Consider the following 61,207-nt stretch of genomic DNA (forward strand, 5'->3'; position numbering starts at 1 on the left):
ATCTTAAGCCATAGCATTCAAGGAGTTAATGTATCCTTAGTTTATCTACAGAAATAGCAGATTTGGTCATTAACAGACCTTGCTCACTTCTGGCGGATGTTTTTTTAGGAAATGTGCCATCACCCTGTGACTTCCTGTTTATAGATCGTTAGAAGGAATCATTATCTGACGTGAAAACTAGGGCAAGGTGAAGATAATTGAATAAAAGTCATGATGTTCTCGCTATTTGACACTAGAAGGTCGGGGAAATAATAAAGAAATGGGTCCCCATTTAATAGATATGTCTTTTTAAAACATATGCACACATGTCTGAGGATCTGTACTGCTTTAATATTCATGCACATTCAGAGGCTTAATATTGAAAATGCCTTGAAAGTATGGTTGAATATTCACCAATCATAACAGAAAATTGTGTGCATTTTTCCCCCTTGAATTTACAACACATTATCTTCCCTATACCCTCCAGTAGGGTTTTTTAATATTTTAAAGTATTAAATTGTTTGCGTTAGGAAGGATATAAATTTAACTTTTATGTATTTTAATTTATTTAGTGATATACAGATAAAAGATAAGATCCAGTCAAGTACATTTGTCAATTAGATTTATTCTCCATCTTTGTGAACAACATATCTACATTAGGAAAACTGCAGACTTGTTGACTCTAAAAATGAAACTCTATCTCCTAAATCCTGCCTCTGTTTAGCAATGTAAAGCATCATTGTTTCTCTGCTGAGGGAGGTAGAAAGCACACTATCTTTGTAAACAATCTTGAAAGACGAACCGTAGAGCGGGCTGAACCTTGAGGCAAGCGTTACCTGCAACGAAAGGACATACTAAAATCATTACACAATTTCAGAAGTGCTATGAGCCAAGTGTGTATCAGTGCTCGGTATCTAGGAGTCGCTGCCAGCCAACACGAGCCTGGCCGTGTTTGCATCATGGACTGACTGACTGTATTCCAAGAATTTTTTTTAAAACACTGCAGAAAATATCGGCATTTTTGGTAAAATAGCAAACCCAGAGAATATGAAAAATGATTCAAATGAATAAAATAAAAATGATAATAAAATAAAAGTGAAAAATAAATAAATAAATAAGTAAAATACATGGAATATCATAGATCAAGAAGTATTAAGTGTTCATAATAATAAAAATAATAATTCTGTACTTATATGGCGCTCAAAACTGCCTATAAGTGCCTGAAAGGTTAACTGTACAGAGTTAACTAGGTATAGTTAAACCTGTTGACTACCAAATACTCTCATTCCCATAGGTTAACACAGGGGCCACCCACTTCCAGTAGGCAATGGATTAACTTCCTTCCTAGCTCTTAGCAGACAATTTCAACTTAATTTGCCCACGCCCTGCAAGAAAGTTGTTACTGCCATTGAGAAGACATAGCTCTGAGCTAGGGCCTCTTGCAGACAGCCGACATTCATTCTCCCTATTGTATCATCTAGAACATATCTTTTCAGAAGAAAATTTCTAGTGCCAATGGGATTGCCCTAATACCCGGACGAAGTTTCCTTTTCCTTCCGTTGAATATGTTTATCTGATTGCATGGCAGGGTATATTGTATTGAATTCTAGGGTGAAACTAAGTTAATACAATGATGGAAGAACATGAAGACAAAAACAAAATTTGGGTGGAAGGGTTCTAGCGTTGGGAAGTGTGTACCCGTAGCCATTATCTAGCATCCTTTGCAGATATTTATTACAATATATATTACAATTCCCTGAAGACCAAAAATAAAATACAAAATTATCGTGTCCATGTATTTTTTTGTACAAGGAGAATAACAGACTATGTTTAAGACATTTCTTTTGAATTTCTTTTGAATTTCCTTTTTTGCTACCAAAACTACATGCGCTTTAAGCACCCTATGTTAGCAGCTCAACTAAAGCTGGAGATGATACTTATATTCAGGGCCGTGTATTCTTGTGAAAAGGTCGCTCTTCTTTGTCCTGTCTGTCATTATCATGATTATATCATTATTCAAGTTCATGAATAATAGAATTAGATAATAAAGGAAGCAAACATTTTGGAACCCGCAACAAAGGCAGATGCTTTAGAATTGCATTACTTGCATTTGACTGGCTTTTGTGTCGTTGAGAATTAATTGCTTTAGCTCCGTGCTTCAACAGATTCAAGTTCACTACTCGTTTAATGATGGCTTTAAGAAAAATCCATGAGTGGGCTTTATGAGCTGTCGGTTTTGACACGCTTTTATGTAAGTCATGGCTACACTACAGCTACAGTTGAGAAAACAAAGTTCTTGAAAGTACATTTCCAAACATTTCTTTTGTGATGGTTAAAATTTTCATTAAAATATTCTAAATATATTTGTAGGAATACAATGAAGGTGGTATTTTTTTGAACACCTCAAAAGCATTTATATTACGCTTGAAATTACTTTGCTTATTATTACTCCAGCGGAAATAGGTATCCAAGTTGCCCACCATGTAAGACCAACACACCCTAGTTACATAAATTTAAGCCTGCAGCAATTTTTGAGCTTGCATTACAATTTTATGCTTGCAAACTTGCTTGCAATCTTACAACAAACTTGCTGCAAGCTTGCAGGCAAACAAGACATGCCCTTCAAGCTTGCATGAGTGCAATATAAAGCCCTTACAATATGCACCTAAAGATCTATGTCAGGCATGCTCAGTATCCCAGTGATTATGGGATCTTCATGTGATATTCTGTTGTGTAAAAGGGCGCCATTTAAAAAAATTGAAATAGTAATTGAAATCATGCTACGTAACATGAAAACATGGATGTGTCAAATTGAAACTACTTTTACAGAAATGTAAAATGTAATTGAATGTTAGATTTTATTTATGTAAAAGGTTTATTTGTGCTGGCATGGTCACATATGAAGGAATTGGGTGAGAGGTTTATCAGCCGTTGCTGGAGCAATAAATGTTCAAAGAGCTTTTTCAACTACAGGGGGCTTTTCTCATTGGCATTACAATGGCAATTATGAAATAGATAGGTAAGTAACGCTCACTCATATAGATAAAATGTTGAATCATGAACATACCTTTTAAAAACTATTGGATCATTTGTAGGTTTAATGCAAAGAGTTGGTGTATCAAGAAGTTAGACAGCAAAGATCTATAACAGATCAATGTTAGCTTCATAGGCAGAGTGAAGAAGCAACAAGAGGCTGTCTTTGAATAGAATTGAAAGAGGGGTCAACATTTTGCGAAAAGTGATTATGCTAAGCTTAAACTCCAGATTCAATGTTCCTTAATCACCTCAGTACCAAGCTTGTGTTGAAATGATGGTTAACTCTTTTAGTACTGCCAACAAAAACATTGTAAATAAAAAATAAAAAATGGCAGTTTGGGATTTTTCACATTCATAGGGTTAAAGATAAAGTTGAGTTCTGGTCATGCGATTGCATTGTAAAAGAAACTTTGTGGAATCGATCAGAAAAGGTTGACCATCTAGCATATAAGTATGGGTGTGTACTGCAAGGTTCTGGAATCATCTAAATGATAAGAAATTTGGCCCAGTCTTGGTAAAGTTACAAGCACTGTACACAGAAATATGTATATGGGACTACACGAACATGTGGCATAAAAATCTGTCCTGATCTTTTATGCTGTTACATGCCGTATTTAGAATATTAAGGCATTTGAAGAGCCATGCTTTTCAGGGAATATTTTTGATCTGATGTTCTTCCACACTTGCATAATACAATGATAACGCTCACAAATTATTTTTCACCTCTTCCCAGAACTCAACCTTCTCGTTAAGTGCTATGAACTATGTTCAGCATGAGATGTATATAGATCAAGTCTCATTATGTGCTTTTTGAAGTCTACTCCATGTTTGGTTCCAATGTAGATCAAGGGGTATGGGTTCTGCTCCAGATCAACATGAATTACTCTCTGACTTGAGCTTTCAACAATGCTTCCTCAGGTAGTGCCCCTTTTGAGTTGCCCTAGTGAGACGAGAAACACTGTTTTTTTAAGCGTTGAACGTCATCTACCGCTTCAGAATGTTGGGAAATGCTCAACTTGCAAAAGCAGAAAGAGCAAAGTAAATCACTGCACTACCCTCTATGTAGCTTTTAAAACATTTAAGTAGCTGATATGGTTTGGAATGGAATATTTATAGAAAAACAAGCATTAGCATCTTCAAATTGCATCTAAAAATGCAATGTCATTGTCATTAAATTTCACTTATGTGGTAAGGTAAGCCAGGCAATAGCATTAGCTGAGAACTAGAATGGTATTACTTGTATGTAGACAGTTTTCTTCTCCTTTAGCATGTATGTCCCATTGGTTTAATATCATGTTATCTCAGGCTAAGTATTCAGCTGGTAAAAGAGAGTGTGAAGTTCTGGTAACAGTGAAAAAATTTGATTAGAAAAAAATACATTGTAAAGAATATTGTAGAAGCACTGAATGTCCCATAAAATAGATTGCTCTTTAATGTTGTAATGTTTCAAATATGCCTAGAAATAGTTCAAAACTTTGTATCAGATTCTGATGTAACGTGTTTGTCAATTCTCATGTAATTAACCAATATCTTTGTCCACTGATTGTGATTTTGGCCAGATTCAATAGATACAAAAAATGATTATTTAAAAAAACTTCATTAAGCACAATATTACTTTATCTTCAGCATAAGGTATACCGGTAGACATTTTCTCTCACAATGAATTTGCATGACCAGGGCTCGTCTTATAAAGAGTTGCGATTGATTCCAATCAATTGCAAGTTTGCCGTCTCCTATCTCTTATGCACATACTTGCGATTGATATGAAGCACAAACAAGTTGCGATTAATGTCAACTCTTTTAAGAAGGGGCCCAGGCCTAAACATGATCTTTAAAGAGTTTGATTTAACACCTCTCTCGCTCAGGGCAGGTAACATCATTTCAACTTTATTTCTCTTGTGTGGGAGGGTCCTTAGTGTGCTTTATTCTAGGTAATATGGCAGCCATTTGGCAAGAGTTAAGAGGGGATGTATAGTTAGGGTGAGAGTACTTCTAACGACTCTTCAGAGACACAACTTGATTTTATGATCAGGACTCTCTAGTCTTACAGCTTCAGACTTGCAAGTACCTACATGCCACATTATTAGCTTTGTCACAGAGAAGTAACTCCAACCCTTGTACGCAAGTCCTTGAAGCGATTGGAAACGATTGTCAAACCGTAAAAAAGATTCATGAATTTTGATTTAATGAAAAGGACGGCCATTTTCACGTCAAGAAACTTTGGCAAAAAGAATGCAAAATTTGTGTGTTGTATCAGTTGTGAGTCAATTTTTTGTGGCTTTAAATTTTTTGTAAAACTGAACAACTTGTAAAATTCTTGAATTTTGTCATGCTGGTGACAGTTCTTGTTTGATTGGAAGCCTTAGATAAAACTAGATAAAATCCATGTAAAATGTGTGTTGAATAATAATGAAATACTCCTCGAATTTATTACTTACCTTAATCTGCGGTACCAATGTTAACCGTAGGGTTTTCATACAAGTTTGTAAGACAGTAACTTGCAAATGAAGATTTGAACGATTTGAAAGATGGAGTTGTAACTATGATTATAGGATGGGGTATTTGTAATATGAGGTGGTTGAGTTGAATGAAATGTCACTTACCTTTTGTATAATCAAAAAGACATTGAAAATAGACTTGTATAAAAAGGCCATTATACTATTACAATATATAAAAAGTGAATTAGCTTGGTGTAGCCAGCGATCAAATTCTATTTTAATGTCTTTATTATTCTCTAAACGGACCATGTAATGGGGCTTGTAATCCTGTAGACCGTAAAAATACTCTCTGGAGAAATACATATTTGTGAAAATGTAAACCGAATGTGTTGTATGAACTCTGTAAGAGTCATACTTCAGTTTGATACAGTTGCATAATGTGCTGTGCAAGGGGGGGGGGGGGGAATGTAAAACTTAATTTTTTCACAAATTACCATAAATTCTTAAAATATGATTTTTCTTCACAATTATTCAATCTTCTTTAGTGTAGCTAGCCTTTCCTTTCAAGTCAACGATATGTTGTCAGATTCAAGATATTTTTCATTTTATTTTACTTTAGCTTTTGCAAAGAAGATGTATGTATTTTCCCCGTCAAATTGAAATTTCCTCCTAACATTAATGAATGCCGCTTTTTCAATAATAATACATACTCTTCATTGGCTGTTTGGTCACTTTGTAGCGAGTATGAAGGTTAAGTGTGGATGCAGCGAGACAAATTTGCACTTCAATTGAGGTAATCAGACCCCCTAACAAATGCAGATTATGGAATTGGAATTGAGCCTTGTTTGTGCAACTAGAGCTGACAACACTTTCAAACTTCATCAAAACTCATTCCATCTATATTACCCCAGACTCAAATTATATCGAGGAAGGTGTTAATACGAGGGATTCACCCAGGCACGGGGGTGATGTTATGGTACTTATGTTTGATCTATTTTCCTGAAGGAGAGGTGGCAACATGATGTGATTTTGGCCGTGATGGGCTGTCTTTCCAGACGATCATGTCGATGCCGTGAGCGGTAAATCTCAGCCATGATTTTAAGCTAATGTGAAACGTGTTTGGAGTAACAATAACCAGTTTTCGAGGCCCAAAAGCACAGAGAGGGGAGGAATAGCCAGCCTTGAAATCTAATACTATTGCAGATATCATGTGTTCTGTTTTAGAATAATATTTTAAGAAGAATATTTTAACATTTTAAGGGTGGATCTTATACATTAGTAGAAAATAATTTGGAAATGTGTTTTAAGAGGAATAACAAAAGTTGTAATAACATTTACTGTGTTAGAAGAGGGTTTTTCTTTTTTGTCCATTTGGCAACCTTACATTGTAAATTATAATTTCAAATACTTCTTTCTACACAAGTCAAGGATATACTATCAGACTTAAAGCCCCACTGTCCTACTTGTAACTACTTGCTTCCTCTATGTAGAAAACTTCCCCAATTGGCCTGTTGGTCCCCCATGATCCTCTTTTTCTTATGTTAGTTGAGAGCTGAGTTAATGAGATAGCCACCTGTCAGTGACCTCGCTATGTGGTCTAATCCCTTCTGGCCCAGTAGTATTGACGGTCTTTAAGATATTTTTTGTTTTTTACTTTAACTTTCTACACAAGTGTTTGCTTTTTGTGGCTGCCCTAACACTGCATTAAGTTTCACCATGCTATCTTCTTTTGCTGTAGGAAAGGAACGAAAATTGACAAATATGTCCAGGCAAATGCCAATAGTTTTGCATAATATATTTTGAAACATTAATGATGTACTCTGACCTTACAGTAAAACCCATTCACAACTTGATAGGTAGCTACATAATCTAGTTAATATGCAGTGAGCACACAAATTGCTGTGTCTTCTTAACTATTTTTTATTTGTTTTGCAATGAAAGAATGTCAAAGAAGGTTAACTTAAAATGATTTTCCTTCATTTTTCTTTGTTATCTCCATGTAGGAGGGCATGTCATAACTCTTTGTAAGTTTTTATCTTCAATTAAAATGCTTCCATTTTCCAGGATATTCAGTTGTTAAATTTCCTGTATTGGTTCCACTCCTTAATTAGGAATGTAATTTCTGGAGTTAACATGCATGGTTCATCTTCTCCTTGCATGATAAATGGCATATTGTTTCGTTGTTTGCTTGATAATGGTATGCCATGTGACTAATTTGAGTTTAGAATTCACTAATGGGAGTTTCATTCAATTTAACCAACTAGCTGAAAAAGTGCTAATTAATTTCCTAAAGAGAGAATACTGTTGAATAAAGGAAAATAATGTATGTGGGGCTGGATAATAGAGACTCATTTTTTTTTAATGTAGAATGTGTTAAAGGCCTTTGGAAGACTGATATTTTTGTTTTTTCTTCAAAATAAAAGCTTTAGCTTCGTGGTCCTACATCAAGCAGTAACCATAGATCAAAGTCATATATATCTTGCTCATCAAACTCACGACCAACATTGCATTTTACCTTTAATTTACATCTTTATGCTATGACATGTAATGTGTGTTTGGCATGAAAGCACACCAGAGAGCAATCCAAATTGGCAATGCATCCAAAGTGTTTTTGATGTAGGGATCAGAGTGATCCATGCGAACATGACATCACATACAAATAAGAAAGTCGTTGTGTGCTTGAAGCATCTTGTCACATTCTAGTATACTCAAGTCGGTCGTTGTTGATCCGAGTTGTCTAGCTCCATCATAAGAGTCAAGGAGACCTTCTATTTTCCCATCATTTGGATGTAGAGTCACGTCTATATACGCCTCACGTATTCGATGCGAGGGGCAGGCTTAGTGAAAGCACCCTCCAGATAAGAATTAGTCCTCAAATGTTTCGTAAAATGTGTTGATGCGGAATTTCCCACGGGGGTGAGAGCGGTGGTCGTCAAGTGACATGGCGGGCCTTGATGGGTTGTGGCGTCCTGCGACGTTTGGAATACCAACAGGATATGGAGTGAGGAGAAGTCAAAGTGACGGAAAGACCTTTCAGGGGCTTAAGATTCTTTTTTGTCGAGAGAAGAAACCTTTTATCATTTCTCTCTTTGAATGATATTATTTATTCTCAACCTGACAGGGTGTTTAGCTTTCATGGGTTGTTTTATACATTACCATTGTGTGTTTAGTTGGACAACAACCCTACAGATGGCATTCATGTATGTTTGTTGAGATGTAATCAATCTTAAGGATAAAAAGACATTCTATTTTTAGGGATACGGAAAAGCCACATGTATACTAAATACCCAAAGGTTTAAAAGACCATTGAAATATGGCTTTTTGTATGTGAATGACAGGTATTGATTTTTACCTGACCAACTAAAAACATTCTTAGTATGACATTGATTTTATGCCTCCTCTCTTGCTCTCTCTCTCTCTATTTCTCTCTCTTTCTCTCACTGTCTCTCTCTTACTCTCTTTCTTCTCCTCTCTGATGTCTTCTTCCTCTCCCAAATTTCTGAAAATATTTTTCTTTAATCTAGTCGTCAAGGAAATATGATCACCTGCTATTTTGTAATTTTTTCTTGATACATGGCACAGTTATTAATTTGAGCAGCTGAACAGAAATTGCTTAAGTAAGATATTATTACCCTTTGATCTTTAATAAAGGTAATGTTTAAGACTTGCAATTCAAGTATTTCTTGAGAAGTTGTTATAAATTCTTGATGTTTAACCATGTAAATGACATACCTCATGCATTGTATCGTTATGTAAATGTGAATCCATCATACATCTTTGAAATGTTCTTCTTGGTCAAGTGAAGAGTTCTCTCATTTACCTTGACAAGAAATAAAGAATATTTTTGCATCATCTGAGGAAAATCTTCAGTTCTTAAGCTAAACAAGTTTAAAGCAGAGATATAATATATTGCAATCTTTCAAGAAATTTCTCAAAAGTCTCACCAATAGGTATTATTCTTATATAGATCTTTTAACCATACAAGGAAATCAGGGGCAGCTAGGCATTGATTCTTAAACTCATTCAGATATGACGCAGCAAAAAAGCACCTGTTTTTTCTAATGATGACGTAAAGTCTAATACGCGTCACATTTCTGTATCTTAGAACACACTGAGAGCTCAGTTAATACCTGCAGGACCTTTGCTCTGCACAGTTGCCATCCATTTACACTGGAAAAAGCCTGACGTTTTTTCTTCATCTTCCTTTTCGACGGTTTTCCGCATCATATCATAACAAGGCCTTTAGTAGGCCTTGTGATTACAATTCTATCTTCACGTATATATATATATATATATAATAATCTGCTTCTTGTTCATCAAATGATGTTAACTTTCCCTTTCTCTCTCTCTGTCTCTTTCTGTTTTCATACAGGTCTGCTAAACAAACATACAATTGAGCAAACACACGGACGGACACATCGTATAACTACTATTACTCTTCAAGGATCTATAACAACCAAGTAAGGTACAGCTAGCTAGGGCCCTGTTTCATGAAACTTGTTATTAATAACAAATGCTACATTTCTATGACCAATGTGCTCTCAGCCAATCAGATACCACAATTTCAGTAGCTTATAACAGATATCATTGATAAAATCGTTGATAAAAAGTTTTACGAAACTGGGCCCAGGTTGCACATGTGGTGACATCAATTTTATCTTTTCAAAACGAGAAGGGCATTACTTAATTAATACCATGTTCATTTAGACTTATATTGTCTTTCTGACTCTCAGTAGATTACCTTATACTTCCATATTCCATAAATTTAACTTATTGGTAAACAATTTAAAATTAATTCATCAGATTCTAAAAATATCTTGCTCAACAAAGTTACTCCTCTATTTAAAAAGCAAACTGAAGAAAGAAAAAACATGTTTATAAAGTTCATAGCTGATAACATAATGATAACTGTTCATTTTTCAATTTCAGATCTTAGATTGCAAGAAGTGAAGACTGACCAATTCAGTGTGGAATTAAATGAGTGAATTTGAAACTTAAGGATGATAAGGAATACTATGTGAGGTGATCTGCTGGAACAATAACTTTTGACAATGAGAACTTTGAATAGATAATTGAGCTTATTGTCAAACCTAGAAACTGATATTTGGATCTGTTGTCAGAGCAAGGAGAGTGGAGGAGTACTTTTTAAAGCAGTTTTCTCTTCCTACTTTTGCCGAGGAATTGAGCCATTTTCTGCATCAGATGTGGAGGGTAACCAGATTAAACTGGCACCCAACAGGACCCCGGACCGTGCGTTGTCAAAATGTCTGCCGATAGCGGTGTCGACGAAACCGAAATGCAACCCCTTCACCCGGGCGGCAGTAGCGACACCCAAGCGGACTATGACGCCCCTACCGACACGACGACGACAACCGCCAAGAAGCCGGCCAAGTCCGCGCTGTCCAGCCGGCCCCAGCGGGCCAAGGTGGGCTTCTTGGGAGTGGCGGACGAGGACGAAGACGAGTTTGACGATGACGAACATTCGGAGATGCGTAAGAAAGTCAAACAGGAGTTTAATAAGATGAACGGGCGGTCGTCGAGTACCCATGCCCGGCTGGCCCAGCAGCGTATGAGCTTGCTGGGTAAGCCGCTCAATTACAGGGTTTCCAAGAGAGATGCAAGATTTAGGAAAGTTCAAACTCGGATTTATAACTTTCTGGAGAGGCCCGCAGGATGGATGGCAGTCTTGTATCATGTTTTAGTGTAAGTATTACCTTACTTTTACATCATTTATGGTTTTTGTGGTATTTGTGATTTAAATCATGCAATAGAAAAGAGTGATTTAAATCACTGATTTTTATATGACATCATTATGATCAGTGATTTAAATCAGCATTGATGCTTTCTTTGTGTCCAGCTCTAGCTGTACATTCGTTCAAGAAATACCTTCCTGAAAACTCACTTTGTTAACAACTGCTTCTGGGTAGTGGGTATTGTGTTTGAACAGATATTATAAATAAAATAATGCAAAACTTTGCATGAATATTTTTTTTGTGGAATGGTACTTTTAAGTAACAATTCATGCATATAAATAAGAAAATGTCTCTCAGATACCTTTTTTGAGGTAGTGGCAGAAAAGCATGCATTAACCCTTTTACATAATGTCATGTAAATCATGTTCTCGAAACAGCGCTGACATATGGCAATTACCCAGTAGCTTTACATAGCGCAGAAGATAATTATGCTGTATGCGACCATCTATTTCTGAAAGTAATGAAAATGAATCATCAACAAGTCTTTAGAAGTATGATAAACTTCTAGGTTTTCTGGTGATTGTTAAGAATCTTTCTCCTGTTTTTTTATAATTATCACTACGACCAGGCCTAATAATTATCCGATTTAAATTGATTTTCAGATTATTTTTTTTCTTCCAGATTTTGTTTTATTTCTTTTTTTTTCTTCCCGATTTTTCCCTTATTTTCTCTATTCTTCCCTATTTTCCAGATATTTCCCCAATTTTCTTATTCAAAAGGGGGTGGGGAATGTTGTTAGATGCCATTCCCCCACCCCAAATCCTCTTTTTGTTTTTGTTTTACTCAAGGGGGGCATGATTAAGGGGGAAAAAGTGCTCATTATCACCCCTGTATTACTTAATGATAGGAAGTTTTGTCCCACATTTTTTTTTTTTTTTTTTTTTTGATGAGTTATCCTTCTCAGTCCATTAGAAAGCTGTCCTGTCAGATTTTCTTTCTATTTTGCCTTTATCAAGTTTCCTGCATGCTTTATAGTGATAACTTAGCAATATTAGTGACCTTGGACTGCTGGAGTGGTGAACTCTCCAAGAGTATTTTCACGACTCTGTAAAGGCCATGCCTTAAAGCGTCTGTGTTTATAATACCTTTGATTGCCTTACAACTCTCAAGTGCTTAGCCATCACAAGTTGAGAGGGATTTTCCCGTATTATCCTTTCTCGCACTCCTTGTATGTGATATGCATGTTTAATAACTCCCTTGCAGCTTCTGTGCAAACAGGATTACAGGTAAACATTTAGAGGACGCAGAAGGGGGCATCTGGGACTAAGCACTTTTTTTATTGAGATGGAAAATGGCATGAAAGGCCAACACAAGTTGTTTTTGTGTGGTTAGATAGCTAGTGGGTGGTTAATACTTAGCTCAAAGTTTTTGTAGGGTCATATGGAAATATGAGAAGATAGGCCACTTATGAATATCCCTCAAATACTAATAAAAAAGCACTTGTTTACCTTACATTTCAATAACAACATACTTGTAACAAATGTAAGCAGTTTTAATTTGCAGTGTTTTTGAAGATGACTCCCTGCAAGTAATGATAAACCTAGCCAATTATGGAACTGAGAAGTATAACACATACTTAACTCCATAACATCAATAGATTGATGATGCCTCATGTTCCATTATCCTTGTGCAATATGCTTTGAAAAGAGTGACTGTATCATTCATGTTTGGTTGATTTTTCCCCACATACTATTTTATCCTCATTTGAAAGTCGATCGAAACTGCCATTGTAAGGATTTGTTCACATTTATATTGATGGTATTATTGGCCAGTGAAGATGTGTGATCTAGAAATAAATACATCTAAAAGCCAATCATCTTGTTTTCCCATCCTCTCAACTAGCATCAGTCAAGGCTGGCAAAGAGAGTCAGGGATGTTTTCTCATTTTTACCTTTTTTTTTTAACAGAATGGCAAAATGGAAGTGAGAAAGATCAATCTGAATTATCAAATAAAAAAGAAATAAAAGGTTATTAATTTAGATGTCCTTTGTTGTAAATGTACATGTCAATATATATATATATATATATATTTCAAATTAAAGCTATTTCTTCTTGTAATTATCATTTCAAATCTGCATTTAGGAATGTGTAATAAGATGAATAAATGTCATAAATAAAGACAACAAATCTTTAAAATTAGGTCAACTTCCTTCAAAGGCTGTTGAGATGACGACTCGTGACCCAGAGTGACCTGTCAGTGAAAGTCAATCCACGGGTCTCTCAGTCCACCAAACCAACGCCAGTTTAATGTCTCAAGGGAGGCTTGTCAAGAAAAAGAATATCGATTCTGCTTTTCCTCTTTTTGAGATGGTTCAGAGACCATGCCAATCACTTGTCCTCCCGAACCTCAAACTCTTCATTTTTTTCTTCTTTACATTGGAGGTTGGGACTTGTGAGTGGTTTCGCTTTACATCATGAAGTGTCCCCTAATCCTGAGCATGCTCTTTAGAATTAGTCGACTCTCAAATTACGAGCCATTATGGGCGATATCTTGTGTCTTGCTTTATCCCTCTTAAAAGCTCCTGGCTAGCAAGCAGACAATGGATCTATTCCTGTCTTTGAGAAATGAAGAGCTTTCAAAGAAATTGTCTTGGTTCATGCATGTACGTACCTATGAAAAGCTGCAAATACTTCATAGTTCAGTGGTGAATTATTGAAATGTGCACCAGAGTCATGCATTCATTTCTAACAAAAATTAACTTCTCTTGATATGAGCATGGACTTATGGTGTAGATATCATATTGATTCTTTTAATAGACCCCATAGTTTGCTTTGTATCTTATGAAGAGGCACTTTATACATGTATTGTTATTATTATCATTTTTTTATTTATTAATTACAGTATTCTATTCAAAGGATTATTACTACTGTCATAATTCACATAGATTGTATTTGTAGTAATAAATTCTTTTTCTTAAAAATAATATCGTAAATGTGAAACCAAAGCACAATTAGATTTGCAAAAAATAATATCTAGATTTTACAGCAGTATCTTTTAATGGCAGTGCAATGTAACAAAGGTTAAGTTTATAGGGATAATGCTTCATATGAATAATTTCCTCTCTGTTGGTCTGTTTTGATCAAAGTAGACAGATTCATTTTAATTACAAAATGCATGTGAAGTGAATGTGATTTTCATAATAATATTTGGATTTTGGTAGAGTTTATAGAAATGTCTTTAGATGTTTTTGAAATGGTTAAAATTCCGGAAGAATATTACACTTAGACCTTAAGGTTAGATTTGGATTCTCAAATATGATCAAAAATCAAATCTTTTCCATAGAATATAATAAAATGAAATTGCAATGCAGGCAACTAACCCTTTTTTTATAGGAGGTGAAGACAACTACAGCTCAAATAAATAGTGCACTATGTAAATTCTTAAGTGGCATTTGCCAGGATTTATGATGCTTTTGTTTCAAATTAAGGGTTTATTTTCCAAGTAAAAGGTCAAATTGAATGCCTAGAAAATGTCAACATGCACCTTTGTTCTGCAGGCTAAATCTCTTGTAACATTACTTGCTTTCCTACCTCACTTCAAAGCCTTTTGTTTTTGCTTCAAATTCTAACATTCCTGTGAACTCTGCCTATTTATGATCAGTTTAGGTCAGTCATTGAGAATTAACAGTTTCCCTATTGGCTACCAACTATTAATCATTCCGAGATTTTATACTTTTTATACCAATTCATGTTGTCTTTAGGTAGCTATTAAGCGAAAGATGTAGTGGCACGAACAGATCCTTGTGGAACACCAAAATGCTAATAGTTTATGATGTTTGTTAATTAAAAGTTCTTTCTTTACATATCGGAAAGAAGGTTTAGCTAACATTAAGCATGTACCAGCTCCATATCGTACTGTTGAGGTTCTACTTTTGTGTGGTAGAATCATGATTTTCAACAATTATGCATTTTGCATTCCAAACGCTTCTTTTCATGCCGCTACATCTCACTAAGCTACCTCAAAAGCTTTGGTGGAACAAACTAAAACATAAATAAATTGAGTAATTCATTACCTACAACACAACTTGTGATGACAATCGGGTTAAAAGCTTGACTGTGAAGAAACCCCTTTCCGTTGCCCTCCCTCATAAAATAGAAGTCACAATGTGCTACTAGTATGCAATGCCTGTGCAGGTATACACCCTAATGGCTGATGTAGTACCCAACCCATTTTAGCCGACATGAACTTAAGGTGCCATCACACATTTGTAAAGAGACGATCGCTCATCGCCTTTATGCCCGCTGTGGTGCAAGAGGGAGCCCCGTAGCTGCTCTCTTTTACATACGTGTGTGCTCTAAGTCAAATCAGTTCTACTGGCATCAAATATTCATCTGTTGTCTCAAGTTATTCATGGTTTTTCGCAGCTTGGTGTCCCCCACGTACGTCAATGCAATTCAATACCGGTTTTGTTTCTAACATTTTTAATCATAAAAAAAAAGACAATAGACTTAGACAATAGAAGTAATTTACAATTTCACAGTTCAAGATACTCGTGATAAGAATAAGATTGGTTTGCAGCAATTACATTATACATTCAACAACGACAAATTATGATATCCAGGGTTAAATATCAAAGGTCAGTATTGTCATACTAAAGAGAAAAGCAGCATGCTCGCATCTTAAATAATTTCTAAAATTTGTTCATTTGTGTCTAATTTATATGTAGGAAAATAGGAAGGGGTATATTTGTCAAAATCCTTTGGATGATATTAATCATTATTTTGAGGGCCCTGTTTTATTAAACTTGTTATCAATATCAGATGCTCAACTGATGTGTTCATATCTCCATTAGATGACTTTAGCATATTGTTCCCGTCAACTGTAATATCATCTGTTAAGACCCTGATTTACATTCACTTTTGTCATGGTAATTGAGTGCCCTCCTAGCTGTCTGCTGATGATGTAATGAATGAAAAAATTAGCTTCCCTCAAAGAGATAATAATTTTACAAAACATGAAAGATGTCTATGCCTCAGGACCTTCTCATTACTGAGTCATACAGTTATTGGTACTTTGATTACAGATCATGTGAAATTATCTTTCTACCTTTTTTTCTTAGATACAGAAGGGCAATCAGTCTATACAAACCATCCTTAAAGATAAACTTGAGTTCTGGTAAAAAAAAGAAAATGAATTCTCACAGAATCTAACAAAACTTACACTGAATGTTCAAAATTACAAATAAATGACATGTGCCAAACAATTTTGGAAGAAAAGGTATACTGGCTGAGTAGTGAGCATAGAAAGACAAGGAAATCAAGGTAGTACTAGCCCCGACACCATGTGTGTTGTCCCATATATAGCTTTCTATGTACAGTGCTTGTTACTTTACCAAGACTCAGTCAAATTTATTATGATTTTGACAACTCCAGAACCTTGCAGTGCACACCAATACTTACATGCTACATGATCAACTTTTTCTGATCCTTTCCACACCTTTTCTTTCACAATGCAATCGCATTACCAGTACTAAAGTTTATCTTTAACCTACATCCTTTTTGTACTCAAGCTAATAACATGTTCATATCTGTGTGAGATAGGTCTCGTGTATAATACTATGTCTTTACTGGAAACTGGTAAATTCAGCAGTCAATGGATTAATTTGGGTATAATATGCATTTTCCATAGACTCCAACCTATATAGTTATTTTGGGCTTTGTTCCTTTGTTGTAGTTAAAAAACCTATGCTGAAATTTACCATCATAAATTCGTCCCTATTTTCACAAAGTGACGGTAGTGAGGAAAATCGTCATGCAAATTGTATGCGATTTTCCTCACTACCGTCACTTTGTGAAAATATGGACAAATTATAATGAAAGCGAGGTACTTTGGGAATTGTGGAGTAGTCATGCAATCTTTGTTATCAACCTGTTGATTTTTTCTATGTTACAAATCTAGATATTGAATATCAAATGATTCGGAACAAAAAAAAGAACCTCGTCTTCTCCAGGTAATTCTATATGATTTTTCATGAAATAAGATGGTATGAAACACTTAAAGGATTTACAAGAAATGAAAATGAGAACCCCCCCCCAAAAAAAAAAGACAACAACCTTGAATTACAAAATCTCATTTGATTACAACTTTGTGAATTTATTGGTGGAGTAAGGGCTAAGATGAAAGATTTGTAAAAAAAAATTGCACTCTTTACTCTTTGTGTTTTTGTTGGCTCATAATTACGAGTTCAGTAAAATACTTTTAACAGAGATAAAATTGAAACATTGTATCTGGGAGAGCAGAAATATGTGCTATATAAGAGTCCCTTTTTGTTTAACGACAGAACAGGGACCACTGCATGGAATATTCTTAGAAATAAAAAGTATAACATCTTCTACTTGATGACACCTTATCATATACAGACATTATTTACCTGACCATTTTGTATTTCTGTCTGAAATGTCATGATTTTCACCTCCATCCGATTCCATCTAGATAATGGATTAGATTAGAGTGCACAAGGTAAAGTAGCTATAAGATTAAACAAATGAATAAAGACAAAAACAAAAACCTGACTACTCCGCAATTTTGTAAAGTACCTTCATGGCATCATAATTTATGATGATGAATTTCAACATTATTTTTCAACTACAACAAAAGGAGCAAAGGCCCATTTTTCAAACTGGTACCTGTTTAGACTCAGTGAATTTGGAAAAGGTCAAAAATGATTAATCCTACATTCATTATTCAAGTAAATGACAAAGTCATCTATTTTATTTCAAGAGTAAAGTCAGTTGATTAGGGTTGCACTATGATATCAATAGATAATTCATCATGTTAGAGTTAAGAGCTTCCATTTTTTGAAGTGCAAATGACCTTTAGAAGAGAAAGAGTTAGAGAGAGAGAGAGAGAGAGAGAGAGAGAGAGAGAGAGAGAGAGAGAGAGGGAGAGGGAAAGGGATGGGAGAGAGAGAAAGAAAGTAACAGGAAGATGTGATGAAAGAGAAAGATGGAGGGAGGCTAAAAGAAAGATAAATAGAACATTTTAAGATGTGATTACTACTACTACAGAAAAGAGAGAGAGAGGGGGGAGGAGGGAGAGATAATGAGAGAGAGAGGGGGAGGGAGGGAGGGAGCAAGAAAAGGAATAAGGAGGCATGCAAGTTGCAAATAATGCATGATTAATAGTGACGGAGAGAAAAACAAGAGAGAAAGAGAGAGAGAGAGAGAGACCAACCTATTTTGAAGCAGTATGCTTTATTAGATTGATTGACATATTTAGGTCAGTATTTCATCTAATCTTTGATATGCTACCTCATAGACCTTTGAATTGGTCTTTTCTGTAGTAGTATTAGTAGTGACATTTCAAAATATTCAAATAACAAAACCGCCATTTTTCTGGACAGTATTAAAATAGTCTGTTTGACATTAAAATAGGGCAATAGCAGTAACACAGTGTTTTCAGTACATAATAAACATTTGAGAGATTGCACTGAAGTCCAGATGAAAGATTCCATTGCACCATGAGACTGGATTTTATTTTCTTTATTCCTCTATTTCATGTCTTTACAAAACATATCATATTACTAAAATGGCCATGAACATCATTATTTGAACTTTCCATATTTACACCAAAAAACATAACTGTGATTAAGTCTAACCAAAAAGCACTTTAGATAATTTGTAGAGAGAGTGATACTCAAACATGATCTTTTCACCCTAGCTGTTATCCTATAAATTTAATCTTTGTTTGTAGTTTGGGGACACCTTCACAGCTCAGAGCTGCATTCATACATGTATTTCCTAATCCAATGCAGGACCTGATTCCTCGTGTATCAATGTTCCAATTGCCAATTTTAAACTCATTTACTACTGAGTTCTCTTATTTACATTGGCTTTATACAGGGGCAACACAGTTCCCATTTGAACTGGGTTAACTGTAAACCTCTTAACTTTTTCACATGATGTGGTTCAAAATAAAATGGTGCCGCAGCAAAATTGAATGACAGACATGTAAAGTGTAGCATGCTTCACAAATCTGTATCTTGTAACACAGATAAGTGTTAATGCTAAGGGCCTTTTGATATTATGTAGCCTACTTTGCTCTCTGCTAGACATTCACTTACACATAAAAACAGTTCTTAGTTTGCAGCAGTGGTTTTAGGAAAGTGGTTTTAGGAAAGTGATTTACAGTATCGTATGTGACTGAATGTTTTAAAGGCAAAGCATCAATAAATGATACCTTGACACAAACTTCATTTTTATTATGCCTCCGTTACGAAGTAGCCGGAGGCATTATGTTTTCGGGTTGTCCGTCCGTCCGTCCGTCCGTACGTCCGTACGTCCGTACGTCCGTCCGTCCGTCCGTACGTCCCGTTCTCGTGATCGCGTTATCTGAAGAACCGATTGATGGATTCCTGCCAAACTTTGGTCATGTATGTTACTTGCAGAGCCGATGAACTGATTAGATTTTGGGGTCACGAGGTCAAAGGTCAAAGGTCACATGGCTCATTATGTATGCAAAAACAGCTCGTGATCGCGTTATCTGAAGAACCGATTGATGGATTCCTGCACAACTTTGGTCTTGTATGTATCTTGCAGAGCCGATGAACTGATTAGATTTTGGGGTCACAAGGTCAAAGGTCACAGGTCACAGGGCTCATTAGGTATGCAAAAAGAGCTCGTGATCGCATTATCTCAAGAACCGATCGATGGATTCCTGCCAAACTTTGGTCATGTATGTATCTTGCAGAGCCGATGAACTGAATAGATTTTGGGGTCACGAGGTCAAAGATCAAAGGTCACAGGGCTCATTATGTATGCAAAAATAACTTGTGAACGCATTCTCATTAGAACTGACAGATGGATTACTATTTAACTCAGGACATCTTGCAGAGCCAATGAACTGAGTAGATTTTAGGGTCATCAGGTCAAAGATCAAAGGGTCATATATGTATATGAGAAATTGCTTGTAATCACAATATTCTGAGAACCTCTTAATGGATTACAATTGAACTTGAATTTGAAAAATTTCTTCTGTTTTGGTTTTTAAAATTGCTCTATGACGGAGGCATCATTTTCGACTGCGCGCAGTCGAAGTTCCATCTAGTTTAAATGTTTAAGATATATAGTTAGAAAAATTGACTGAGAATTACTGCTAAAAATAGATTTGACGAGTGGTTACAGCAAATGTCATGCTGTTTCTATCCATTATTGTTTGTCATAAAGTGCAGAATTAGACAAGTGGTATAAATATGGTATTTGTAGCTTTCTATTCTAATCCAATCTAAAAATTCTGACTGTTGTTGAACAAACATAATTTGTGTTATCTTATTTACAAAATGGCAACCCATAAAAACTGTTTCACAACATAAAATCACTTTTCACAATGGAGTAATATTTTTCTTTAAAGCTTATCTGCCGTAGTTTACAGGAGGGATTAGACCACCTTGCAGGGTCACTGGACAGGTGGTTATCTCATCAACTCAGCTCTCAGTTAACATAAGAAAAAGAGGATCATGGGGGACCAATGGTCACCGATTAGGCATTGTTTCTTATATAGAGGGCGCAAGTAGCTACAAGTAGTGCAGTGGGCCTTTAAACTTCAAATCACTACTTGATTAAATTATTTATCATTATGAATTTGCCAAGTATTTGAATTAAAGCCCTTATGGCTCCAAACAGATGATATTTTTATGCCAAATTTCTGTTCACTGCTACCATAGGGTTAGACTTTAAGCATGTTGTTTAGGATACCTTGAAGGGAAGGTATAGGGTATGGTTTATAATGCTAGCAAGCTTTCAAAGCAGGCCACCACCTGGAGGAATGATGGCATCAGATTCAAACTGTCTCTAAGTGGGCTAGAGTGGCGAAGATCAAATATATCTGGGTTATCTTATAAACTATCTTCTTCAGCTATCAACTCTCTCTCTCTCATGCACCTCAGCATAGCCCATATGGACTGCCTACATGTAGTTTAGGGGTAGGCAGTTGCTCATTCAGAGATGGATGTCTTTCCTACGTCTGGAAGGGGGAGGGGGGAGGGGGTGTACATTTCAATGTTAGTAGTTCAATGTTGGATAATTATCCAATGGCCCCATTTCATTTAAATTGTCCAATCTGTATCTGCAAGTGGGTTACATTAAAGAAAAACTACACTGGTGTTTATAGTCTGAATTGTTCATTATCATATAAATTGGATTTCCCACGTTATGAGTTGGATCAGATCAGATGAGCAGCACAAAAGAATTTCAAATTATCTCTGGAATTAACCCGTATAAATAGCCTGATGCTGATCGATGCATACAACCATTACAAATGAAAGCTACTTGCTATTTAATGGAAAAAACTATTTGATATTTGTCATTTAAATCATATTTTATTTTCCAAAAGGCCATATGGGCACATCAATCAAAAGGAATAAATTATTATTTTTTGTTATGCCTCCGCCACCGAAGGTGGTGCCGGAGGCATCATGTTTTCGGGTTGTCCGTCCATACGTCCGTACGTCCGTCCCGTTTGACCGTTATCACAATATCTCAAGAACCATTTAAGATTTAAACTTAAGACTCAGGAATAGTATTTATCACCATAAGAAGACGATCTGATTAGATTTTGGAGTACGTAGGTCAAAGGTCACAGGTCACAGAGGTCAACTTATGAAATTCCTTGTATTGAGTTTGTTAGCGCGATATCTCAAGAACCATTTGAGATTTAAACTTCAAACTGAAGGATAGTATGTATCACCATAGGAAGACGATCTGATTAGATTTCGGAGCACGTATGTCAAAGGTCAAGGGTCACAGAGGTCAACTTATGAAATTCCATACATTGAGAGTGTTATCATGATATCTCAAGAACCACTGGAGATGTAAAAACTTCAAACTTAAGGATAGTATGTATCACCATAGGAAGACGATCTGATTAGATTTTGGAGCACGTAGGTCAAAGGTCAAGGGTCACAGAGGTCAACTTATGAAATTCCATACATTGAGATTGTTATCATAATATCTCAAGAACCACAGGAGATTTAAACTTCAAACTTAATGATAGTGTGTATCACCATAGGAAGACAATCTGATTAGATTTTGGAGCACATAGGTCAAAGGTCAAGGGTCACAGAGGTCAACTTATGAAATTCCATACATTGAGATCGTTATCGCGATATCTCAAGAACCATTGGAGAATTTTCACTTCAAACTTAATGATAGTATGTATCACCATATCATAATATCTCAAGAACCACTGGAGATTTAAACTTCAAACTTAATGATAGTGTGTATCACCATAGGAAGACAATCTGATTAGATTTTGGAGCACGTAGGTCAAAGGTCAAGGGTCACAGAGATCAACTTATGAAATTCCATACATTGAGATTGTTATCATGATATCTCAAGAACCACTGGAGATTTAAACTCCAAACTTGTTTAAATTGCTCTATGGCGGAGGCATCATTTTCGACTGCGCGCAGTCAAAATTCCATCTAGTTTTTTTGAGCACTAGGGAGCATTTAGATTTTTATTAAGTGTCTCATAGATATTCAGTCGTTTACTTCATTAGTGCTCTGAATTTGGCTTAATGTGAAAATATAATATATGTAGTGCAATTCAACATGACACAGAAGTCCATATAAGCCATGATGAGCCATATACAGTATATCTTAACGACATGCCAAGACTTGTTTGATAGCAAGGAACGTTCCTGGAACTTGAAAGTTAAACGTGTCTGGATGGCAAGACTAGTATTCGTGTAGGAGGTATCCTTTTCTTCCCCTAAATCCTGAAGATTAGATGAGGCATGGATCTCGGGATTAGAATCATAAGGTCACTAGATCAAAATCTCATTTTCCTTGATACCTGCCTGGTGCTGTTGATCACGCAAGCAAACAAGGCCATGTACAGTGATTGCAAGTGTATCAGCTATCAGTCCCCTCTCCCATGCTATACCAAGTTTGTGAACCGTTACATCAATCTACTATCTATAGTTAAAAGTATTACAAAGTGTTGGTATGGGGTCATGAATTTGGTTCAAATGAACTTATTGGAAGCCTATGCGATTCTACAATATTCAGTGATAGTTGTCGTAGTTGAAATCAAGTCTTAAGTTATGAAATTATGAATAATAAACTCTTTATGTTGTATAGCTCCCTCTCAAGGTCAAGATATGAATTAAGCTATAAAACAATGGTTGGTTCTTCGTTTAGATGGCGCTCTTCAATCTCAAAGATTATTTGCGCCAGTCAATTTCGTGTATAGCTTTGGCGTGGGCTTCGGAAATCAAGCCCACGAGCGACTTTCCTTGGTGAAATGAAATTAATAGTGATATGGTTTTATATAAAAATAAAAAAAAAATAAATAAAAAAAAGCTGCAATATTAAAATTGCATAAAATTGCATAAAATTGCATAAAATTGTATAAAACAATGTTTATTGACTATAATCGACTGATTAACTATTCCTGTTTGAAAATTATATATCACAACTACATATTGTGAGATTTTCTTGGTCGTAGCTACCATTGAATAGCCGTAGGCGCTATTTGAAATTTATAAAAATTTACCGGGAGCATGGGTAAATTTTTATATTCAATTTTTCTCGAAAGTAGGTTTGTTTTAGGGGCTAAATTTTCTAGTGCTTATAATACATCTACAGGTGCATCCAAATATATCAAAATTGTAAAGAATCACTATCCACCCAATTTTAAAAATTTCCCAAAACTTTGTATTACCTTTAAATGTTAATTTATTTTGCTTTGTTTCATTGTTAACTTGTACCTCGTTCAACTGTCTTCCATAGAAATAAGATGCAAAATAAAGGTACCAGTGTTCTTTCCCCCTTTTTTTCTCTTCTTTTTTTTACGGAAGAGGATAGAGTTATAAATACTTAGTTTTCAACACATTATTGATTGCTCAATTCCTGGAAAGGATATGTGGCCCATGGCATGAAGCGGGATAGAAGTACAATTTAGCATTTTGGCACGGCCATGAAAGTAGTTTAATTGTTGGATCAATTTTCCTAAAAATGTAACCAACACTGCATTAAATTTTCTAGAAAAATGAAGAGTGGTGGATAAGGAGAGAAAATATCCGATGATGATAAGAATTGGTCATTTAGCTTAGTATTATGTCCCTTAATATTCTTTTTTATTCCATCTCTCAGGATATTTTAACTATATTAACAACTAATTATTTTCTGTTTGCATGCTATACATTTGTTCAACACTGATAATTTACCCCTCCCCCCCCAAAAAAAATAATCCCCCCCCCCTAAAGCTACTTCAATATCTTAACACAGTATACCTGTGTACCTTTGGGAATTGCTTTCATATCCTGCTACAAGTGTATTCTTGATTCCTTTGACCAACAAAAACTTTGCCTGAAGGGGTCCATGGGGAATCCTTCTCCTCTAGAAGAGGATCAAATTTTACCAGGTACTTATTGGTAAATCTTTGTTGAAGTTGCATGAAATACCCATTTTGCCATCTTGCATAAGGTTTGGTAATTTATCTGTGTAGCTTTTTCGGGTTTTGTTCGTTCTTTCATAAGCATTATTTACTTTATTTAGTTATGTTCCTCCGTATTTCTGAAATTCATTTTGTGATGTTCAGCATTATTTCTGATGATAATTGTTAGATAATGGCTATGGATATGTTCTTCAAAAACTTCACTGGCTTCCTATTACTTCTCACATTACCTACAAAATCCTCCTCCTTACTTTCAAGACTTATCATGGTTTTGCTCCTTCATATCTTTCTGAACTCCTTCCTCGATACACTCCTGTCCAGACTTTGCGATCTGCTTCTCAATCTCTCCTCTCTCGGTCTCACACTATTTCATACAAACAATACGGTCAACGTTCTTTCGTTTATGCAGCTGCATTTCTTTGGAACAATCTTCCCCTTCAAATTCGCAATGCTAGCTCTGTAAATTCATTTAAAACAATGCTAAAAACACATCTCTTTAAGTCTTGTTCCTGAATAGCTCTTTTGACCTTTTGCCTTTTAATATATTTTGTGTAGATTACTGTAGGATACTATTAATTTATGAACTATTTGTATTTTGGTTGTAAGTGATTTGTAATTATGTACATGTATTATTTTCATTTGCAAAGTTTTAATGGTAATTTAAATTGATATAATTTTTAATGCAAATTCTGTTTCCTTTACTTATCAGCTATTTTCTTTTAAACCGCTTAGAGGCAATTTGCAATTTGCGGTATACAAATATCTTATTATTATTATTATTATTATTATTATCATTATTATGGCCAGGATACAGAATTCAGTAAAGCAACCCGACCTAGTTCCATCTCTTCCTATCCATTTCATCTGGTAATTTGAAACTCAGTGTTTGATGCAGCTCAAGTGAAGTTGTCAAAAAAAAGAGGGATTTTCCCTTACCATTTAAATAAGTCAGTTGTAGATGTAATAATAAAGTGAAGTGCTATTAATCATGTTATTGTTAACAGTGTCTCGTTAGGGGGTTTAGAAGAAGGGCTCTTTATGCTGATTGCTTATCACTCGTATTATAATATATGATGTTTTTTATCTGCTGACTTTGTTCTGCACGTTAAAGGCTAAACCATACTGCGCTACTGTTTTTTAATTATTTTTTTTTATTGATGTCTTCATCCAGTATGCAGAATGATAAACATCACTCAATGAATTCAAAAGAAAAGAATATAAACATCCATGATATATCAATTTGTTACTACGACTTCTGCGAAACATGAAGTGGTGCACAGACTTTCTAACAAAAAGTTGAACATGAAATCTTCAAGTTGATTACACACATCAAGTTATAAATATGTACCACAAATACAATCATGAAGGATATGTGTCTGTTTCATTGTTTATTTCGAGATGACAATTTTATGAATTCACAACTCATGAATTTGTTTTGAACTTTTGAGTACTAAGTTTTTGCTTTAACAAAAATGGGATGAGCAATATTACAATATGGGCAATGTAGGCTGCAAATACACATCATTAAACCTGTATACTTCAGAAGAACTTCACAATTTTGTGAATTAAAATAACCAATCTGTTTGGAGCTAGAAGGGCATTATACTCTTATCATTTCATACAGATGTAAGGCCCTTCTCAAGAGATGAGCCATTGAAAGAAAGAATCACTGTACATTGACTACATTTATGAACTAGTCTGTTCCAGGGCTTGTGCCTCCGTCATGTAAAGAGATGTGAAGCTAGTTGAGATTCACTGAGGAGAAGAAATAGCATAAGTGAGCATGTCCCACTGGGTTGAAATTGCTCCTAACTAGCGCCACCCGCTAGCTCCACTTGTGGGCATTCCTATCTTCATAGGTGGTATGCCGGGGCTGCAGTCCCCGACTTACGCAACATGTAGCAGATCTTACCAACTCAAGCTAGCATAGATAAACGCATGTTGAACGCTAAGCCTTGTTGATTGACTTGGATTTTATGAAAATGCTAGAGTATTTTGAAATTGTAACATCAGAAGGGCATTTACTCATGTAATACTATATTCATTGTTGACCAAATTAGCTGTGACAGCAGAGTGTCATGAGGGAGAACCACTAATAAAAGTACAGTGATAATATGTAAAAGTGTGTTGTGAAAGAGAAAGTGTCACACATTTTGAAGAGGGATATTCATTTATTTACAGTTTTATTTACGCAGGGTTGCCCCTTCAATTAACAAACTGCTTTCCCGAAGATCCCTGCACAGTAAAAATAGTGTATATCAAACATTTACAGACTTGATAAGTACAATCTGAACACACAAATAACATAAAAAACGAAGGGTATGGAAATGAAGATAAAAGACATCAGAAGAAATATTATAAATGCTAATTATAAACATATATGATCTACAGTAAACATCCAATTTATAAGTTATTAAATTGTCAAAGACAACAGACAACTTGACTCCCTGACTAAAGCCACTAAGCTGACAGAATATAGGAAGGCGTGGCAAGCCATAGTGAAACACAAGCCATCATACATCCCAGTGATAGTGCGGATGGCTTAAAGCCCCACTGTCCTACTTATAGCTACTTGCTCCCTCTATAAAGAAAACTTCCCCAATCGGTGTCTCTTTTTCTTATGTTAGTTGAGAGCTGAGTTAATGAGGTAGCCACCTGTCAGTGACCTTGCTGTGTGGTCTAATCCCTTCTGGCCCTGTAGTATTAACACTCTTTAAGTCAAGTTGTCAAAGTACTGCTTACTGCCATTGATTCCCTAATGTGCAAATAAATATAAGGTAAAAAAAAATATATATATATATATGTTTGGCTATGTTACTTTTTGACAAGAGTTGAGATTAACTTTTGGAGTAGGTGATTATGATACAAAACTTTCTCCAATACCATGAATGGTACTTAAAAAGGGTGATGACTCAATTTACGAACAAATAATTTCCTGCTACACCATATTACATCAAGCAACTGTAGGGCAAGGCCATGTTTCGATTACAAAAGGAATGATGACTCAAATTCATCTTTATCCTTCAACATGTAAATTTCTGCTCTTGAAAGCATGGCCATGTTTGAGTAGTAGATCGATATTGATTAATTATGATTAATATTGCCCTGATCAATAGGCCCCCAGCCTTGGCTGTCTTTACCTAACAAACAATGCCATGACAAATGATTACTCATGTATGTGAAAGAAACATGACTTCAGCAAATATATTGATGTAACCTCGATGAACTGTTTTTGAAAGAGCGGAAGGTGTGCTACTGGTTTGTTAGTTGTACCGGTACTCTGCCTTGTGCACCCAGATGATGGGTCTTTCTGCTGAGAGCCAGAAGGGAGTTGAGACTTTCTTTGCTTTCTTTGCCTCTTTGCACGGGTACTTATTTGCCATGCATGCAGTTTTGCACAAAACAGTAGGCATCGATCGACGACGGAAGAATAGCTTTTTGCAACACAATTGCTTTGTGAAATTCATCATGTCCAGTCTTGATTAGCTTCATAACAACCCTTTTAACACCGGTATAGATCAATATTGCACTGGAAACACTTTAATAATCTTGACATCTTTGGTATATCTATCCCAAGATGATTACCTTGTGGCACAGGGAGGTTATTTGTGTACTTTAGCATAAACCTTTAAGGCTTTGTCTATAGCAAAAGAAGTTGTGTTTTAAAAGATGTTACAATTGTATGATCATCGACTTAAAGTCATTCAGACAAAATTATATCAGTAGCAGTTGATATTTATTGACGTAACTTGTCATGTAGATTTTTGAAAAACTTTACTGAAAAAATCACTGAAAACCGATATGAAGATGTACAGGTCAAACACTTCACTTGACTGGTTCTAAGACTCTGGTGAGACGAAAATCTGTGGTGAGTAATCTAGCCTGTAGTCTGGACCAAACAGTATTCCTAAACCTAGTCCGATATCTTTGACAAAGTGAAGCCTGGGGTACTTGTCACTTTGAATGCCATTGCTCCATGGTTGATTTCCAGCCAAATTTGAATACTCAGTCCTGCACCAAACATCAAACCTTAAACCTTAGAGCTAACCTTAAAGGGATAGTCCACCCCAGAAATTTCTTTATACTGTCGAAATCTCCATAAAATTTCATGTAAGATGATTTCATTTATTTTTTAGAAAAGACAGGATTTAGCTGTAGAATCACAGTTGAAACATACGCATTCTCCCTGTGATCGTCGTCACTGGGGATCGCCATTTTGTGAATTGACCCGCCGTGGTGTGACGTATCTTGCGAGCTGGCCGTTATTGTATTCTGATTGGTCGGTGAATTTGTACAGGAATATTGATCTGTAAGATGCTTAATAGCATTTTGTTTTTCACTTTTAAACTTATATGTAATTTAAAAATAATTATTAAATAAACTTGTATTTATTAACGTTCACAAACTGTTGCAATACATTTTAAAAAGAGTCTACAAAACAAAACTTGTGTAATTTTAAAATTGGTTTCGTCGTCAAATGCGCACGCGTACGTGCGTGCATCGTACATTTGTAAACAACTTTCGGCTTTCTGTATCTACGGAAAATCCAGATAGCTTCTTACAATTAATGTCCAATAATCAAAGTTTGTGTATCATTAGCTAGCTACGTGTGAGTTTGAGAATTTCACATTATTAAATTCATGAAGGTACATTTAATCTACGATCACAAGTATTATTTTGAATCAAATTGAAACGCTGTTTGACACATATATCTAGGTACCATCCCATCGCTTCGCGAAGCTAGCTTATAGCGCTAGTATTGGAAGGTACCAGCTAGCACTAGCCGACGACAACCGCGCGTGCTGCACAGTATAAATATACAGCGGGAGGTTGATTCTTGAAGCCCGGTAAAATGAAATTATAAAACGGAAAGATAATTAATATAACTAACCTGTTTAGTACGTCTTCCAGAAATCCTTCTTTCACTTGATGTGCGCATCTTAACCGGTCCTCGATGTATGAAAATGGTAGGAATAGCATCATCTTTGAGGATTTCATCGCAGCAATCCATTTTGCACACCTTTCCCGTTCTTTCACGGGGTCCGGTATTGAGTAAAAACTTTTACCCTTTGTCCTAGAGGAGTCATTATAGCAACCTATTGCTTGGCAAAAGACCATGATTCGTCGTGTCAGTGCGATAACAGTGTACCGCGAGCGAAAGTGAATGTCTGCGAAATAAGAAGGCAGCTCGCAACAAACGTCACAATTTCGATACTATCGGTTATTTTTTGGCGATCGTTTCATGCCCATGTAACGCTATTGCATATGGCGGACGGCTGATTTTCGATACAAAAAGTCGATATATCTTCGTTATGTGATCATGGATTTTAATGAGACTTGTATCATTCTTCATGGTATTATTAGGTCTATATCGTCAGCTAAAGAAAATCCTGGGGTGGACTTTCCCTTTAAACATGGTGGTAGCCCGAACCACAACCCTAACTCTTTTTCTTTGACAAAATGAACCTTACCAGCTTAACCCTAAACCTATTTTCTTTGAGGAAATGAATGCCAGAGCAAAACATCTCCGAAGCAAAATGTTGGGTCACCTTGTCGATGTGTTGTGATGTAAATAAGTCACAATCACTCCGCCGTGTCCAGCCATCGTACCTGTCCTACGGGGGTGCATAATCTCCGATAGACACACCTTTCTCTCTCCTCTGACCTACCTGTCAATGTGGTGAACCACAAAACCAAACCAATGTCAGCGCCACTGATTGGGTACCATAGCAGATAGATAGCTCACCCCAACCTTTGTTTAAATGATTGTAGGCAATGAAAGTGACAATGACACTGACAAGGATCTTTACTCCCATGTTGTCCTTGGACGGGGTTTGGAAAAATGTGATTATACAAACAATTATTACTTGCTGACAGATTTTTTTTGTTATCAATCCTTTCTTATTGGTTAATTTTATGCTCTTTTTTAAAGATTAATGAATCAGAGGCAAAGTAAGACGCATGTCTGAAATTTAAATTATTTGTTGTAAACATACTGAATTAGAAAGAGTTTGGAGGATCTAACAGATCTCTCACCTAAAAAGAACAAGTTTGGAAAAGAAATGCAAGTTATTCACAGCCATTACTCATTATAAAGAATATGTGCTGTGAATTGACATTAGTTATTTAAACTCTCTTTGTGGTTTGATGGAGAAGAATGAAAGTTTTTTGCTCATTTAAACTGAAACAAGAGAGAGAGAGAGAGAGAGAGAGAGAAATTTTATTTTCTTAACTTCTTATTTCTATTTTGTGGTATATACATCCAATGTTTGTTGGATAGCATTATAGCATGGGGATTTATACACAATGAATATGGTTTACATTATAGCCTACTCTACTACACTTTCACTTTGCTTGATGTTAGTCGCTCGCAGTAGGAAACAGTTGTCTTAATTGGAATCAATATAGTTACCAGGTTGTATTGGCTATGATTGTATTACTCAAACTGTGCCATAGATTCCATTACCCTTCATTATTCTAGGCCTTGACATGAACTTTAATACAAATGCCCCATACTAGTCAATAAGTCATGCAGCCATGTTGAAATTCCAAGACTTTGGAGCAAGGTGATTTCTCCATTTGTTATTCCTGGAATAATATGCGCTTGTGTTTTCACTTACGTGTTTGATTTTCTTGAGGATTTTGGATCAGAAGATATTGGTTATGGTTTACCTGTATGATTGTTTACATTTGAATCATCTAAACCCTGTGCAGACTCTGTTGATGATATGCTGTAGCTGTGTGTTTTTCTCACTACATAACATATTTTGAAACAGTATTTAGCAATCAGTGCTTTTGATCTCTATGAGTTAGAACTGGATCTAGATTTCTTTGGGATTCATTGTAGTTACCAGTGACATGTCATCTGTAAAGCTTTCCATGGAATTTTAGTCATCAAAGAGCAGTATTTTTCTGTTATTTTCCAAGAGCAGTATCCTCTTTGCTGTTGATATATTCCCATTGGTTCCTTTTTTGTTTTGTAAAGCTTTATCACTGATGTAACTTTACTTTATATAGCTTTCTTTCTGTTATAACACATGGATATCTTTAGCCACAGGTTTTTTTTTAGATGGACATTTGTCAGCTACATCAAGGAAGGGATTGATATGTGCATCAATTTGAAATGTAATTGTACATCTTTTGCTTGTAAATAAGTGAATTAGCCTTGAGGAACCTGAATAGAATTCAAGTATATAGCCAACGTGTAACTGAAGAACTCTGGTTGGTTCTTAGTAGGTCCATGGTTTTAGTAACCTCCTTTGAGTTTTGGGGAGAAGGTGTGAGAAATGGTGTAAAACCATATGCAGCATGGATGTAACAGTGCCGTTTGTGGTTATTCTTGAGCATCACATTGGTCTTTCTTCACATGTCTGCTCCGTCCACATCAGGATCTTTCAGGAATGCAATTGTTTTAAAACACCCGTATCACTACAAACAATGTGTCCTGAAGATGCAGCCTGATCTGAACGATTCTTTCAACAGATTGCAGGCGCAGCTCTAGAGGCCTCTACAGTTTCCTTGGACTGTGTTTTCATTGGTTCAGAAGAGGTTTTGGTCACAGTGGTCAGTCCATGTTGTTTGGGTAGGAAGGCATATTTGCTAGATGCAGTGTCCATTTCATTGTAAGGTTTGATGCTAATTTGTAGGCCCCACTTGAATTTGTTATGTACTGAATGTAAACAATCGTTTACAGATGTAACCAGCGCTGATAGTTTTGAAAGGTTGTGAAGCCTTTGGAATTCTCCCGTCTTGAAGGGTTGTTGTTTTTGTTTTTGTTTTTGTGTTGTTTCCTAACATATTCTGTGCTTGCCTCGTGCACTAAATGTTTGAAAAATGAAGGACTTATAATAATCAGGAATCGCAGAAGAGTAATGATTCTGATACGGCTTTGTACGGATACAACATGTCAAAAAGAAGAATTATATATTCCAGTAGGAAAATTTGAGCATAATTTACCAAGATGGACCAAGCAACCTCAAGGACTTCGTCACTTTGGAGGAGTATAAACTTTGATCTCAGGAATAGTTGCCAATTTGAATATGCCATTTTCAGTGGGGTCTCAGAGACCGAAGTTAGGAAAACACTTGAAATGGTGCATCTGCAAGAAGCACATGTATATACCAGCCATCTATTATCTACTGTATGATGTTTCACGGTAAGAAAATTGATCATTATGTGAAGCTTTAAAATTCTTTCCTGTTACCCAGTATTCTTTCCCTTTCTCTATTTTCTTCAAAATAGATTTTTTGTTTGATTGTACATGTTATTCCTTTAACTATGAGAATGTATACTTTTATTTCTTAGGGTAGTTGATGCTTTCCTTCTTCTGCCCCACATCTCCCTCCCCCCCCCCCCCCCTCTCTCTCTCTCTCCTCTTGACCCCCACTCTCTCACTCCTTGTGACTTTCTCTATATGTCTGCCCATTCTCTCATACTTTTGTTCATATATCTATATTTTAAATTCTACCATAAAGACAAGATATCCCTGTGGACCCTCTGTTATTGATTTCTGTATTACAATCTGCCTGGTTCCCCTCAGCTACCCAGCGCTGTACCCCTCATCCTCGCCTGTCCCTCCAAAATTTATGACCAATCAACATATTTGCTGAACACATAACTCCCATAAACCTGAAGAATGAGAGATGAAGAGATGGAGAGCTTGTAATTCTTCCAGCCCTCCAAGACCCTTTGCACTCCTCGCTGCAGCTGCCTATCGCCCTTACGTATTAACCCCCCAGAGATGAGTTTGGGTTACTCAGCAAAAGTCAACTCAAAAAGCAAATTGACTGATGCTTACTGCTTGTATGTACTCATTTCACTTTCGTTCTCTTCGTGAACTTTCATTTCTTTTTGTCTTCTTCTATGTCTTTTCTCTCGATTTTATACACTCCTATATTTCTTCTCTTTATTTCCTTTTTGTCTGGCCATATTCCTTCTTTCTATCTGGTTGCCTTTATCCATCTTTGTTTTCTCTTTTCTTCTTCTGTCTTTTCTTCACTGTTTTTATATATAGATACTTTGCTCTTTCTACTTTTCTCTTCTTCTTTTCCTTTTCTCCCATCTTTTATCTTTTTCCTTCTTTCCTCCTTTTCCTTTGCGTCATTGATCTGCTCTTTTCTTCTTCATCATTTCCTAATCCTTCTCTCTCTTCTTAATTTTCCAATCGTCCTACAGGTTAACCCCGTTTCTCTCCTCTCCATTGTCTTTTCATTCCCTATGCTGTTGGCCTTGAAATGTAATAATATAAAGCAATAAGACAGCTTTGCTCTAATCAATGCGTGAGATAGATAGATTTGTAATAAAACCTCAAGTGTGGATTACAAAGTCGTTTTTTCTGTGAAAGTATATATCATTAATTGCCATGCCTTCCACATAATTCTTTGTGATCTTGGATGAGATTAGATACATTATATTGTCTGTATGGAGCCAGAAGGGATGAATTAAGGCCCATCTTGCTCTGAGCAGATGATTTATTTACAGACCCCTGAAGGATGTTAAGTCATTTTTGTTGTTGCCTTCAAACATGTATGACCCAAAGAGGGCTTATCATTGCAATGAATACTCCTGAAAATACCAAGAAGAGGTCTGGGGAAGGAAAAAAATGTTTCGATATATTTATGCCTGACAGACAGCCACAAACCTATTGAAAGTTATGTTGAATTAATATTTTCTTTAAAGCTTTTGTATTGAAAGGATAGAGAAATATTATAGTTACAACAAATCACTGTTTACCAATGATGTACTTATTGCAATGTGTATAGATGTTGCCTGGCGTAGGTGATGATGATGCATTTAAACATCTCTGGTGTTTCTCTTTGACATGCATAACCTGGAAAATGTTTTTTCACAGATCTATTTTTTTTTTAAGATCCCAAATAATTTGGCAAAATTCTTGAATGTAAGGTCACCTAATGTAATTATGCAAAATGAAGTGGCACATAAATAAAGATGAGTCTGGAATGTAAGATGCACAATTGTTGATAATCAAATTATTCAAAATATTTTACATCGATATAGAACCACATCATTGGAATATGGAGCTGGTATTTAGATATACTTCCTAGATAAGGCTTTATATTTCCCCTAATTTTATTCATTATGTCAAATGAAAACATTTAATTCACTGACATCAATCACGCACTATTCAGCCTTGTGCAGTCTGGACGCATCTTTTCATACCACTACGTTTTGTCAATTTACCGTAGTAGAATTCTGTTTGATGTATACAGGGGGAAGTGTTTAATAACGGTGTTTGAATACTGATTGATGTTGTTATTGTAGATCTCTCACTTCAAAGAGGAATATATTGGTGTAGGAGCGCGACATAAAAGGGATGATTAATGATAGAGTGCTATTCAGATTAATTAGGACAACTTGGAAGTCAGGAAAGTGTTTTGATCGCATTAGTCATCGCATTACACTGGCATGATATTTGTGAATTTGAATTATCTGTACACCAGTTGTTGTGGTGGAATGTAGTCCAAAGGCATAATAATATAGGGGCATAGACTTGTGTGGTTATCTGCTGTATGTAGGGATGATTTTTATCCATCACTCCCTTTGATTAGAATTATGAATAGATAATCGTGTACAAGCACATCCATACCATGGTAAAATACATTTCTCATGTCTATACTCACTTCACATCTAAGGTAGAAAGCACTGAAGACTTTTTATCAATAGAGTAGAGAGTGATCATGGTTAAAAGTAGTCTTTCAAGCCTCCCCTCTCTCCCCCTCTCTCCCCCTCTCTCCCCCTCTCTCCCCCTCTCTCCCCCTCTCCCCCTCTCTCCCCCTCTCTCCCCCTCTCTCCCCCTCTCCTTCTCTCTCCCTCTCTCTCTCTCTATCTCTATCTCTCTCTCTCTCTCTCTCCCCCTCTCTCTCTCTTGGGGGAGGGGGGGGGGGGTGTCTCAAGCTACCCAAGAAGAGTCTTGAGGAGATGCTCTGATATTTTCTGAAAATATTGAAATGAACACAGGTGATGGCTTTCATATTAGTGAAGTTGGGTGTTAAATGCAATATTTGCACTTTTGGCCCTCCCCCTCCATTTGTTTTGCACCTACTGATGGACAGAAATATAAATTATATAAATGATTTAGATAAAGATATTTTGACAATTTTGTTTCCCTATGTATCTTGAAATCCAGCATTTTCAATTCATAGCATAATCAAATCGTCGCTGTTTTCACGAAAATTGCATTCACTTTGCGTTACGATTTTCCTCACTACCGTCACTTTGTGAAAACAAGGACGAAATGATCAAAAATATTGAAGAGGAGTGGGTGATCAAGGATTTTTGTGCAGGGGGGCAAAAAATATAGTCTCATCACCTTTTTTATGTCGTTTTTTTAATGATGTTGTGCCTAAAACATTCTCTGACATGCCCCCAGTGCCCCCCCCCCCCTGCATTGGACTAGTATATACAGTGTATGCACCTTTAAATTATTCAGTGGCCAGTGACACCAGCATGTAATTACTAGGAGAAAGTTGTCAAACTCCTAAAATTGGACACTCTTTAATTTGATATCTCCCTTATGTCCCCAGCTCTCACAATGTGTCAGGTGTATTGATGAGGGAGCTAGTAACGCGTTAGTAGGCATCTGCAGTGCAATTACTGGAGGTTGTATTTAGGAACACCAAAGCACCTCGAAAGCTAGAAACCAATCTAGGTTTCCACCTGCTCCCAACGTGTAGCATATGTAGGGCCGTTCACAGTAGGCTTCAATTCTAGTATTCAACAGGGTAGCTGGGTTGACTGGCTTTTGCCAAAGGAATGATTCTTTTAAAAGGAATATTCATATATTCAATAATTAGATTTTTGTTATTTGCATGAGCAATCTCTCACTCTCTCTCTCTCTCTCTCTCCCTCTCTCCCTCTCTTTCTCTCTCTCTTCTCTCTCTTTCTCTCTTTCTCTCCCTCTCATTGAAATAAACCTAACAGTATACTACAAAATATATACATTTTTATCTCTGTTATGAGACTAAACAAATAATATACATATTAGGTTCTTAATCTAATGTTCGATTAAATCTAGTCTGTAAACTTTGAAATAGATGATAAAATGATGATGGGCAAAAAAATAATAATAATAATCTCACTGAATTATGATGAACACAGTATTGGACCTTGCATTGCAACACAATCCATACTGAGGACAGAGAGTGAAAATGATATAAATATTGTATAAGAAAATGTCAGACTTGCTGAGGTATTTACATAATATCTAGCTATTTCCAACAACCTATAACAAAAACAAACCTTAATCAAAACTTCATTTTAGAGTGGAAATATATATATTGTATAGAAATTTAATAAATATATCTTGAAATAAAGGAATCACTGAATTTGGTATGGAAACTGGTCAGAGAATATTGAATTCTCTGTGTGTCCATTTAGAAGAGATGGTTCAATCACCCTGAAACAATGTGTTCAAGGGGCTGAATTAAATCATTCTCCTCCACTTAGCAAAGAAAGGGTTAAACCCGCACCAAGTGGTGAGGTGTCGAATATCATCGCAGTGCAGAGAATCGTGAGTTATTGTGAGCCCCAAACCCAATTATCTGCAGATGTAATGTGACCCGTGCTGCCATTATAGGGGTATTTAGGCTTTAATGCAGCAGCCATTAAAGCCCAACCTGTAGCTAAAACACCAAGCTCCGTATAGAAGCAAAGTAAATGCCAATGAAATTGCATGCATGCTTGGGGTTTTAACCGTTTCTGGCCTGTCGTGATAAATGGCAATTTCTGCAGAAACTCTATTTGTGCTTTGGCGCAATGGCATGTGTGGTCGTTTAATGTCATTTTAGGAGAATTTGAGATCACTTGGTGTTTTATCTCATTTCTATTCAAAATGGTTGAATACAAGTGGCAAGTTGTTTTGATTATGACCAGAGGTTTTGATTATGACCAGTTCATTAACAATACAAATCGAACACTTGCCTCACCTGCACACACCCACTTGCACACACTTGCACACACTTGCACATTTTTTTTTCTTTCTTTAATTTCTTTCAACTTTTTATTCAGATACTTTCTAAACAAAATCTTTATACGTGACTTTCTATTCACCTACTTACTCCTATAACAACGCCATGTACCCCCCCCCCCTTCCCGGCTGCTATCGAATCAAGCATCTTTGCTTATGATAGTTGGCCTCTGCATTTATCTTGAATATATTTACTTACCCCCATACTTTCAAGCTTTCAATTATGCATTTTTATTCATGTGTATTAAGTTGTCACTCTTTATGTAAATCAATTATATTATGTACTATTATTGTTATTTGAAATGTTTTATATTTGATTTATCAATAAATGCAGAAACATCTGCTAAAAAAGAAAAAGAATAAAAGAAGTTAATATTCAAAGCATCCATTGGAATGAAAACCTACATATATATAATTGTATTGTTATGTGTGATTGTTTTAGAGTCTTCATCTATGCATAATAAAATGATGCAATAAAATATTATGATCAGTATGCTTATAACCCTTTTTTCTGCAGGAAATATTTGAGATCAGAATAGTATATTTTTTTGTGCAAGAGGCCCTCACGGCTCTCACGCAAAAATGTGCCTGTACATCAATGTATACGAGGGATGGAAAACAAATCCTTTTTGATGTATTTTGGATTGGTGTGACTTGTAACTTTTTAACTTCTAAAAGGATGTTGTGACTAAAACATCTAGTAAACTGAAGGCTGGTGCCACCCCCCCCCCCACCCCTAATGACTGATTCCACGCTACGCTACTGTCTCTCATCTTTCACATGCTTTCTCCAGTGCCGATTTCACTCAAAGTTTATGTCAGTCTAAATTTCTTTTAAGCATATAGTTTCCTTTTTATTTGCTCTCTTCCCTACAGATTTCTGTTACTCTTTACGTGCCTTGGTGTAAGCATAGTTGCCACTGTTGATAATCCTACTCTAGCAATGCTCTGCAACCACATAGTTTTTATACTGGTAAGTAAAATCACCATTGTTTAAGTTGAGCTTATCTCTAAGTTGGACTTAACAATTATGGTTTATAGCCGTTAGTATCTTTGAAAGTGTTGATACAAATCATTCATATCTTCTATTATCAAGGAGATTTCATGTTCGTGATGTGGAATTTATGAAGTCTAAAATACTTGAATTCTCACTTTGAATACATTTTATTTAAGGCTACAAATAGCTCTCCATAATGTTTAAGTCCAACTTAGAGTTAAGTTCGACTTAGGATCTTTGTGAAACACTCCCCGGGTGTGGTCACATGTTATGTCTTTGCTCCAAGAGGTGACAAAGGTACTTCATGGAAAGCTTTGGATTGCCCTTTGGAAAATAATACCCCCAGCAATGTTTCTTGGAATTTGTTGATGCATTCATGAACAATAATTTCATACATGACAGTTTTATGAACATGTTTCCAGTATGAAGCATCTCAGTAGGTTTTACAATATGGTGCAACTAGACCTTTACGTCCCCTATGTGGAGATACAGGTTAGGCGAGGCGTCAAAAATAAATATACCAGCCAGCGGCAGCTAACTGCACTTGTGCGTCCTGGCTGCATTTTTTAAATTAGCTCATCCGGCTACCGCTGGCGGTAGGAAATGGCATTCAAAAGCATGCGCCGGCTGCCGCCTTTCGAATGGAAACCGAGCCTCAGATCCCAGCCTGGCGCAAGCCGGCTGGGCTAATAAAAGAAAAATAATTGCCCCAGCCAGGCTTCGGCCGTAATTGCAGCCTCGATGCGCCAATACGTGAGGCGGCAGCCTGCTGGTATCGATATTTTTGACGCCTCGCCTTACAGTTTACATCTACAAACTGGTTTATTGGAGAATATTATATAATACACTCTTGTTTAATAGATGACAAAGAATTTGTCTTCCCTCCAGTATTTGAAAGGGGACTATTAGTCCATTCAATATGATATGAAATATGTTAATGATAATGTAAAAGGTATACAGTAGGCTTACAGTTGCACCATGTGAGAGAGGGTGGGAGGATTGGGGAGTCCTAAAAAGGACTGTTGGTAATCTTTCTTTCTTGAGTCTGTGAAAGAAAGATTACCAAGAGTCCTTTTCAGGACTCCCCAATCCTCCCTCTCTCTCTCATATGGTGCAACCATAAGCCTACGGTATATTTACATGACCCTGCAAGCAGATACTTATAAGCAGCATCTAATGTAACAGTTATGTAATAAAAACTCTCACTGTATTGATGACATTAAAAATAGATGGTTTTCAATTTAAACCAGGGTTCTTCTTGTTCACCTTGCATGAAAGTAAGATTTTGTGAGTGGAAAACTAATGAATCCCTAATGCATTTTAGCCCTGTATATGACCATTATAGGACTATTATCCATTTTCCAAATGTTATATAGCTATGGATGTACGATGCGCCACTTCACTTTTTTTAAATTAGAAAAAAACGTTTTCATGTAGGAAATAATTGCTTATGAATAGGACCATTATCCATTTTCCAAATGTTATACCTATGGATGTACGATGCACAACTTCACTTTTTTTGTTTTGTTTTTTGTTGTTGATGTTTTCTTGTAGGAAATGATTGCTTATGAATAGGACTATTATCCATTTTCCAAATGTCATATATACCTAAGGATGTACGATGCACGACTTCACTGTTTTTATATTTTAAAACTTCTTGATATTTTAAATCTTGTAGGAAATAATTGCTGTCCTGATCCTGAGCACAGAATGTACTCTTCGTATCTGGTCTGCGGGGTGCCGCAGCCGCTACCAAGGTCACTATGGCAGGCTCAGGTTTATCAGAAGACCCCTTTGTATACTCGGTAAGTAACAGTAAACTGTTCTTTGGTTGATGACTGGAGGATCACGGGTTGAGCTTGGGGTGAAGACGGTATGAAAGGGGCGTAGGTTTATTGTAACACCGTCCTTGTAAAAGGCTTAGGTTTATAGGAAGACCCCTTTGTATACTCAGTAAGTAACAGTAACCTAGCTGTTCTTTGGTTGATGACTGGAGGATCAGCGGGTAAGCTCGGGGTGAAGACAGTATGAAAGGGGTGTAGGTACATTGTAACACAGTCCTGTAGAAGGCTCAGGTTTATCAGAAGACCCCTTTGTATACTTGGTAAGTAACAGTAACCTAGCTGTTCTTTGGTTGATGACTGGATGATCGCCGGGTGAGCTCGGGGTGAAGACGGTATGAAAGGGGTGTAGGTACATTGTAACACAGTCCTGTAGAAGGCTCAGGTTTATCAGAAGACCCCTTTGTATACTCGGTAAGTAACAGTAACCTAGCTGTTCTTTGGTTGATGACTGGAGGATCGCCGGGTGAGCTCGGGGTGAAGACGGTATGAAAGGGGTGTAGGTTTATTGTAACACCGTCCTTGTAGAAGGCTGGTTCATCAGAAGACCCCTTTATATACTCGGTAAGTAACAGTAAACTACTCTTTGGTTGATGACTAGAGTATCACTACGTGTGCTCTGGAGAAGATGGTATGAAAGGGGCGTAGGAACAATGTAACACGGTCCATGTAGAAGGCTCAGGTTTAGGCTTTGTATCCTCTTGAAATATCATAGAGTTTTGTAAGCTGGTTATTTAGGTGCAATGCCATTCAGCATTTGTTGTGTTTTATTTAAAGTTGATGGTGTAATTAACCCCTTGCCAACTGGAACCTCGAGGTCCCTGTGTTAAGCTTATAGAAATTAGATAATTCAGTAGCCAACGGGTTAAGAATGCATGGAGGAAACAGGAATTCCAAAATTGCCAATTTGAAGCGGAAATGCTTAATGATCCGACTGTCGTCTACAGGTTGAGTGCCTCATTAGTTTAATCCCAAAGGCTATTTCTCACTTAATCCTGCTCTATTCTTCGGAGCGTGGGTGATTTAGTCTGCAATCTTAGGTCAAGTTGCATAGCGATAGTCAAGAAGGGTTTCTATTTGTCAGCTTGTCACCATCAGGTCTGAGACAAGAAAACTTGAGCTATTTTCTTTTCCACACCCTGGGCTATTTTTCTATCAGGCTGGTGATCCTTTTACTCGTAACGACATTACAACGATGCCTTAATCGGATCTAAGTCCCCTCAATGTGATTAAGAGATATAGACCTATGGGCAAGGTTTCTGAGTGAGCTACTCTGCTCTCAGCTTTTGCCAGCCATCTTTATTTATCTTCACAAATCCGCAGTGAAAATGGTTGTAGGAGTCCCAGAGCGAATGCAATTACATTACTTGAAGAGAACCAAATCCCGTAGTTAATTCTTTTCCCTAAAGTATAGTTCTTTTAATATGAAAACGGAACTATAGCAGCAGTTTGAAATCATATTCCTCTGGCATTACTACGATATCAGCAATCAGATTAAAATTTGTCTCTCGGGGAATTCCTCTCGTAAAGTAAGCTTTATTACAAGTCAGATACTTTTACACTGTTTGATATTACACTATTCTTTTCAAGTTTCATTTGTATAATTTTCTGTAGTTTTCTTTTAGTTTAAAGTAAACCTCACCCCAAAAATTAAATGTACTAGGTATGCTGAAAGATGAGATGTATTCCTGCTTTTTGATATATAACATTCCTTGCTGAAAGTGTACAAGAGATAACATATGAATGAAGATATTCTTGATATGTTGTAATGCCTTTTACTCATGATATGGGCGCGGCTATTTTCTTGTTAATATGACATACCAGGCAAACTTGTACTCGTGTATTACATGCACCAAGCTTTAGTTTGAAGCCCTTTTTAATTCTTTAACAAAACCTACACTTTTTAAAGAGAGAAAAATCATGCTTTATGAAAATATATAACGGGGGATTAATTGTAACTCATTTATTTAAAAATACTAAAATACAGCAGGTGACAAACTATTTCATTTATGCGAAACCTACACCCAAGAAGGGCACCATTTCATTCATGCATTTTGTGTTCTGGCAATTGTAGTACTAAGGATGATAGCAGGTGAATGGAATGCTTCATTACCACACACACCTGGGAAGGAAGCATCCGTAGATTTGAATACATTTACTTGATAAACAACTTTGCATAGTACGTCACATTATCAAGAAAATGGCGATATCCATGTCGTGCTGAGAAACTGTACATTGTTCTTGCTTTGTGCCTCCCTCATACACTTTGGTGGGGAATCTTGTAGACTTGTTAGCAAGAATACAATAAATCTTTCAGAATAACTATAGTTGTTTATTGGGGTGAGGTTTCCTTTAATTTAATGTCTTTAAACCTCCTGTAAAGTCTTCCTGATTGTGTATGAAAGGCATTTCTTTTATGAAATTGGATTTCATTTCTCGTCTTATTATGAATATGCCTCAAATTCGTTTTCCTCTTCCCCAATCATATTCCAACTGTATTGTCATACTTGAAATAGAACTTCAAGCCATTATGAAAAGTATTACAAAATTACTCAAAAGAAGTTTGCTTTGGAGGGAGATGAGAGATGAATAATTCAAGAGCTTGCATCATCATCTAATTGAGAAATCTTAAGAGGATGGGTTCAACAAGGGGTCCATTCCCATGGCCATGATAAGTGATAGGTTTGCAGAGGATACTTTCTACAGGGGCTTATTGTGTATGGACGATGATGCAAGGTTGTGTGCTTAGTGCAAAGTTGAATGGCAGTGGTGAGGGTCTCCCATTGGTTGAAATAAGGAACTAGAGTCCCTTGTGTGGAAATCCAGGTATGTGGGATTGAAGATGAAGGTTTCCATGGCAACCATGCCATCAAGAAACCACAAAATGGGTTTAGGATTGATCCGTACCTGGCTGAAGGACTCCCTCTAGAGTCCTTGCTAGGTCATTATAACTCTTTCCGATCATATTGTTTTCAAGCAAGGGTGGTTTCTTTTGTATTTCAACCACGTATTATTGTTGAATAGGCATTATCCTGTGGGAATCAACTAGCCATATGAGACATTTTAGAAGGAAGAAAGAATAAACAATTTACAGTTAGTCTACTTTTGCTAAGTAGGGATTTAGACCTCCCTGCTTGGTCACTGGCAGGCGGTTATCTCATCAAATCAGCTCTCAATTAACATAAGGAAAAAAGGGACCATGGGGGATCAACAGACACCGCTAAGCCATTGTTGGCTGTATAGAGGGAGCAAGTTCGTACAAGTAGGGCAGTCCCACTTTAATAGACTAGACTTTCACTGGAGGTGAACCTCAAAATACATATTTAAATGTGTCCATGTTCAAAATCTTATCTGTTATGATTTACATATTTTACATCAAATAAAGATGTTTTATAACGGGCTGCCATCTCCTTGATAATAAAATGTCTATTAAGATTTTTTCCATGGAGAACAGTAGCAGTAAATCGATACTTTCCTGTTTGAAAATGTATATTTCAGTGTAAACAAATTCTGGATAGGTTGTGCTAACCAACGTAGGTATGTTGGCTTCGATTTTACATCACTCTTTGTCTTTAATAGAAAGCTGTTTTAGTGAAGTCATGACATGTAGAAAAAATATCTCTTTATTGTCAAAGCATTTGAAATGGATTCCTAATGATTTTTCCCTTTATCTTTTTCACAGATATTGTTGTAGTCATAGCATCAGTGTTAATCATTGTCATAGGCAGCAGCAATGGAACCTTCCTCGATCCAGCATTCCGTGGTCTTCGCTTTATTCAAATCCTGCGCATGGTTCGGGTGGATCGGCGCGGCAACACGTGGAAACTTCTAGGCTCCGTTGTCTGGGCGCATAGACAGGTTGGATTTCATATCTTTTACTATCTGCACAAGCTTAAAAACTTAGTTTATAATTTAGTCACTAATTAGTAGCTCAATATCTTATGAATTTGTTCTCATGAAATATGTCACTTGAAGGAGCAAAATGGCTGAAGATTTTTATACTGCTGCTGTCAAATTTATTGTATTACCAGTGATATTTGAAGTTAGGTTAAAGAGAAGGTTGAGTTCTGGGAAGAGGTGAAAAATAATTTGTGAGCGTTATCATTCTTATTTAAGTGTGGAAGAACATCAGATAAGACATGTTCCCTGAAAAACATGGCTCTTCAAATGCCTTCATATTCTAAATATGTCATGTAACATCGTGAAACTCCAGGGTAGGAATGTTACGCCACGTGTCTGTGTAGTCCCATATACATCTTTCTGTGTACAGTGTTTGTAACTGTACCAAACTTTGGCCAAATTTCGGCCAAATTTCCTATCATTTTGATGATTCCAGAACCTTGCGATACACACAAATTCTTATATGCTAGATGATCAACCTTTTCTGGTCGATTCCACACCGTTTCTTTCACAATGCAATCGCATGACCAGAACTCAACTTCATCTTTAACATCAACTTTAATTTTTTTTTTTATTAACAGGATTTTAAAATTGTACACGCTGCACATTTTTAGCTGTGAACTTGCAACTATATTTTACTTTTGGGACGACCAAAATTAAACATTCCCATATTTTCTGAACCAAATTGATTTGTTAATGTGCCTTTGTGCCACCAATTTTTATCATCTTTACAGGAGTTGCTGACGACGTGGTATATTGGTTTCCTGGCCCTAATTTCAGTGTCTTTCTTAGTGTATACATTGGAGCATGGTAGTCCCGATGATGATTATAAGACATTACCTGATGCCATGTGGTATGGTCTGGTGAGTACCTCAGTAATCTCTTGTTGGTCCTGTTCTGTTTTGCATAGAGCAATTACTATTATCAATTCACTTCTTTTTTCTTTTTTTTTACTTCACTCCTAGGGGGTAAAACACCATGTAGTTTAGTGATCCAAGTTCTCTGTATTAATGTTCTGTACAGGGCTGACCACAAGAGTTTTGTTCTGAAGAGTAAATAGAATGGATTCCTAGAAAATTATTTTGTATGCAGGGCCTACATTTAAAAGGATACAAGTAGAAATAGAATTAGGAGTTAGTAGTTTGATGAATTTTAAGAAAGCTAAAGTAGCTGAAAATTTGTCCCAATGACGTATTTATAACTAGTACCCTGTACAAGATTTGTGATTTGATTTATTCATGACAATTTTAAACATTGTTTTGCAAAAGTTTTGCTTCTACTAGGAGTTAGCATTGACTATTGAAAGAAAGAATTTGCCATACTTTTAGAGCTTTGAATAATCAAGAAATAGTACGCTTTGCAAGTGATGCACATGGAAAAAAGATTACATGGTTAAACTTCTTGAAAATTGGAACATGGCTCAAGGCCTCAAGTACAGTCAAATCTGCTTTAGTGACCACCTGTCTTCAAAGACCACCTGTCTACAAAGACCACATTTTTGGTTTCCCTTGAAAATGATTTCTCATTGAAACATGTACTAAAGGAACCTGTACATATAGACCACCTGCCTATAAAGACCACTTTTCTTGTCTCCTGTGGATGGTCTTTATAGACAGGTTTGACTGTAAAAGGATGATAATAGAAAGTAAATGGACAAACAAGACAGATAGAGTGTTGGAAACCCAGTATGAAGAGTATAATCAACATTGAAATACCATCTTTAATACATGTAGGTAACCCTGACGACAGTGGGATATGGGGATAAAACACCAAACTCCTGGTCGGGGAAACTAGCAGCAGCGATCTTTGCCATCATTGGGATTTCCTTCTTTGCTCTACCTGCGGTAAGTACATGTATGGTATAGTATAGTATTATATTTATTTATTCAAACTCGCAATCGGTCAAAACAGACTGCTTTTCTGCGAGCCCATACACATTGTAAAAAAGAAACAAGTAGAATCAAAATAATACTCTTAAAATTGTTGAGACTTTCAATTTGAACTCAGTCCTCCCCCCCCCCCCTGTGAATCAAACATTGATGAAGCTGATTGACTAAACAAATTGAGAAAGATTGTCCATGCGTCCAATATCACAAGGCAATGAATTTTAAAGTTGTTTACTCGTGCTTGTGTAGAGACCGACAGAGTACAACATGCTCTGAAGCACTTCTCATGCATGTAGGTTTGTTTAGCATATTTACTGATTTCTAAACATGTGTTACAATCTGGATACATCCCACTTTCAACGCAATATTTCCATGTATCTAAGAGTTGTTATATGTGTTAGGTTGCAGCGCTCAAAATACACGGGGGCGATGGGCGATTCGCCCCCGTGAGCTACAAAATCGCCTCCGTCAGAGTGCTCACGGGGGCGATTGCAAAATTAAAAAATTAAAAAGGAGGCAAATGTATACGGGCTTGGACCAGAAATTTCGTACAAAGGGAAGAGATCTGACCATTAGCTGCATGTTATAACTTGTAAGAGGAAAATAATGCCGGCTATTCATGATAATGATGAAAAAGCAAATAATTTAGGAGTTTCATGGGTACCCCCAATTCAATGGAAATTTTTATTAATAAAAAAGCCCCCGTCAAACCTAAAAGAGCCCCCGTGAGAAGGCTCACGGGGGCGCTTTTTATTTTGGAAGAGTCACCATGGACAAAAAATTAATTTGAGCCCTGTTAGGTTGTGAATGTGCTTTTACGCGTTACATTATAAGAGCTTAAGAGCTTATTACATGTATATGTGTGTAAAGGTTTTAAATTTGAGTGGAAAGGATCCAATTATTACCCCCTCCCCCCAACAAAAGTTGAATAAATGAATAAAGTAATCAAACTGTTGATAGGGATTGAGATGGATGGGTCATGTGTTGAGAAGGGAAGATGATGCACCTGTGAAAAGAGCATGGGATCTGGAAGGGGATGGCATAGAGGGAAAGGGAGACCAAAGATTTCATCAAAAGATATGGTGGAGAAAGAAAGCAGTAAGTTTGGTCTAAATGAGGAGGATACTCCAGACAAGAAGTGGGCAGAGGAAGTTTTATCATGGCACGAAAGTCAGTAACCCCTCGTAAAATGATGATGATGACTATGGCTTTAATACAAAATTATAACAAATACATCATTTGTAGTATGTAATGTGACCCAAACTAAGATGGAAGTGACATATTGATTGAATTTAAAGAGTTTAGGGTCTTCTTTATTATCCATGCTTGCAGGGTGTGGGCATTCATTTTGATGACTTTTGTCTCTTTCTTTCTTTCATTCTGCCGTCCTCCAGGGTATCCTTGGTTCTGGTTTTGCTCTGCAAGTCCAGCAGCAACAACGCCAGAAGCACTTTGCTCGGAGACGACATCCAGCAGCACAACTCATCCAGGTAACACTCATCTCTAGTGTGGTCACTTTTCTAAAACACCTCTGGCTATATACATGTAGTAGGCCTGAGTCGAAATGGTGACCCGCCCGGTACCCGACCGTCGTGCGAATACCCAGGTTTTAATATTTGATTTTGGGTTTTTCAAAATTAAATTTCACACTGATATTTAGCAATAAAGAACCTAAAAAATACAATTTACAAACTTAATTTCATTTTTTTCATTATACCTTATATGCTGAAATAAATGGATATAGTTCAGAAGACGGTAAGTCTTTTTATGGCTGTAAAATTTAGTCTGCAAGGAAGATGTCACGCTTCATATGGCCAAGCATGCTCAGAAACGGAAGTAAAAAAAGACTGCCAAAGAATAAGCAATTTACAATATTCTATGTACATGACCAAAATGCTGATCAGACTATTGAAATTTCAATATAATAGGCATTAAAGTGTCAAAAAATCCACAAAACATAAGCTTACCCAAGATATTATGATGAAGGAAAATAAATTGAAGCTCTTGAAACAACATCGATGTGCCTTTCGATCTTTCTAAGATACATGAATCACGGCTTAAGTTGAGAGTCAGGTTTGTCACGCTTGATATGTATGGATACAGTTTTAAAATAATTATATATGCAGATGAAAGTCTTAACCTATCGGATCAATAAGCATTAAACCAACTAAAATAATCAAAAATAGGTTTAAAGAGACTGCAGCATGACAAAATGACTGCAAAAATATACAAACAAATCCTATAGATATCCATAATATCTCATATGAATAATGATATTTGAGGAGCTGCGCATATACTCAATATTGAGTTCAGCTAGCAATCATTTTGATTAAAAGACAAAATATTATGTGGTCAAAGGCCAGCTAATAATTTCTCTCTGCTAGTATGCTGCCATCTACAGTCATGTATTTATTTACATTTCATTTTGAGGTAAATTATAAATAGAGCCTTTATAGAGAGTTACCCATTGGTGGTGGCATCTGGTTCCTTCCGACAGAAGCAAGGCTTTTTGATTGCCTTCTAGAAGAAAAGAAATTATGTATCATAACCAGTCAACTTCTGATATCAGACCAACTTCAGACTGTCCAAACAATTACATTACTCCCAATGGCCATTAAAGAGTCTGTCTGGAGGCAGTTTGGCGGTGTAACTGATGTATGACCAGTATAGAAATGCCTTCTGAATATTGTAAATCTTTCTCTTCGAGGTTGTATTATGTGAAGGGCTTCGGGGGGAGGGGGAGGAGGAGGGGAGGAGGAGGGGGAGGGGGAGGAGGAGGGGGAGGGGGAGGAGGGGGAGGAGGAGGGGGAGGAGGAGGGGAGGGGGAGGGGGAGGGGGAGGGGGAGGGGGAGGAGGAGGGGGAGGAGGAGGGGGAGGGGGAGGGGAGGGGGAGGGGGAGGGGGAGGAGGAGGAGGAGGGGGAGGAGGCGGGGAGGAAGAGGGGGGGGGATACATTATTTATTTGCTTCAAACTGATGTGAAAGTTTGCTATCTACTATAGATGTGAAGAGAGTTATTCTTGAAAGGTTGTAAAAATTCCATCTCATGAATGAATTACAGTCTTTTTGAAGACATTTTATTAGGTTTTGCGATCAAGAGCTTCAGAGAAAGGAAGAGTGCGAGGGGTAGGGGAGTGGGCAATGTTGACTATAAGTCATTCTGTTCCTTCATAAATACAGTTTGATATACACTGCTGAAGATCATGAGTGTACAAGCTTTTTTCCTTAAGATAAAGTTGAGTTCTGGTAATGCAATTGCATTGTGAAACAAACGATGTGGAATCAATCAGAAAAATTTCTTTTTTCTTGACCTATTTTGAAGTCTGTTATCCTGCTAATATGAATTCATTGCCACAAAGTCTTAAAACAAGTACGACTTGTAAGTTTCGCTGATACAAATAGTTTCCAGGTTTCAGTATGGACTTGATTTTGTTTAATAATTGCATCGTTTTTTCAGTGTCTGTGGAGATGTTATGCTGCAGATCCCAACTCTAGTTCTACAGCCACTTGGAAACCGCACATCAAACCTGTACATAGCCCCACCACTGGCAGGTAAATAAAGTTCCTCTTGCTTTTCTCCTTGTGTATATTGTTTATTCTTTAACTCTGTATCTGCCTTCGTCAACAAATGGGACACACAGTGGACTGTCATAATCAACTTTGTCACACAAACCATGATTATTTTAAGTCTGCAGTCGATATAGCATTTAGAAAAAGAGAAAGAATTAAAGAATAATCATCAAAATAAGAAGTGTGTAGTGGTGGTCATTTAACCTGACTGCTAAGAAAGCATAAATGCTTGTTAGTAAGCAACCAGAGGACCGACGGCTTTAGGTCAGCTCCGAGAGACCTAGCGCGTCGCCTTGTTTTCGAACCCTGATCGCCGGATTACGAGACCACTGCTCTACCAACTGATCCATCGCGCCTCCTCAATCATGCATTTTATTTTTATAACATTGCATAATCCTGGATTACAATGGGCCAAGGAGCAATGAGGTCATACCCCCTTTCCATGTTTAGGAATGCTCTTTCAAAGAACAGACTATGTAATTGATAAATTTATCTCATAATGCAGGGTCTGTTAATTCATGAATGTAAATATTTTTGTGTATATTCGCCAAATGTAATTCTTGATAATCTACTTCATTTTATGACCCCAAAGTTTTGCTGTAGCTTCAAGATGTATTGATATGTAAATAAATGCTAATAATGTACCTTTAAATGTATGATGCATGCCTCTACAGATTAAGTGAATGAAAAACAAAATTCAAACAGAATTCTAAACAAAATATTGATTCTTTAAATCTTCCAAAGCTTCAGGTCCAACAACTTCATCTCTCGGCTCTCCATGAAACGCAACAACAACACCGCCAACAGCCCCATGATGCACCGCACCAGCGAACGTCTCAAGAAGTCCGACCGGGACTGTGAGGACGGAGATCACGAGGAGAAGAAGACGATGCTGAGCGTGAGGCTGAGTAACGGCAGTCACGGAGGTCTCTTTGGTGAGCAGGACTCCATGAGGTCCTTTCGCAGTTTCCGCCACTCTCATCATCACCATCATGGCAAAGGTGTCTGGCTGTTCTATCCTTAACTATCTCTATCTCTCTAGGCCTGTCTTCATCAGCTCGAGATTGCCAAATATCCTGTTATTTGAACTATCCCGATCGCTAATTTTCCAGTTAATTTGTGTCTTCATCAGCTCGTAGTTGCAATTAGTGGGATATTTGTTCGAGATAATCATCCCAAGATATTTTGGGCTAGTTTGCAAAATATCCTGCTATTTGTCCGGAACGTCTTCACCAGCCCGAAGACTCGCACGAGGCGCAAACGCTGAGCAAAATATCTCGAGCTTGAGGTTCAAGTTTCGAGGTCAAGTCTAGAGCTGATGAAGACGCGATCTGTAACTTCGGGATTATTTCCTAATTCAGAAATAGCGGGGCTATTTGGCAATCTCGAGCTGATGAGGACAGGCCTTCTCTCTCTAGTCAAATCTGCATTGTAAACAATAACTCTCATAATAATAATAATAACGTTTTATTTACCTAGGGTAGCCACTTCAGTTATGAAACTGCTTTTCCAGCGGGCCCTGCATAACATAATATGTTATTACTACTCCAATCTAATATGCTGAGCGCCTAGCTAGAAGACAGAAGCTTAGTCCCATTGTTATAAGTCTTTGGTATGACTCTGCCGGGGTTCGAACCCATGAGGCGGGCGCTCTAACCACAAAGCCACCATGCCCTGTTTAACTCTGTACAAAGAGATTCAATATATTTGAAAAAGGTGTTGGGTTATTAATTGATTTAGATATCAAAAAGATTTGTTGATGTAAATTCATGACTGCTCAAGAATGACACACTATTTAACAAATATAAGTGTTTGTCACAGCAAATTTGTACACCAGAGGCAATATCCCTCTTACTTCCTTTTAAGGTTTCAAGAAAAATTAAATGTATAAAAGTGCAGAATAGAAATAGTGGTATAACCAATAATGTAATTGAAATAGCTAGTATTGCTAGTTCACTTCCTTTCAAGTTGATATTTTGAGTCTTTGTGTTTGGGGGTGAGGGGTGTGTAGAGATTATATAGTGGCACAACGTTCTTCAAGAGCTCTCTACTGGGCAGCAAATTCAACTTGTAATATAATTATGAAATGAACTGTTGTAGGTTTTAAGAAATTAGATTAAACCCAAAGATTTAACAAAGAATAGAAAATGATATAAACAAGTGTGAATTACTATCCAATGCAGATTTGGCTTTTTCAACTAATATATCTATTAATATGCTGCCATTTTAAACCATTTTTTGTACTATCATGTATACATGTGCAATAATAACTCTTTCTTTTTTTGCGTTGATTTTGTCCTTGTTTGGTTAAAGGTAAAGACCAGTTTTGGAAACGCCCCCCTCTCAAAAAATGAAATGGAAGCTCTTATTACCAATCATGTGAAAGAATATGTTTTGACCAATACATGATGATAAAAATTTTGCAGGGAAATCACCTACTAATTGATATATTTGGTAAATAAGTTTATCTATTGGGACCAAATAGATAGATAGCATAGTTCCATATACATCTTTCTGTGTACAGTGCTTGTAAATTTACGAAGACTGGGCCAAATTTCTTATCATTTTGATGATTCCAGAACCTTGCAGTACACACCAATACTTATAAGCTAGATGATCAACCATTTCTGATCGATTCCACAACGTTTCTTTCACAATGCAATCGCATGACCAGATCTGGTCTTTATCTTTAAAGGCTTCTATCTTTGACAAATCTAATCTAATTTATTTTTGTGATGTGGAGTTTTAGATATTCAATCTTTTCAGAAGGATCTTTCTGATTTGACTAACTGTTTTGTCAGTTTCATTATTTTGTTGTTCTATTTTGAGGTGTTTTTTTTTGTCAATCTAATCACAAAATTGTAGCTGTCTTCTAGAGCAACAGCTTCTTTTTCATTGCCATTGGTGTTTTAGTCTCTACAATACCCAATCCCTTCCATCAATTCCCCTCCTTTACCTCATATTTTCTTTTGTTTCTATTTTTCATGCTCCTCATTCTCTCTGCCGCTCATATTTTCTCTCCATTTTCTCTCCTCTCTGTTACTGATAATTTCATTTTGCCCCATTCCTTTGTCCTTCTTTTATTTGTCCTTCTTTTATTTGTCCTTCTTTTATTTGTCCTTCTTTTATTTGTCCTTCTTTTATTTGTCCTTTATCCTAACCTTGATGATGCAATTATATTTGTATAAAACTGATTTTCATAATCCTCAGATTTAGTATTCATCTGGTCAAGAATGAGCAGTTTTAAAATAATTGTTTAAATGGGGGGGGGGGGGGGGTTGAGGGTTCATGCATTTGTTTTCTACATGTACCTCACTTTAGTTCATTCATTATCAAAAATAATTAGGGAAGGGGGTCTCGCCTGATTTTCTCTTTTTTTGGGGGGGGGGGGGGGGGGGGGGTGGGAGGGGGTGGAATGAGGTCATAAGCCTTTCACCAGAACCACAACTGAGATTAATTATATTATCCTTTTTTTCCCTGTTTTCTAGATCTTTTCTTTTTTAGTTTTTTGACCCATGCTCACATTTTGCAATCTTCTGCTGAGTAAATATTTTCAACCGTTTGAGGTTTCTGTTTTGCATGCTATACTAGCCGATCAGCTGGAGCTTACTTTTCAATAGCCGTCTTTTTTTATCGTGTCTTGAAGTGTTCTTTTAAGTTGGTACTTCATAACATAATTAGACAATCTAGCACATGACTAATATTTGCAGTGATGCAAGATGCCTAGTTCAGTTTCATCCAACTTCAATGCATTTGTGCTTTAACCAATTCCTCTAAATTTCATCGCCACCTTTGCCACTCATTATCATTTTCCTTCCTAGTTTATATTTACCTGTTGGTAAGTGTCAGGAAAATTCTGAAATTTGTTTAACAGATATATCACATTGCTTAAGAACAAAATTGTGATTTAGTTCTTCATGAAATTCCACCAGCTTTCCAGTTTCCCAGTAATTATATTTATTTAAACTAACCAATAATGTCACAACAAAAGTGCATTCTTTAGTTCAAGATGATATATAAATATTGTGACATAAAATAATATACGCACTAGAGTACATGTAACCTCAAGTCGTGAAGTGATCAATTAAATAAGGACATTCAATCTTGAATCTCATAAACTAGTGTTTAATTTAACTATGCCATTATAAACCGTTTTGTACATGTTATTAAGGACTCTGAAAAAACTTAAATGAAACAAGAATCAAAAGGAAATTTCTATTTCTTTGTAATACATGAATGTGCAGTATTTGTTATAATGTTTGTCTGTTTGCCTGATCTTTTTCTACAGGGGAATATCTACAGATTAAGCAAACAGAATAAAGTCAATTGTCTAGACACCAAAGAAAAAGCAATCAGATTGTGAAGGATAGAATTACTTTAAAGTCATACATTGTATTGATCTTGGAGCAATACATTTACAAGCAGGAAATTTAGAGGAAGGCTTTACCTCTGCAGTGTGTATCTCTCTTATGAAATGTTGACAAGATGGATTATTCAAACTCTTGTATGGTTTCTTGAATTTGAATGAGGGTAAAAATTATTTTCATTTCGTTATCATTTGAGGATTCTAAAACTAATATCTTTTATTTCTTATCTATTCTAGATAAAGGTGTACTGATGGTGTAGTGATGCTCTTCGTCCATATTCCTCTCATATATTATTTCACGGCATGTCCAACCTTTTCTGTTTCGTTTCCAGATGATGAGGAACCACCGGTCCGTGTAACAAAGCTCACCGAGGCGCACAAGAACGCCATCAGAGCCGTACGCAAGATCAAATATTTTGTGGCAAGACGGAAATTCAAGGAGGCATTCCGGCCGTATGATGTCAAAGATGTCATTGAGCAATATTCCTCTGGTCATGCAGACATGCTGGCCAGGATTAAGAACTTACAAGCGAGGTATGTTGTTACAGGAGCGGCTCCAGGATTCTCATGGAAGTGGAGGGGGGAGGGGTACCAGTCTGAAAAGCTTCTGGCAAGCAGAAACTACAATATTTTGCAGATGCCTAGTGAGCTTCTTTTTTTTTTAATTAAAAGGGGTGGGGAAGAAAAAAAAATAACGATTGGCGCACAAAGACACAATTCTTGTGACAAATCAAAAATGTCCATGCTCTTTTTATGGGACAATTGATTGGCTTTTAATGGACAATCTGGAATAAAGTTGTAAGTGTTGCAATATCAACAGAAAGCTTGGAATCAATATTTGCAGAAAATAGAAAATACCAAAAAAATCAAAGCCTGCAGCTCTCATAAAGTGTAATTTCACAAGAGATTGTTAGCATCACTTTCATCTTTATGACCAGTTCAAAGTTTAGTTGGTTATGACCTAAATTTTCCAAATCCAATTTGTTCTTATTTCTCCTCTCATCAATGATTATTGAACATTATTCATGTAATCCCATTGATGTTTCGTCATACTGGAAGCAAAGCGAAAATAGGGTGCATTATAATTTTCTACCTCTGTTGATCGAGCATTTGCTTGTGCAGCCCCAAAACTCTGGAATAACTTGCCATTTGAAGTCAGGAAATCACCATCTGTAAACGTCTTTAAGTCAAAACTGAAAACACATCTTTTTAATTAACTGTACCGTAAATCTAAGCATATCAGGAGCTCTTGTAGCGCAGTAGAATATATACCTAATGTTGGATAGTTTCTGCGCTCTATAAATGTACTATTATTATATTATATTATTTACCAAATGTATAGTTCTTGTATATCAAATTTTGTTAATAAATAAAATGAATGAATGGATGTACATGTATATGTACAGCCTTGTTATACCATACTCTATCTCTGTTTCATTGTATTTTAGGTTAGACCAAATCTTAGGCAAGTCCGGCATGGAGAGGAGAAAAGGTCGTGGAGCAGGCGACCTGGAATTATTTGACCCTAATATCAGTTTACTGTCGCGTGTTGTGAAGGTAGAGAGAAGAGTGACTCTCATTGATAGGAAGTTAGATATGCTGATTGAGATGTATCGTGAGGAGAGGCATGCCAAGACGGCTGCTGAGGGGGGTAAGGAGGAGGAAGGAGAACATTCCCAAGAGTCCGACCCTGCTCCAAGAGGGTTCATGAGACGGAGAGGCTGGGGGTCGTACCACCAGAGACAGAGGGAACCACTGCCGCAGCGGGTGGAGTCCTCCGACACGTCCTCTGCGACATCCCCCGCCGACCCTACAGCCACTACTGCAACCATTCAGAAACTCCCCATCTCGTCCTCGCAACCCAGCCTGCTGGAGGAGAAGCTCGTGACGGGATTGAAGACGTCGCACTCCCAGAGCGACGTCAACCAGAGCGGCGGCGACGACTCCTCGATCCATTCCCACGACCGCATGAGCGACTCGACGCTGCGGGCCGAAGGGAGCCCTAACTCCAGCGAGAGAGACATGGAGAGCGATGTGTGCAATCCAGCTACCAGTGATCAAGACATTCCAGCAGCCAACAACCCTCCGCGCTCACCGGACACGGTGTCCTACGCTAGTAGCAGGCTGTCCAGTACAGGCAGCTCTTCAGCTTTAGACAGTGAAACAAGAATCTAAAGTGTGTGTATGCAATGCATAGATCCTAAGGAGTGTTCTATAAAAAAAAATTGATGGCACGTATTGTGCGCAGTACTTATATTGTCTTTATCTTACTGTACCCAGTCAATACCATTTTCATGATTATAGAGCTTTAATGGGGATTTTAACAAAGTCGAACTATTTCATGTTTTGTTTGTCTGTAATATATTTAATTTTTGGTACGAGGAACTTGAAGGTGCTATGATATGTGTATAATCTGCTATACATTCAAAATGCTAAGGTCATTATCATTTTCAAATTGTAGACTCCATCGATTCAACTCACCTAATTTATCCTTTAAAGAGGCCATATATTCAAGATTTTCGGGCTCAACACAAGCCTATTTTAACCACCGATAATGCTCAAACCACCCAAAAATCCTCAAGAGAAATTTAATGTGCACAAAGGCAAAATTTTCTGCATTGCTGAATGGAAATTTTAAAAAGAACTGTCATAATTGAATGAATAAGCTGATTTTTATTCATTCATGGAAAACAAGTTGAAAAAAATGAGTCTGTCTAGTGGTTTGTATACAAAACAACCCAAGTTAAATCTCAGCTGCAACTTTTGGATGCTGAAGTATGTAATAAAGTAGGGTTATAGTACTCCATAGCTATTCATTTAACGCTGGTAGAACAACGACGCTATTTCGTCTGCTCAGGGCCAAAAGCGAGTTAACTTTCCTAATCTAAGACAGAGTTAATGCCTTTCAGGATCTCATCCAACGATTTACAGAGCTAACGTCCCTTCTGTGTATATGTCATGTGGTTTGAAATCTGAATTGCTCTTTAAACTTACACCTAATCTAACAAAATATGAAAGGATGATATTTTGCAATGTTGATTGCTGGTTAGTTCTGCTGACATTAATATTTTGTTTAAAGTGACTCAGTAACATTGCCTCAGTTTCCGAAACAAAATCCTGGATCTAGCTCATGCTGCAATCATAATTATAAACCTTTAGGTCAGTCAGGAATCCTATGACTTTTACAAGCCGATCAAGATTTGTGTATTAAATTTGATCACATTACGAAAATGGCCTATTTGAATTGTGTGATATATTCTATACTACTACATGTACCGTTTTACTCTTTTTAAAACTAGGCTGTCTATTTTAGAGTTATATTGTAATTGTCTTTTTAAAGTAACATTTTTTATTCTCCTATAGGGTGTGCTGGTTAATACTGCTTCCTGTTTTAAAACTGTTGAGTGTAAAATTAACAATTAGATTGTTTTTTAAATTTCCATCTTAAAAAGAAATATAATCATGTGCATCACATATTTCATGACCTTTTTTATTATGGGAACCTAGCTTCAAGCATAATCTGGTTTTATATTAAGTTGACTGAATAAAAGTTGTTAGCAATTTTATCCAACCATGTTTCAAGAACTACATAGAAAGCAATGTATAATGCTATATGATTTTAAATTTTCAATATAATGATGCAAGAATTCGATCAAACTAGTTGCAGGCGTATATTATCTGGCATTACTGTAAAAAGCAAACATTTAGATGTACATGTACTTGTTTTGGTCTAATACAATGAATTTTAATCTACTGCAAATGTATGAGATGGATTTACATGTGCTCTCTTGCTCTTGTGATTCAAGAACATTTAGGATCAAGTAATCTCATACACATGTGCCTGTAGAAGAAGCTTCTTGACAAAGTTAGAAATATTTTAACTCTGATCATGCAGATTAAATTGGATAATGCCCATTTAACCTACATTAAAATCATACATACATATTACTTAAAATCGATCATATGTATGTACTTTTCCCATTTTGATGCTAACGTAGAACATAATATTAAAGTGTTAAAATCACTTTTTGAGGTTTCATGAGGGAGGAAAAGGCCTTCAATTCGACTGATGCCTGTCTTGATAAGATAACGTTAAGAGAAACCATTTGCATTGCCCGTTTCCATGACGATGCCATATGCACTTTCCAGGAAACCTTCAATATTCCTCTGCTTCGTTAATGCTAGGATATTTGCATGAAGCCATTCAGTTTCTGTCTGTCTCACCATGGGCAATATGTACATGCAGATGTAATGAGCCATTTCAAAATCATTACCTACACTCCTACAGTAAACTTGATCAACAAAGACATGTAGTCTCTCATCAAAACAAAACCAGAGATAATGAAGATGTTTCTTCTTTGTGATTAGCTGCCTAGCTCTTTGAGATTACTAAAATAATTATAGGAAGAAGATGGAGGAAACATTGTCTTTGACAATTTTTCGGAAGCTATCATTTTTTTTTTTTAAAGACGGCTGCCAGCCATAGGAATATATTTTAGTCAGTAACATTGAAGTGGTCTGTCTGTACATGCCATAATTTGTCATGTACACAATATTATTATGACAAAAGTAAAGACAGAGCAGAATTTTGAAGACACATTCCAATAACGAGTGTTAGCATAAATACTTCCAAGACACTTGCATGGCAAAATAAACAAATGATAGAACAAGCCTGAAATGTAACACTTTTTTGTTGTTGTCGTTTAGGATTCTTGAGATTACTTTTCTTTTGACTGGGATAAACATAATTTTAAATACAATGTATGTATTTTTCAGTTGTTATAGAAATAATAGTAATATTGTTTAAGACTTAATTGTATTATTAAGATATGTGAGGAGGCTGATAGAGAGGTTACTTTATATATATATATATATAAGTATATATATTTATATATACTGAAGAGGATCTTTCTCGTAACTATGAGCTTTACATCATATAAATATTATGCCTTGTACATAGCCTCATTTTTATATATGAACTAGCAAAAAAATAATAAAAAATGTTGCCAAACTATATTGAAATTAGATTCTACAGGGCTTTATGTGTTCCTTTTGTATGATGAAAAAAAAAAATTATTGAAGAAATATTTGTTTATGTACAATTACCTGATGTAACTGTGGTGATATGTATATATTATAAATATGAAAATGCTATATATAACATTTGATTACTATGATAGTAGATTTTAGAGTCACATAAGGGTGATGGGAGTGATAACAACTTTTTTTTTTCTTTTTCAGTTGAGATTGGCTTGTACTTTTATGTTGTGAACTAATGAGAAATGCTTGAAAATGTGATCATATTTGACAATATTCCTATGCAGTTTTTTCCTGTGAATAAAAAATACATCAATATTCCTCATAATGCAATATTTTGTAAATTGTTCTTTTCACTGTGTGTCATTGAAAGGGAAGTCCACCCTGATATTAAGTTGGTTTTAATAAAAGTAGAAAAAACAAATTGAAACACAAATTGACAACATGGGGACAGATCTTGCAAGCTCCTATCCAAAACTTTCATTTTCTTAGATATTGATAAAGGGAATAGATATGTTTCATAAAGGAGTGTATACAAATATATTTGCGATGATTATATTTAGGGTAAATGTATGATTGCAAATTTTCTCAAGAGGAAATATAAAGTTTTGAAGATTTTTAGTTCAGGGTAAGTCGGAGGGTTCCTCGCAAAATACGTCTTAGAGTTGCCAATTTGTGTCTGATTGATTGCAGTGCACCTTCCACAAATCATAAATTCCTTACTTGTTATTCGATTTTGCTCAAACATTCACTGACCTGTTTCTCTCCGAGTCATTTTTTCTGCTTTATTAAAACCAACTTAATATCAAGATGGACTTTAAAGAGATTTATTATAATACTTCTTCATAATAGGGCAAGCCCTAGATACATGTATTTTGTTCATTAGTTGCTGACAACATCGAAGGATTTAATACTACCTGACTTTTGTATTAATTTACAAACTTTAAAATGGGCTAGATGAGGCTGACGTCTTATTCCTAAATATCAATCCATTAAAAAAAAAAATTATTCTAAATGTGGACGCTCATTAATTCACAATGGTTTATTAGATAAAAACTTCAATGGCAGCTGTACAAGGCTGCAATGATGAGGTAAACAGTACCACAAATTGTAAAAAAAAATGACAACTGGCAATTACAAGTAATACAAAATCACAATCAAATACGGTAAAACATCATGATCAAAATATGGAATATATAATTTATCCTGCCAGAATTACAGACAAAAGACCATGACAAACGTGTAGTACAGAGAGAGTAAAAAGAGGAGTGTTTAATAGTGATGTGATATAGAGAGGGATGGTATAATCAGAGGAATCGACTAGTGTTCAGAAGAGAGGTGAGAAAGGAAATGGATCGATTAATCATAGAGATCCTAATCGGAGAAAGAATTATTGAAGAGGAGAATGTAAGCGAGTGAGAGAGAGAGAGAGAGAGAGAGAATGAGAAGGATGGGAGGAGGGGGGGGGGGGGTAGAGAGTAGCCATTTTCTACTTCATCCATTCCCGTCAAAGGTACTCAAAACTTATCAAAAACTGATACAAACTTTTCCGAATGTTCCGCGTTATTGCATTGTGTCTCCATTCATAGCCTTTAAATGTATTTTGTCATAAAGATATCACATTGCCGATGATGGCTATCCAATAAGCCCCCCCCCCCCCCCCCCACATTTTTGTTTAAAGCTGTCAATAGGTAGGTCATGCAGGAATTCTTCGTGATTTTTATAATGATTTTATATATGTTTATATTTTCATTATAATGAAATTAAGAAAGATTACATTGATAGTGATAGTGATACAAATTTGTTTCGAAATCAATTTTCAAAATAAAACTGCTTATTACAGGTGTGGTCATGACACCAGAATTGCACCAATTAATATTAAAAATACTCGGTCAATCACCAGGATTAATCTTCAGTTTAATTTTTAGCCTAAATATTCGCTCTGAAATGCATAAAAACAATGGTGATCCCCTTAAACATACAATAATTTTGGGCACATTCATTTTTATCAAAATCAATTGGGC

The 61,207-nt window shown here is 36.4% G+C and overlaps 1 protein-coding gene across 3 annotated transcripts; it reads left to right on the forward strand.

Moving 5' to 3' along the window:
* Nucleotides 1–9,824: 9,824 nt before the first annotated feature.
* Nucleotides 9,825–59,516, forward strand: LOC579971 (potassium voltage-gated channel subfamily KQT member 4). 3 transcript variants are annotated; one of them, XM_011671985.2, is made up of 12 exons: nucleotides 9,825–9,913; nucleotides 10,383–11,156; nucleotides 38,465–38,561; nucleotides 40,264–40,390; nucleotides 44,109–44,284; nucleotides 45,061–45,189; nucleotides 46,060–46,170; nucleotides 47,607–47,702; nucleotides 49,668–49,762; nucleotides 50,525–50,781; nucleotides 54,479–54,680; nucleotides 55,595–59,516. In XM_011671985.2, exons 2-12 carry the CDS (start codon nucleotides 10,717–10,719, stop codon nucleotides 56,319–56,321), a joined length of 2,457 nt encoding a protein of 818 aa, XP_011670287.1. In that variant the 5' UTR covers nucleotides 9,825–9,913; nucleotides 10,383–10,716; the 3' UTR covers nucleotides 56,322–59,516. The 3 variants fall into 3 exon arrangements, with proteins under 3 accessions (XP_011670287.1, XP_011670289.1, XP_011670288.1); XM_011671987.2 differs by having other exon boundaries at nucleotides 50,525–50,715; XM_011671986.2 differs by having other exon boundaries at nucleotides 9,831–9,918.
* The last annotated feature ends 1,691 nt before the right edge of the window (nucleotides 59,517–61,207 follow it).

This window comes from Strongylocentrotus purpuratus, unplaced genomic scaffold (genome assembly GCF_000002235.5).
Source record: "Strongylocentrotus purpuratus isolate Spur 01 unplaced genomic scaffold, Spur_5.0 spur5_scaffold_7, whole genome shotgun sequence".
Taxonomy (NCBI): domain Eukaryota; kingdom Metazoa; phylum Echinodermata; class Echinoidea; order Camarodonta; family Strongylocentrotidae; genus Strongylocentrotus; species Strongylocentrotus purpuratus.

What these genes read in the sequence shown, in the direction of transcription:
- LOC579971 (XM_011671985.2), top strand. Translation starts at nt 10,717, where the DNA reads ATGTCTGCCGATAGCGGTGTCGACGAAACCGAAATGCAACCCCTTCAC. An exon ending in AAGACCCCTTTGTATACTCG is followed by an intron (nt 40,391 to 44,108) that starts GTAAGTAACAGT and finishes TCTTTTTCACAG; the next exon opens with ATATTGTTGTAGTCATAGCA. An exon ending in CATAGCCCCACCACTGGCAG is followed by an intron (nt 49,763 to 50,524) that starts GTAAATAAAGTT and finishes AATCTTCCAAAG; the next exon opens with CTTCAGGTCCAACAACTTCA.